The 66,446-nt window shown below is 37.7% G+C and overlaps 1 protein-coding gene across 1 annotated transcript; it reads right to left on the minus strand.

Moving 5' to 3' along the window:
* Nucleotides 1-7,105: 7,105 nt before the first annotated feature.
* On the minus strand, nt 7,106-48,862 carry LOC149246406 (cysteine-rich receptor-like protein kinase 10). Its single transcript, XM_089455683.1, has 6 exons — nt 48,708-48,862; nt 48,369-48,588; nt 48,037-48,274; nt 47,709-47,844; nt 47,303-47,512; nt 7,106-7,254 (listed from the first exon to the last, which is right to left on the minus strand). Exons 1-6 carry the CDS (start codon nt 48,786-48,788, stop codon nt 7,222-7,224), a joined length of 918 nt encoding a protein of 305 aa, XP_089311809.1. The 5' UTR covers nt 48,789-48,862; the 3' UTR covers nt 7,106-7,221.
* Nucleotides 48,863-66,446: the final 17,584 nt, after the last annotated feature.

The following is a 66,446-nucleotide window of genomic DNA, read 5'->3' on the forward strand; positions in this document are numbered from 1 at the left end:
CAATCTGTAGCCAAGATCTTATTTACCTTTTACCTTGAATCCTTCCTATTGTTCCTTATAAATTTCTTCCTTCAATTCTCCATCAAGAAAAGTTGTTCACATCTAATTTTTTGCATTCCGAGTCTAGAGCAGCAGCAAGACCAAGAATAACTCTTATGGAAGACATTTTAACAATAGGTGAAAAAATTCATGTAAATTCAATACCTTCTTTTTGTGCAAATCCTTCACCACTAGCCTTGTTTTGTATCTTTCCTTCTTCTCCTGACCCTCATGTTTAGTCATGTATACCCATTTGTTTTGCAGGTCATTTCTTCCTTTTGAAAGCTTCACTAGCTCCCAACTTTTATTTTTCAACAAAGAGTGCATTTCTTCCTCTATTTCTTTCTTCCACGTTTCGCTACTTTCCACTTCACAAGCTTCCTAAAAACAATTAGGCTCACCTTCATCAGTTAGCAAAATATAATCTGAGGATGGATACTTTTGTGACCACTTTTTAGGCCTAGTAGACCTACGAATCAATGGTCGTGGTGTGTTTTCCACTTGAATCTCTTGTAATAGCTATGGAAAGTTCTCTTGTTCTCGTTGTCCATCCTATTCTTGAGTTTCTACTCGAATTCTTCGAATGGTGGGATATTTTCTTTTTTTTCTATACACTTGTCAACAATTTTCTTGACCTGTGTTTCACTTGTAGCCATTTTATACATCTTAGATACATTAATTATTACATCTCAACTTCTAACAATTTTTTGATTAATTGGATCCAATATATGGTAACCAAACTCACCAGCTGCATATCCCAGAAAAATTCACTTCCTTGATTTATCATCTAATTTTCTTCTATGCTCTTTGGGAATATGCATAAATGCTTCACATCCAAAAAAAAATAGGTGAGAATAATTTACCTTTTTACCAGTCCAAACTTCTTTAGGAATATCACCATTTAGGAATGTAGAAGTTTAGTGATCAATGAGTTAACAAATTGTCCTTACTGATTCTACCCAAAAATGTTTTTCCAATCCGGAATTCGACAACATACTCCTCACCTTCTCCATAATAGTGTGGTTCATCCTTTCTGCAGTACCATTTTATTATGGAGTACTAGGCACAGTCTTCTCATGTTTAATGCCAAATTTATTATAATAATTCTTGAATGCATTGGAGCAATACTCCCCACCATTATCTATTCTCAAACACTTGAGTACTTTATTAGTCTCCCTTTCAACAACAACATGAAATTTCTGAAATATTTCAAACATCTCACCTTTAATTTTCATAGGGTAGACCCAAATCTTCCTAGATGCATCATATATCAATATAACAAAATATGAAGCTCCTCCTAAAGACTTAATATTCATTGACTCAAACACATCAGAGTGTATTAATTCTAATAAATTTATTTTCCTTTCATGACCACCTCTGATAAAAGAAACCCTTCTTTTCTTACCACAAATACAATGTTCACAAAGATCAAGTTCATATGATTTCAAACCTGGAAGTATATTTTTACCAACAAGAACTTTTAGCCCCTTTTCACTCATGTGGCCCAAGCACTTATATCATAACTCCATTGAATTTTCTTCTTTTGCAACAGCAAGTGTATCTGATATCTCTGTTGTTTCCTTCATTGTATACAAGGTTCTTGTCTTGGATCCTTTAGCCAGCACCAATGACCCTTTAGTAATTTTCCAACCACCTTTCCCAAAGGTTGTGGAGTAGTCTTCATCACCCAATCTTCCCATAGAGATAAAAATCATACACATATCTGGGACATGCCTAACTTGTTTTGGCAAGATACCTTGTCCATCCTTTGTCTTGATTTAGACATCTCCCACTCCAATAATATTACAAAAATTATTATTTCCTAAATGTACTTTACCATGATCAACTTCTTCATATGTAACAAAATTCTTTTTATATGGGGTCACATAGTGAAATGCTCCAGAGTCAAGTACCCAATCTATGATACTGCTACAAATATATAAACATGCTTCTTCTACTGAAAGAGTTAATAAAACATCACTTTTAGAAGATACAACGATAGTCTCACCTTCCTTTGTGTTGCTAGCTTTTTTATTTGTGTTGATTGATTTTTGTTCCTTCTACTCCTTCTGCTCCTTTTGTTCCTTCTTCCAAAACCAACAACCCTATCTCTTATGTCCTACTCTTCCACAGTGAAAATAAGTGAGTCTTCTCATTCTTGATTTCGATCTACTTCTTGATTTTGAATGCCCCTATCTACCACGTCCAATTTTCCTTCCACGATCAGCTAAGGCTAGAGCTTCTCCTCCCTAGTTTTTCGCAATTGATTTGCAACGCAACTCCTCGTTCATTAAACTACTACTGACGTTATCAAACTTCAGGGTCCCTGCAAGTGCTGAAGTGCTAATAGCTACTATCAAATTATCCTAGCTATCTGGCATAGAGCACAATAATAAGATGACTCTAATCAGTAAATACTGATCTTAAAATCAATATATCCTCCATCTGTGCCTTCCATAGGGAAAAATTAGCCCCATTTAATTTCTCCACATCCCCTAATGTTGATTTCTCCATGCTCATAATTCTTCCCAACAATAACCTGGCATACACCAAATAATTAAATAGAAAAACCTCACTTTGATACTAGTTGTTAATAAAAGGACAACAAAAATTTAATTTATTGAAAAATAAAAAATTTCATGCACTGAAACAAGAAATAACCAAGAAAATTTACTCAAACACAGAACATTAAATTTATGTGGAAAACCCCATTTTGGGGAAAAACCACGGGGAAAGGGTTTAGTAGATTTTTATTATCACAATGAAAATCTTTATACATTTCACTCACTTCATTCTTTCTCACCCATACATTTCCTTTTTTACTCACACCCCTATATATACAAATATTTCATTATAATACCGTGGGTTGTGAATACCATGGGCATTAACAACTTTGACTTGATTTGGTATCACGCCTAACATAATCCCCTATGGAATAAGGACATGCAATCATCAAAGTAATGCTAGAAGTTTATCTTCATAAAATGTCACGAGAATGCAACATTGACCTCATTACAACTAGAGCCATAAGCAAGTGGGGCCAATATTAGAAATTGCATAAGCAAGCTTAAGTTTTTAGGAATGTTGATGATCCAACTGGATATCAATGGTCATCTACTTGTTCCATTGAATCAACATGATTCTCCACCTTAGTATTTTTTGTTATGATTTCAAGTCCTAAACTTCTAGGGCCATTTGAGTCATAAATAATGGTTATCAGTGATTTGGGGCCTTAGGGTTAGCATGGCATGCCTAGGCCCTACAAAGAATTGTACTTATCAATGAAATTTTTCCAACAAGCTACTTGATGCCCCAAATGGAGGTTTCTTGCAAAAGTTTCACCCCTAGGAAGTTGAGATATCAACCAACCAACTTGCAACCCACAAAAAATTTGGTGCTTTTCCTCCTAGGGTAAGGCTTTTAGAACTTAAGGTATCTTTGTTTATGTTAAAAGACCATTATTTCTCCCTCTTGTAAAATCCTTTTACAAAGGAGTGTAACCACCATCTCTACCTCTTCAAAAATAAGCTACCACAATCCTATCCATCTTGTGTTCTATAGTATTATATTATTTTATTGAGTAATAGAAGTTTGGTTTACACTATATTAATATGATCTCTATTATATTTCTCTTCATGGCAGTTCCATTTACTTTCTTGCCTTTCATTTTGTTCCTTGTAAAACCCAAATCAATTGGTAAGCCTTGACATACTATTATATGATATGGGAGACTTGTGAAAACAATAAAGAAAATACCAAACAAATCTCATAGTAATGCAATAAAAAAAGCCATAAAATTGAGCCATAAGAAGGTGAGAACTACTTAAAAGGTTTCCTAGGGGTAAATAAACCACAAATATCAACATGCAAGCACCATGTAACAATGATACTAATCGAATTATATGACTACACATGTCTACAATATTGTACTCTCTAATAACTCATAAAAATTATAACTAAAGAGTGTTCCCATGAACCAATTTGACCACACAACTTAACAAGGTAGAGAGAATAGGAAAGGAAAAACTACTTCTCCAACTAGTTGATAATTTTTTTGCATGTCCATAATACTCAATGCAATAAGGTGTTTCTTTTAAATAATTGAAACAATGTTCAATTCACACAATGTTGAATTTCTAGGCAGAGATATTTTACATTGTTAAAACAATGCCTTATGATGTTCATTTGTAAATGGAGGTCTTAAAATTGTGAAAATTAGAATCAATATATGGTAGGTAATGAGGGTGGAGTGGAGGGGGATTTTTGGTGTAGGAGGTTTCATAGATAAGGGGGAGTATAAAAAATATTATTTGATAAAAATAGGGGATACCTAGTAAAAATAGGGATTTTTAAAATTAGAATGTTGTATCGGGAAGGGGGTTCAATAAAAATATATTGGGATGGAACTATCAATATCTAGTGAAAATAGAGTTATCCTTTAATATCCCAATAGCACATGTTATGTCATAGGTTCAATGAGTGGTGGCCCCATAGTTTTGAGAAACTTCTAAGGCTACTATAATATTTTCTAGTTTCCTTTTGTGAGATCTTAATAGTATGAGTCCACTATCAAACAACGTAAAATATGTGTTCCACCATTGATTTTTATTATTCGAAATTTAAGTCGCTACAAGGAAAAGATCTTTCCTATTGCTATCTCACTCAAGGAAGGGATTTAATGCATCTAGCCCAATTATGACATCTTCACCACATGATAAGTTATAGGGTTATAAAAATCAACACTAATTTTGACAAAATTAACATCAAAATATAAAAATAAATAAAAAGGAAATGTATTTAAGTGTATCAGAAGCAAATGATAGTACATAACTATTACTGCTAGGGCAAGACCTTTGGTGATAGTCACTGATCACTATCATCATTTGATGGATTGTTTTCTAATAGCACAATTAGGGGGCCTTTGCCAATTTTATTCACAAAAACAATAATTAGTAGTGGGCTTCCATCAATTATTGTTGCATTTAATCGGTGATGTTCATAAAATCCATGTTATTATTCTAGTTGTTGAAGCCACCTATGACAATAATTCTTTGAGTCATTACTAAATCTTCTCATGGTAATGGTTCATTCATGATGTTCGCCATATGTAATTTTCATGATGACCACTTTTAAGGCTCATCACCAATGTCAGTGTTTATTGTAATGACAAAGTGTCTTTCAACCTTCACTTTGCCTCTTCGTATAGAAAAAATTACAAAGTCTTTTGTTCCACAATGTTTTAGGTATTGTGCGCAATTTTCTTATTATATAGCTTATGAAAAATTTATTTTAATCTATATGCAATATTAAAACAAACATAGATCCATCATAACTCTAGTTTTATTAAGCACTAAAAGAGATAAAAAAAATAAGATGCAAATTAGTTGATGCTAAAAAGATCTCAAGATAAGATGGCTTTAGGTTGGTGTGTGTGTGGACATTCACTTAGCTATATCCCTAAGAGTTGGCTCCATTAGATGGATCATCCTTTGAGGACATGTTGTCAATTAAGATGTTATAAGTTCAAATCTGGTCATATCCCTTAAGGTTATTAGCCACCATTCAATTAGATCCTAAGCGGAAATGAAGGATCTCGTGAAATTTTCCTTAAAAAAAAATATGTTAAGTGTATTTTTACATAAACATTTCACATTTTCCTTACACTACTCTATAGAATGCACTCTCTCGATGTAATAATCTCTATATTTACAAAGAACTTATTAATCCCTCACCAACATATATTTGATATTCATGTTTTAACAATTTACAAATTTGATTGGAATTATTTACCTTCAATATTTTTATACATATATAAAATATTGATACATAAATGCTTTGTTTCCTCACTTCTGAAAGGAAAGTTTGCTAGAGCGTTTTTATATAACTTAGGGAATTATAAGAAATGCAAAGGTTAGAAAATCTTAATTAAAAAAACCCCGTAAAGATAGTCCATAAAGGATGAAATCTTGGAATCGGAGGCTTCATACAAAGTATTTTTCAGAAAATCGTGAACTAGAATTGAGGATACTCTCTCTATTATCCTCTAAGTCGAACTCCACTCTGAAAAGGCCTTTAGCACCAAGGATACTCTCTGTATTATCCACTAAGTCAAACCCTACTCTGAAAAATCCTTTGGCTTCTAGCTATATAGCTTTTTTGTCAAAATAGGAAGAGGAAATATATTGATGAAAGCGCGTAAACTTGGGCCAAAGACCATTGAATTTGCGAACCAACCTGTTATCTTTGAAAAATGTCACTTACCCTATCTTGTCCTTATTTATAGCAATAGATAGACCTACAGCTTCATTGACCATCTGAAGTTGAGGGGGGGCGAGTCCATCGGGTCGCCCTTGAGTGCTGGGAGCGAGTTTGCTCCAACGATAATGGAAGCATCTTTGGGTGATGTTGGAGCTGCAAACATCTTCTAGGATGAAAGAAGGAGACCGTCTCTACCATGATTGAGAGGGTGATCTGTAGGGTTGCAGGAGCCAGTATGGCAGAGGAGAGGGGTCCGAGGGCTATCAAGAGCCATTATGGCCAAGGAGAGGGGTCCGATGGTTATCAAGATTGAGCTCTGCATTAAGGCTGAATATGCTATTCTCTGCATGGGCTAGCTGCCAAGACAAACTCTCTCTGCCACCTTTAGAATGGTATGGCGCCATTTTTCCTTTGATTTACGCAGAACTTTACTAATTTTATCATAACAAATTTAGCTAAAATGAATCGATATACGACCATATATTACGAATTAACGATAAATTTTGCTCGTAAAATCTCTCCTCAGTAAATAAACCAAAGAGAATTCAAACATTATTGGAAAAAATCTATCCGGGTTCCAAATGCATTCAGTACATAAACCCGGGCAAATCAATTTTAAAATGTCACCATTGTACGAAAGGGTTAGCAACCATTGAAACATAAGGCATGGCTTGGAAAATGAGAAGTTGAGACGTTGCTCAATGAATGAAGCAGAGAATGAAAGTGCTCAGTCTTTAACAAGGTATCCATTCAATAAATACATTATCAACAAATAATGAATACGTGGCTTCACGAATCTCTAAAATAGCCTTCCTGGATCTCTAAAACAGCCCTCATAAAAGCGTTCACTCTCTTTTAAGTGACATAGCGTTCATTTTTCCATCGTAGAGTTGTTATTTTCCACCTCGTCGCTGTAACATAGAATCAAAAACAGGATCGCCTTGGAGAGGACACGAGCTGCAAATATTTTGAAGTAGAAAGAAATCAGACCGCCATGCAAAATATTTAACTGGATGCCATTCAATTAAAGCATGAACGCACAGAGTTACAACTTACCACTAGAAGTCTTTGTAGAATCCAAGACAACAATAAATGATGCTCGGAATTGAAAAATATTCTTCATTCAAGATAGCAAAAACAATGGGAGTAAAGGCATATTAAATGCTGAAGGTATGATTTCTGAAGTTGCCTACGCGTCATAACTTCATCTTTATTCTCCTATGCCATTTATAGTCAGCTGTGAACACTGAGATATAATATTGTTTAATAGAATATAATTATCGATCCACTCCTCGCCACCGCTATTTGGGCTTACGCTTAAGGTATGAGAACAGAGTTTACATTCAAGCCCAGAGCATCTCCCACCTGTGGTAAACATTCACAGCATTTCCCCGTTTTCGTTCTTTCTTTCCCTCTTTTCTGAGCACATGAGCTCTAATATTTGAAGTGTTTTTTGAGGGCACAAATCCAGCACAGTATTCTACAGAATTTGCATATAACCCTAAATTTATGAAAAAAAATTAACCAAATTGATGGTTTGTTATGAAAACCTCAATTATATAAACCTATTTGTGAATTATGTATCATTATTGGTAATACACAAAGGCTTAATGCCTTTTCCTCCGGCCATGTAGCGTATGTTTTTGTCTCTCTTGAAATTAAGTTCTTATTTTTATTAATAAACTTCAATTGGTATCGGAACAAAGAAAGTCCGGGATCCATGGTAGTTTCCATGGAAGATTATGAGCGTGTGAGATCTTTGATGGAAGAAATGTAGAGTTTACAAAGAAAAACATACCACGCCGACTATAACCGCGAGTTCGAGTGCATACCTTCTGGAGTAGATCAGAGGCATGAGATCCCCGGCTTGTAAGTGTTCCCGATGGACAGTTCAGATGTTTTTTAAACATAGGGAAGATGATTTAATTAATAGAAAATTCAGGGAGTAGGAATCACAGCATATCCCTGTGTCCGTTGCCTCCATTTGTGTGTATTTGTGTGTTGGTTGCTGGACAGAAAGTCTGCATGTCTTGCCTTTTTGAACACAACATCTAAAGTCCAAAACTCCAGGTGAAAATTTATGTTCGGGAAAGCTAATTATCGTTGGAGAATGTGGAAGAACACTGCGTGAAATAGTTTCTACGTATAAGTGGTTCGGTGCACTTGATCATAATGATAAGGGATCTATTTCAACAGTTCCATAGCAAGTGGGATCTCATGTTTCAAAGGGAAGATAATTGTCAGTTCTTGGGCATGTCTTGATAGTTCATGTGATAGTCGATTGCATATGGCAATGTAGGATAGAGGTTTCTTGCGCCATGGCTGAGTGTGACACTTGTGTTGTAAAGAGGAGAACCACTTTAGAATAGAAGGGTCACGCATCTTCCTAATTAGAAGAGAAAATACAAAACACTTATTGTGATTTACGCATTAAATGTTTATAAAACTCAGTAAAACCGGTTTTGAGGGGCTCACCAATATTTCCTTACTATTTTAGAGACTTCTGCTCTCTAACTTGTCCCCACTTTACAGAAGACTTTTACATCTATATTTATCTCAACATACAAATTTAACATCAATACATGACAGAGCAAATAATTAATATGCAACATGGACAATTTTACATAGTAAATGGTTTTCTGAACTTGCAAGTGTTGTGGAGTGTTGGCAACAGTGGTGAAGTAAATGTTTTCCCATATCTATTTATCAAAATTTATTAAATGCCTTAAATTCTCTGTTGTGTTCCGAAATGGTCAACGACATTCAGTGATTTCACCTGCAAACAAAATCGCAATTGTTCAATAGTTGACTAGGCAAGCATCATTTTTGTCAATTTGTTTAAGGCGGTGGTTGGGATTAATATTTCCAACACCCCCTTAATAACAACTGCCACCATTGACAATTCTCAAACAGTCTCTGAGATAAACAAAACTTTCACGTGCCAATGGCTTTGTGAAAATATCAGCAAATCTCTTTGATAAAATGATATTTAGCATCAATATGCTTAGTCCTCTTATGAAAAACAGAATTCTTTGATAATGAAATTGTTGATGTATTGTTGCAAAAAATAGTTGTAGTTCTCACTTGGTCGTGGCGAAGATCCCTCAACATCCTTCTCATCCAAATTTCCTGACACGTTGTTGTTGTTGCAACGACATATTTAGCTTCTGCATTGACAGTGATAATATTGGCTGCTTATTAGAGGCCCATGAAATGGCTGCGGAACCCAAATGAAAAACATATCCTGATGTGCTCTTTCTTTCATCGACACTTCCTGCCCAATCATTGTTAGTGCAACCAACCAGCCTGAAATCACTTGTTACGGTGTACAAAACGCCATACTATTTTGTCCCATTGACATACCTTAGAATCATTTTCGCTGCTTGCCAATGTGTCTCCTTGGGTGTCTCCATGAAACTCGACACCAAACTCACTGCATACATTATATCCAGCCTAGTGGCAGTCAAATGCATCAAGCTGCCTATCATACTTTTGTATAATGTCAGGTTGACATTACTACTACGATCTTCTTTGCTCAACTTCAACCCCATGACAATTGGAGTTGGTGTGAGCTTACTGTTTTGCATATTAAACCTCTCCAAAATGTCTGCTACATACTTTGCTTGAGAGATAAAAATGTCATTTTCTGTTTTCTTTACTTCTATGCCAAAAAAATACCTTAACAACCCCAAGTCAGACATTTCAAATTCATTCTTCATGACTTGTTTGAAATCAGCGATGAGTAAATCATCACTACCTGAAAAGATCAAATCATCTACATATAAGATGACAATAAGAATCTTACCATCACTCTCTCTGATGTAGAGAGTAGGTTCACTGTCACATTTGTCAAAACCATTGTCCAACAAATAGGCATCTATCCTATTGTACCATGCACGTGGTGCTTTCTTCAGCCCATAAAGAGCTTTCCTCAACCACTACACTTTGTCTTCTTTGCCTTCTACCTCATAACCAGGCGGTTTTGCAACATACACTTCCTCTTTCAGCACTCCATTCAAGAACATTGTTTTTATGTCTATTTGATACACTTTCCATTTATGTTGTGCGGCAATTGCCACAATTGTACGCATTGTCTCCATCCTCGTGACTGGCGCAAATGTCTCCAAATAATCTCTTCCATGATGCTGCTTGTATCCTTTGACAACAAGCCTTGCCTTGTGCCTTTCAATCTTTCCCTCAATTTTGCTTTTGGTCTTATAGACCCACTTCACCCCAATGACTTGTTTTCCTTGCGGCAAGTCCACTAACTCCCATGTGTCATTCCTTTTAATTGCTTCTATTTCTTCCTCTATTGCCACAACCCATTTTTCTTCTTTAACTACATCCTCAAAATGGATTGGGTCATCTACATGAAAAAACAAAGCAAACAAAGAATTCAAACCAATGTTACTATCAGCTTCATCTTGCTCATAGATCTCATTTAAATTTCTGAATCTTAGTCTTCTTGTGCTTGCTGAAGATGGGTTTGACATGTCACTTGGTGTTGCGCTTTGCGGCGTGCTTGGAGAAACAATTGCTTGACTGTGCGACATTGTCCTATTATTTGTTGACGATGTTGCTTGTTGTCTTCTTTGTTGCATTTGAATAGGTGTAGAGGGAGTCACTGTTGAGGAATTACTTCTTTCTATCAATTCCTCTTTGTCTTCATATGGTATACATACTTTCACATTGATTGTCTTCTCTAAACTTCCATCCCATGCTTCCTCCTCTATGAATTGCACATCTCTGTGTAGAGGGAGTCACCGTTGAGGAATTACTTCCTGTTATCAATTCCTCTATCTTCATGTGGTATACATACTTTCACATTGATTGTCTTCTCTAAACTTCCATCCCATGCTTCCTCCTCTATGAACTGCACATCTCTGTTGATTATGACTTTATTGGTTGATGGATTGTAGAGCTTGTATGCCTTGGATTCATCACTATATCCAACAAATATGCATTTATCTCCCTTGTTTTCCAACTTCTTCCTCAACTCATCCGGGACATGTGGATACGCCACACAACCAAAGACTCTCATGTGACTGACACTATGATTTATTCCACTCCATGCCTCTTCAGGAACTACGTTCTGGACGCTTTTGGTTAGACATCTATTCAATATATGTGTTGCACAAGCGATAACTTCAACCCAATAATCATTTGGAAAATGCTTTTCCTTCAACATACTCCTTGCCATCTCCATAATGGTCATATTCTTCCTTTCCGCCACACCATTTTGTTGTGGTGTATATCTTGTTGTAAATTGCTTGTGAATTCCATGTTCCCTACAAAAACATAGGAAATCATTTGAGATGTATTCGCCACCTTTGTCAGTCCTGAGGACTTTGATGTAGTGTCCGCTTTGCTTTTCCACAAGAGCTTTGTATTGACGAAAGCACTCAAACACTTCACTTTTCTGTTTTAGGAGATAAACGCATGTCTTCCCTTTGTAGTCATCTGTGAAGATCAATAAATAGTGGTTGTCACATAAATCTGAGTGGAAAATCTCCAAAGGTGCCTTTTCCCTCATTGACTTTCCTGTTGGAAATGTCTTTCTATGTTGCTTGCCCAAGATACATCCTTCACATAGGTTGTCCAGTTTTTCTATGAGTGGTAAACCCTTCACCATGTCTTTCCTATGCAGCAAATTCAAACCTCCAAAGTTGAGATGTCGAAATCTCAAATGCCATAACTAATTTTCATCTTTTACCTCTGCTAGAAAGTTTACTTGTGTGACAGCTGCATCTTTTCTTTCATTCTCTTGTGAGTTCATTGAGAGTTGTGTTTGAGCACCTTCTCTCTCCAAATCTGATCTTATTTTTAGGGGAAACATTTGATTGTTTTTCATCTGAACCTTTGTAATCAGTTTTCTGCTTGGAGGCCTATCTAAAATTGTGCACTCATCATTTTTGAAAAAGACATTGTAGCCCTTTTGCATGAGCTGTCTAATGCGTATGAGGTTATACTTTAAACCAGGGACAAAGTAAACATCTGAGATGTACTTCTTCTCCCCCTTCTTTGTTAGGATATTAACTCTTCCTTTTCCCATGACAAAGACTTTTCTATCAGTCCCTAATATCACTTCGGATTTCACACTTTCATCTAGATTGGAAAACATTTCTATGTTCCCTGACATGTGATTATTACACCCTGAATCTAGATACCATATATCACTTTGTTTTTATTGTGCTACAATACAAGCTAAAAACATGCTATCATGGTTCTGATTTTCTTTTCTGAAATTTACATTTGGTTTGCTAATAATGTCATATTGCTTCTTTCTACATTCATTTTCATAATGACCATACTTCTTACAGTAATGACATTGAACTTGAGATTTATCATACCTCTGACCTTGTGCTTGATTTTGGCTTGGGCATTGCTTGGAATTTGATTGTTGACCCTTCCAACTAAGCTTGAAGGGCTGCTTTTTCCACCTCTGGGTGGGCTTCTTCCTCTTCCTCTGCCTCTACCTTAACCAAATGAAACTTTTGTCTTGAAGGCATGCTCCAATGAGGAGCTTGTTGCTCTATTCAGTCTATGTTCATGATAAACCAGTGATCCATGAAGTTCATCCACTGAGAATTGTGAGAGATCCTTTGTCTCTTCTATGGACACAACAATGGCATCAAACCTTGCTAGTAGGCTTCTCAAAACTTTCTCAACTATTCTCCTTTCCCCAAGTGTCTCACCATGAGACCTGATTTGAGTCATCAACCCAATTACATGTATAAAAAATGAGTCCACATTCTCAGTCTCTTTCATACAAAGTGTTTCAAAGTCTCTTCTCAACATTTGCAGCTTTGCTTCACTTTTTCCATTCTTTGGTAGGTTGTCTGGAGGGTGTCTCAGGCTTGCTTGGACTTCGTTGCTACTGCAACCCTTGGGAAAATACTTTCATAAACTGCTTGAAAAATATAAAACAGGGCTTTTGAATCCTTATTCATGTTGTCCCTTCACAAATCTCTTTCTACTTGAGATAAGGCAGTGTATGTTCTTGCATCTGTTGGTTCTTGAAAACCATTCTCCACCAAATCCCAAATGTCTTGAGAAGAAAACAGGCCTTTCATTATAATAGCCTAATAATCATAATTTTTTGCATTAAACTGAGGTATCTGAGGATTAGTCAAGTTTGTACTTGATGTTTCCATTTCAGGGTGTAAAAAAAAAAATTCTACTTGCTGGTAAAAATGCTAAAAAACAACATGTCCTCAAAAAAATTTTAACATCTAGTAAAAACACTTGTTTTTCCACTAAAAAACATGTTAGAAAAAATTCACGGGGTAGAGGAGAGGAATCTCAACTCAAAATTCCATTGAGATGAAGTTAACTTCAGTTGTGGAAAGGAAATCACAACTACACAAGGGCTTAATAAAACACAGAAACAAAAAATGTTGTGGTAAATCAACTTGTGAAACATTAATACCATGAACAAGCCACACTTTATATTATATGTTAAAACATAAGGAAATTCATTCACACGATAAATGGAGGCTGCAACTCCAAGTGAAAATACAAAACACTTACTGTGATCTATCACTGGGTTGCGGAGTAAATGTCTGTAAAACTCAGTGAAATTGGTTTTCACGCGGCCCACCAATATTTCTTCCACAATTTTCTCCTCACTACCTCACAGCTCTCTAACTTGCCCCCAATTTACAAATGACTTTTACATCCATATTTATCTCAACATCCTCACTACCTCACAGAGTCTAGCTCTCTAACTTGCCCCCACTTTACAAATGACTTTTACATCCATATTTATCTCAAAATACAAATTTGACATTAATACATGAGACAACAAATAATTAATACACAACATAGGCAATTTTACATAGTAAATGGATTTCTGAACTTGCAGTTGTTGTGGAGTGTGCACAAGGAGTGTGGGCAACAGTCGTTGAGTAAATGTTTGCCCACATGTATTTACCAAAATTTATTAAATGCATTAATCTATCTGTTATGTTGCGGAATGGTCAGCAATGTACTTCTATTCTAACTTTAGAGTTTCACCTACAAACAAAATCACAACCATGCAATAGTTGACTAAGCAAGTATGGTGTTTAGTTTATTTAAAGCAGTGATTGAAATTAATAATTCCACCCAAGAAAATTCACGGGAATTCTATAAATACGGCCTTACTCATTATTTAAAAATTTAAAAATAAAAAACAAAACAAAATGTTTCAATCTAAGCGGAGAACACTTACTAATGGTGTTATTTTAATGACTGGTTTTCACTTGTGCGTGTATCCAATTTTTTAGCAAGGCAAATCTAGATTTTCCTTGGGTAATTATCAGTCTCTATTTCCCATTGTGCACCCTTCCTTTTTTTAGACTTATGGTGGAAAAGCCAAATCTCATTTTGAAGGTCCAATACCTTCAAAATTTCTCAAATCTGTGAGGTTTGAAATTACATTGTCAACAGGAGTATTCATTATTTTTGTTGTGTTCTATACATGGCATTATTGGTTATAATAATGAGGCATTCCAGTGTGAACAACAATTCATTGATGTTATGTGCTTAATTGCGAGTGATTGAATTTTGGATGTGTTTTGAATAAATTCATATTCAATAATTGATTTTGTTAGACCAGGGCATACATAACACACAGCGGATTTATACTTAGAGACTTACGGCAATAGCAGAGAATAATTCATAGAGACGGACAAATGGAGAAACAACAAGATTACTCAGTCAGAAATAGCGGAATAGATAAAACAATCACTGGAGAACATAAATCACTTTGCATTACATAACAGCCTTGGGCCTTGGCTTACTTTCCTTGGCCAGAGAAATTACAAATTTATAGAGGCAGAAGAAGGATCTAGAATATTGTATGTGATTCAGATGGAGATCTAGAATGATCTAGAAACTACTGGCGGTGTAGGAGGATCTAGAATCCTGCATGTGATTCTAGAAACTAACGGCGGTGTAGAAAGATCTAGAATCCTGGAGATCTAGAAAGATCAGATCTAGAATCCTCCGTGAATTTGGCTTCACACTTAACATTCTCCCACTTGAAGCCAAATAAGAGTTATCAAGTCACACCGAGTCCTACCATGCCTCTACATAACTCATGTTTATTTCGTGGTAGAATCTTAGTGAGCATATCAGCAGGGTTTCTATTTGTATGGATCTTTTCCAAGGATAACTGTTCTTCCTCCAACACATGCCGGATCCAATGGTACCTTAAGTCAATGTGCTTGGTTTTTTAATGAAATGCTGAGTTTTTCACCAAGTGAATAGCACTCTGACTATCACAATATAACACATACTTGTCCTACTTTATTCCTGTCTCTCCTAGGAATCGCTGCATCCACAACAACTCTTTACAAGCTTCTGTTAAAGCTATGTACTATGCTTCTATTGTAGAGAGGGCTACTATTCTTTGTAGCCTTGACACCCAAGATACTGCTGCACCTATAAATGTATAAAAATAACCTATAGTGGACTTTCTGGTATCCATATCTCCAGCCATATCCGCATTTGTAAATCCTTCAAGCACAGTCTCATCATGACCAAAACATAAACAATAATGACTAGTACCCTTGAGATACCTTAAAATCTACTTTACTGCTTGTCAATGTTGTTTGCCTAGATTGGTAAGGAACCTGCTCACCACTCCCACTGAATATGCAATGTCTGGTCATGTGCATACCATGGCATACATTAAGCTGCCAACTGCGGAAGCATAAGGAATTCCGCTCATCTCTTCTTTCTCTTTGTCATTACTAGGACATAATTTAGTACGCAGCTTGAAGTGGGTTGCAAGTGGTATACCAACTGGCTTGGCATCTTTCATATTAAACCTGTCAAGCACCTTCTTGATATATTTTTCCTGTGATAGCCACATCCTTTTGTTTTTCCTGTCATGCATAATCCGCATGCCCAATATCTGTTGTGCTGGTCCCAAATCCTTCATTGCAAATTTTCTACCAAAATCTTTCTTCAACCTATTGATCTTATACTTATCATGCCCAACAATCAACATGTCATCCACATATAACAATAATATAATATGATATACTTTCCTTGATCATACCTCTTGATATAGACACAATGGTCAGCTTCCAACCTTTGAAAACCATGTTCCAACATGAATGAATCAAATTTATTATACCATTGTCGAGGTGCCTATTTCAACCCATAGAGACTCTTCTTCAAACTACAAACAAGGCCTTCTTTTCCTTTTTCTATGAAGCCTTATAGCTGCTCCATACAAATTTCTTCCTCCAATTCACCATAAAGGAAAGCAGTTTTTACATCTAACTGTTCACATTCTAGGTCTAAAGCAGCAACTAGACCAAGAATGACTCTAATGAATGATATTTTAACAACAAGTGAGAAAATTTCAGCGAAGTCAATACCTTTTTTTTGGGCAAAACCTTTCACCACCAGTCTTGCTTTATACCTCTCCCTCTTTTCGTCACCTTCATGCTTAATCCTGTAAACCCATTTATTTTGTAAAGCCTTTCTACCTTTGGGAGGTTTACCAACTCCCAAGTTTTATTTTCCTACAAAGAGTTCATTTCTTCTTCCATTGCTTTGTTCCATTCTTTACTGTGCTCGACTTTACAGGCTTCTTGAAAACAATTAGGTTCACCTTCATCAGTCAACAAAATATAATTTGAAGGAGGATACCTTTGTGAAGGCTTATGAGGCCTAGAAGATCTGCAAACCAACTGTGGTGGTGCATTATTAGGTTGAATCTCCTGTATTCCTTCTTCTTGTTGTTCATTATTTTCCACTTGTTGTTTTTCATGCTCCTGAATTTGTTGTTCATTTTCTTTTATTGGTGGTATGTTTTCCTGTTGCTCATCAAACCTGTCAATAACCTTCTTGACCTCCAACTCACTACGGTCCTCTTGAACACTTCTGACTCATTAAATATAACATCCCTGCTTCTAATAATTTTATGTTTGACTGGATCCCATAGACGATAACCAAGATCTTCATCCGCATATCCCAAAAAAATGCATTTCATAGATTTATCATCTAGCTTAGTTCTATTTTCTTTGGGAATATGTACAAATGCATCACATCCAAAGATTTTCAAGTGAAAATAATTCAAATTCTTACCAGTCCAAACTTCTTCAGGGATACCGCAATCCAAGGTTGTACTTGGAGATCTATTTATGAGGTAGCAAGTGGTCCTGACTGCTTCAACCCAAAAATTCTTCTCCAAACCAGAATTGGACAACATACTTCGCACCTTTTCCATAATGGTGTGATTCATCCTTTCTGCGACACCATTTTGTTGAGGAGTACCAGGCACAGTCTTCTCATGCTTTATGCCAAACCTGTTACAATATTCCTTAAATGCATTTGAGCAATATTCTCCACCATTATCTGTTCTTAAACACTTTAGCAATTTGTTAATCTCTCTTTCAACAACAACATGAAATTTTTGAAATATTCCAAACACTTCACTTTTATTTTTCATAGGATATGCCCAAACCTTTCTGTATGCATCATCTATAAATGTTACAAAATATAATGCTCCACCTAATGATTTGATGTTAACAAGCCCAAACACATCTGGGTGTACCAATTCTAACACATTTTTCTATCTGTCATGGCCACCTCTAAGGAATGAAACCCTTCTTTGTCTACCATATATACAATGCTCACAAAGATCAAGATTGTAGGATTTCAAACCTAACAATAATTTTTTATCAACAAGGATTTTTAAGCCTTTCTCGCTCATGTGACCCAAACGCTTATGCCACAGATCTACTGAATTTCCTTCTTTTGTGATAGCAACCAAATCTGATTTTCCTATCAGTGTCTTCAATGTGTATAATGTTCCTATCTTGGGTCCTTTGGCCATGACCAATGCACCTTCTTCCTTTTAAAATACCCTTTTCAAAATTCCTACTCCTTTTTAAAATATACTTTTCAAAATTCCAACATATAATTATATATGTTTCATAATAAATGTAGAAACGTATATAATGTTTTAACCTTTTCACATTTCACACATACATATGTTGGTTTGAGAAAAAACTTTACGTGCAAGCTTGATGTAAAAAAAACTTACGAACACAACGTTTCAACTCCAATCTCCATGGATCTCCACTTTTCAAACTACAGAAACACATTTCAACATAAGTCCACGACCTTGTTTTTCTTGCAACAACTGTCTTTTAGTTCCAGCGTTTCTCAACGATTTCCTCAACAAATCCTTCAACAGCTCCAAGAGTAACAACCAATGTTTTAACGAACGTTGCCAAAGCAAGGCAATGGCACTAAGCGGCTTGCATCATGGATATTTGAACTTGGCTCCGATATCAGTTGTTAGACCACAACATACATAACACATAGTGGATTTATACTCAAAGACTTACGGCAATAGCAGAGAATAATTCACAGAGACAGACAAATGGAAAAACAACAAGATTACTCAGTCAGAAATAGCGGAATAGATAAAACAATCACTGGAGAACAGAAATCACTTTGCATTACATAACAGGCTTGGGCCTTGGCTTGCTTTCCTTGGCCAGAAAAATTACAAATTTATAGAGGGAGAAGAAGGATCTAGAATCCTATATGTGATTCATATGGAGATCTGGAATGATCTAGAAACCACTGGCGGTGTAGGAGGATCTAGAATCCCGCATGTGATTCTAGAAACTAATGGCGGTGTAGAAAGATCTAGAATCCTGGAGATCTAGAAAGATCTGATCTAGAATCCTCCATGAATTTGGCTTCACACTTAACAGATTTATGTGTGAAGTGATCGAGTTCTTGTTGACTCGTGTGGAAACCATCGTGGTGCAATAGAACCATAGATTTTATACGGTGGTTATAAGTTGTTTTATATGGCTAGAAGTGAGACAACAATTCCATCTTAGGGTGGTTTGGGTGTTTGTGTGAGATGGATGTGATCGTCATCAGTTACCGACTCCTTACCTCTCTTCACCTTTAAAACAATGTTAGAAGTCAAAGAAACAAAATGAAACACAGATTTTCAAGTTGAAGTAGTTCTTAATAATGGTTTTGGCAAAATAAGTGTTAAAATAAGTTCTAAGTGTTAAATCAAATATAATTAAGTAATGTCAAAATATTTTATATGTTTAAGCTTTTTTTGTCTTTCCAATAAATTAGTATCAAAGTTGATAAAAAATAACAAAATCAAAAAATCAATTACAGACCCAATAAAAAAAAAAAAAAAAACTTTTTTTTTTTTTTAAATTAAGTTACGAATTTATTAAACTGTTAAAAAGTGCCCAAATTTCAAACTTAATCCATACAAAAACAATTCAATTTACTTGAATCTTATGTGCGCAGTTTCTATACAGTGGGGAGTGCCAGGCCGTTCATACGGATTCAACGGTTATAAGCCCTATAAAAAAACGCAGTTGTCTATAATGCGACTTTTTAGAAGTCAAGTTTGATAACTAGTTTCTGCACAATCAAAGCGTCCCAGGGGTTTTCCAGGGTGCTGAATCCAAATATGCAGTTAAAAAACTATTTTAACTGCAACAAATCAAGATTTACCCTGAATTTCTTCCGCCGTATTCCGTCACTAGAATCTCCAAAAAATCGTATTATAGACCACTCCTAAAAAAACCCGTGAAGTGTTAACAAAGGGCCCGTATGCATTAATTCTGGTGGACCGAAATCAAATCACGTGGCTCACGTGGACGATTCCTTTTTGAAAAAGTTAAAATTATAATTTAAATTGTCGTGGTTTAATATCAAAGTTTTTCCATAATACGTACGTGTGTTTTATGAAAAGTGTTTGTTTTGAAGTTCTTTTAGAAAGGACTTTAAAAAAGTTTTTTTTAAGAGGAGATTTTTTATAAAGTTTTTTAATAAAAGAGATTTTTTATAAAGTTTTTTAATAAAATATATTAAAAAAAAATTAGTAAAATTTAATAGGGGATATTATTTTTTGAAGAAAGATGATTTGCAACTTTATTTCTCACTGTTTACATGGAAAGATTATGATGTGTGGGTCATTAAGATGGCAGCTCATGATGTTTGGGTTTCCAAAACCTAAGGTTGAAGCAGAAGAAAAAGCTCTCACTAATGCAAAGAGGGAATAATTGAAGAGAGATAAAAAGAAGAATGCGCAAACGTTGCATCTTATCCAGCAAGGAGTGCATTGAGCAGTGTTTCAGAAGATTATGATCATGTCATCAACAAATGAAGCATGAGATACTTCGGCGACAAGCTATAAAGGTATGGTCAAATTCAATATTGTTAAGTTGCAGAATACTGGGAGAGATTTTGAAAGTTTGCAGATGAAGGAAACATAGGACTTTGATTCTTTCATGAATCGGGTCATGACTATCGTAAATCAGTTAAAATTTTATGGTGAGGAAATTAAAGATTAAAAAATGGCCGAGAAGGTCCTCAAATCTTTGTCAACCAAATTTGATGTTGTGGTAACAACCATAGAAGAAGCCAATGATTTGGCATCATTAAAGTTGATGAGTTGATGGGATCACTTATATCACATGAGGCAAAGATAGAAAGAAATAAGGATGTCACTTTAGAGACCGCTTTCAAAAGTCAATTTTTTATTTCAGGAGATAGAGGTCGAGGCAGAAGTAGATTGAGAGGCAAAGGACGAAGCAGAAGATATGGTAGTTAGAGAGATGTCCGAGAAGAGCATGAACATGAAAGTGGAAGCATCAACAGAAGCTTCCTCAATAATCAAAGAGTTCACAAATCAAAGGTGAGATATTATTATTGCAATAAATTTGATCATTATGATCGTGATTGCACGAAGATGATAGTTGATCAAGAGAACCAAAGAGCTAATGTCACTAACGAGAGTACTAACTCCATGCTCCTAGTTTTCCATACCTTGCATGAACCTTATGATAATGTGTGGCTATTAGCTAGTGGTTCAATAACCACATGACAGGCAACAAGAATTTGGTTGAAAATTTGGATCAATCTGTGAAGATAGAGGTAAAGTTGGGGATTGACAAGATTGTGGATATAGATGGCAAAGGAGTGGTCAAAATTATAACCAAGCAAGGGGAGCCGAAGACAATCTCAGAGCTATATTATGTCTTTAATCTCAATCATACTTTCATAAGTGTTGCTCAATTGCCACAGAAAGGATACATAGTTATCTTTCAAGGATAAGAGTGTGTTATATATGACAAGTCCCCAAGAAAGCAGCTGATAGAAAAGGTGCAGATGATGAGGAACAAACTCTTTCCTCTAATTATGCATTACAGTGATCAAGTCAATTCTTTTACAGTTGCATGTTCTAATGATTATTAGTTATGGCACTTTTGGTTTAGACACTTGCACTTTTTTGGTTTAATATTGTTGCAGTAGAAACAGATGGTCAGAGGAGTACCTCCCATCAAAGAACCTGCTAGTACTTGCGAGTGTTGCATCTAGGGAAAGCAACATTGTGAATGTTTTCCAAAACGAGTTGCATACCGAGAAAAGCAACCTCTTGAGCTAATGCATACAGACTTCTGTGAACCTATGAGGACATAGTCAATTGGTGGAAGTAGTTACTTCCTCACTTTCATTGATAACTATAACAGAAAGATTTGGGTTTACTTCTTGAAGCAGAAGTCTGAAATTTTTGCAAGGTTTAAAGAATTCAAAGCCTTAGCAGAGAACCAAAGTGATCTAAAAATCAAGGTATTCAGGTCAGATCATGGTGGAGAATATGATTCAAAGACATTCCATGATTACTGCAAACAACATGGAATCATAAGATAGTTTACAACCAGGTACACACAGTAGTAGAATGGTGTAGCAAAGAGAAAGAACAAGACAATTATGAACATGGCAAGAAGCATGTTGAAAGGAAGAAACTTGTCTAATGAGTATTGGGCAGAAGCAGTTGCATTTGATATTTATGTGATCAACAAATTTCCTATAAAGAGTCTGAGGAATAGAGTACCAAAACAAGCATGGTCAGGTATGTCTTGTAGTGTATCTCATCTCATAATATTTGGATGTGTAGCTTATGCACATCTGCCTAAAGAGTGAAGAGGAAAATTGGATGATAAAAGTGAAAAATGCATATTTACTGGTTATAGTGAGTAATCAAAAGCTTACAAATTGTATAACCCTCTCACCAAGAAGACCATAATTAGCAGGGATTTTGTGTTCAAAGAAAAAGAGTCATGGAATGGGACTGTAGAAAAAACAGTTGATGCACAAGTGTCACTAATGGAAGAAGATGATTTAGAAAAAAGGAGTAGGAAGAATCACAAGTGAAGACACCAAATAGAGACACACCAACAAGGACTCCAAGATTTTAAAAGAAGCATGGATCTTCAAGCAGATCAACAAATCGAGATTCTACCAACAGTCAATCAGGTGATGAATCAAGTAATGGTAAGAGAAATATGAGAAGACTGGAAGATATTTATGATGATTTGGATGTTAGTTCAAATTTTACATTGTTGTCATTCCAACCTTCATTTGAAGAAGAATTCCAAGATGAAAATTGAGTTTAAGCCATGGATGAAGAAATTGAAGCTATTAAAAAGAATGATACATGGGATTTGGTTTATTTACCAAAGTACAAAAATATCATTGGTATAAAGTGGGTGTACAAGACAAAGTTGAATGAGAAAGGTGAAATTGATAGATTTAAAGTATGATTTTTAGCAAAAGGATTCTGACAGCAACTGGGAATAGATTTTGGAGAAACATTTGCTCTCGTAGCTAGATTGGATACTATAAGAGAAGTTCTAGCCACAGTAGCTCAGAAAAAGTGGAAAATATATCAGATGGATGTGAAATTAGTCTTCTTGAATGGAATTCTAGAAGAAGAAATTTATGTGCAACAACGTCCAAGTTATGAAGTTGAAGGTAACGAAGATAAAGTTTACAGGTTGAAGAAAGTGCTCTATGTACTGAAGCAAGCACCTAGAGATTGGTATAGCAGAATCGACATCTACATGATCAAGAATAGATTTTGCGGAAGCAACATTCAGCCTACCTTGTACACAAAGGTAAATGAACATGGACAATCTTTTATTCTTTTCTTATAAGTCGATGACATGATTTTTACAGGTGATTTTGAGTTCAATGGATTTAAAGCAACCATGATAAAAGAATTTGAGATGACAGATCTTGGTCTCATGAAATATTTTCTTGGCATAGAAGTTGAGAAATCTAAAAAGGGAATTTTTATTTGTCAAAATAAATATGCTAGAGATTCGCTAAAAAGATTCAGGATGGAGAATTGCAAACCTATCCCTACATGAGTTGCAACAGGTACAAAGTTAAGAAAGGCTGATGAAGGATCGGATGTCAATCCAACTTTATTCAAAAGGTTGGTTAGCAGCCTCATGTATCTCATGGATACAAGACCGGATATTATTCAAGGAGTGAGTATGATTTCTAGATTTATAGAGACTCCAAAAGGCACACATTGGAGTTCAGGAAAAGTAATTCTGAGATACATAGCAGCCTCTAGATATTGTGGCATAAAGTATGCAAACATAGAAAACAAGGATTTGATTAAATACATAGATAGTGATTTTGCAGGAAGTTTGGATGATAGGAAGAGCACTTTTGATTATGTGTTCCATCTTAGTTTAGGTATGATTTCATGGGCATCTAAAAAGCATCCCATTGTAACACTTTCGTCAGCAGGAAAATAATATGTAGCAACAACATCAACAACATGTCAAGCAGTATGGTTAAGAAGATTATTTGATGGACTCAAGCAGAAACAATAAGGATCAACAACAATATATTGTGACAACACCTAAGCAATTGCACTATCCAAGAATAGTGTGTTTAATTAAAAGAGCAAGCATATTGATACTAGGTATCACTTTATTAAAGAACTTGTTAGCAATGGAGAAGTTCACTTGAAGCCTTGCAAATCTAGTGATCAATTGATTGATATATTTACTAAGTCATTAGCAAAATATGTGTTTGATTTTCATAGAAGAAATTTGGGTGTTGTAAGCCTAGCTGAGACATAAACCAGCAGGCATGTTTGAGTTGTTATGAGTTAGTTTTAGTTTAGTGGTCGTAATTAAGGGGGAGTGTTAAAATAAGCTAATTACTCCCGCTTCAGGAGTTGGATAAAATTAGAGAGTCAGTTAACTGAGTGTTGAGTTAAGTCAACTTAAGTGATAGACGAATTGAGTTTGTGGTTGCATGTCAAGATATTTTAGTGAGTCGCTAGTCGAAAAGGTTTAAATACCCTTCACCGGGTTCATTTTAATAATCAAGTTTTGTGTGATCAATAGAAGAGCCGCAACTCATGTTTTTTATGTGTGAATTTGTGTTTAAGCTCCTCTGCCTTTCCAACATGATGCATGGTATATGGTCACCTCCATTGGTTTTTATATAAATCACAATTGTGGAGTGACCAACATTGTGAAGTTGAGGAAGCCACCTGCACAAAAAATATTAAGAAGATGCATTGAGAAAAGCATTGTGCTGCAAGGAGTTGAAACTGTGCATATTTGTTGTTGTGTTTATTTTTTTAGAAGATGAAAGTATGCCAAAGATAAGCGATTAGTGCATAGAAGAGTAGCCAAATTAGTAGTGTGAAGTCCATCTGCGTTGCACTCAGTGTGGACTATGAAAATTATGGCATCAAATCCTACGGAAAACTTCATCAAATTAGGCAGAAAGCACGCCCAATTTTCTCAAACATACCTAAATACACTGAAACGTTGACTTATGAAGCCGCATTGATGCATGACGATTCAAGTAATTTTAATGCGAAGAATGGTTTTTCTTTTGAAAAGTTTATAAAAACTTATTTTCTTCATAAACGATACATGGTAGCCAAAGATTTTGGTTAAAACAAATCGACATTAAAGGAAGACTTGCATAAAATAATGAAGCCAAAGTAAATAAATACAATTTACATCTATGAAAAGGAGTCCAACTAAAAAGGATTGATGCACTTCCTTCAAGGTATATGGGTAGTTGTTCATAAATATTATAAATTAAGTGATGCACAACTTTTAATGGCATAAGAAAATATATTTTATTACTTTTCATAAAAGTAATAAAATATCTTGTATTCTTTGGTGATATGGAAAATAAAAGCTTTGGAGGTTTCAATTCATGCGTAAGTCAAGTTGGGTAAGGAAAGGGTTTTAATTTTGGAGTGATAAGGGTTTGAAAAATCGTTTTGCTAGTTGAGTCAATGTCCATTCAATTTTGAAGACAGGTTGCTTCCAGGGTTTGTGAGATTTTCATTATTATTGTTTGAGAAGTTTCAATGAATATGTTGTAAAGGAGAAGATTGATACCTTATGTACTCCAATATTTAATAAAAAAACATATCTTTCTTGCTAGTGTTGAAGTGTCCTAGATCCGCCCGAAATATGAATAAGGCCCGATCTTAGGTACACTTTGTTGGCATGTGATGGTGAATTTCTGTTTGGAGGCTTATGGTATTTTGTGTCTAGTTTTGACACTATAATTGCAATTTTTCATCATACAAAAATACACTCAAGGAGGGCTTTCAAGATTTCTGACCCTGATCACCTAAAGGATGAGATTGATCACTTAACCAATGTCGTCAAAAATATTGGATACAGGGAGTGGAGTATCAAGAGAGCTATAAGAAGGGCTCAGGATAGGGCCCTACCTAAGCATCCCCGTAAAGACAAGAAAGAAAATAATGGGAAAGTTTACCTTCCATTCATCCAAGGGGTTACAGATAAGATTGCAAAAATTTTAAGGAAGAATAACATAGACACTCAGTTTACAACATGTGGAACGATAAGGCAAATGATGAGGTCGGTTAAGGATAACATTGATCGTCAACAACTCAAGGGCATGTACAAGATTGATTGCTCATGTGGCAAGAGTTATATTGGGGAAACAGGTGGGTCTCTGAAAATAAGACTTAAAGAGCACGCTGCTGACATAAAGAATGAAAGATCCCATACATCAGCCCTTGCTGAGCACTCGTCCAAGACCAAACATCATGTGTGTTTGGAAGACGCCAAGGTAATTGCTAGAGAGGACAACTATCATAAAAGAAAAATCAGAGAGGCCATTGAAATTATGAAATTCCCTCAGAACCTCAATCGGGACAATGGGAGTGAAATCAGTGGAAATTGGCTTCCTCTGGTCAAACAAATAAACCCCTGTGGACTCTTGGAAGCATAAAGAAAAAGGGGTCTTTCATTTCGAAGGTTTAATTAATTAATTAAAACAAAGTAATTAATTTAATTTAATTTAATTATATTAAATTAGAAACAAATTAATTAATTAATTAATTTAATTTAAATTAAATTAATGATTTAATTATATAATTAATTATATTAATTATATTAAATTAATTAAATATTAATTAATTGACTTAAACTAATTAATTAATTAATTAATTAATTATATTAAATTAAATTAATGATTCAATTATATAATTAATTATATTAATTAATTAATTAATGAATTTAATATAATTAATTATATTAAATTAAATTAATGGTTTAATTATATAATTAATTATATTAAATTAAATTATTGATTTAATTATATAATTAAATAAGATTGAATCAATTAAGGATTCATGATGAAAATAATTAATCCTGAACTAATAATGAATAATTAAATAATTAATTAAAAAGTTTTTATAAAACTTTTATAATAAAAAATAAAAATAAAATAAAATTATAAGGAAATTAATTAATAAATAAGAAATCATGTATCGGCCCTTACAAAATTAAGGTTCTTGGTTTATTTATATCCAGGTCGCAAGGCTCCCTTGTCTCAATAATCTTTCATTCATTTTCTATCTGATTTGTCCTGATGATGGACCCCCTTTGGGGTTTGAAACGTTGGCAGAATGAACTAGAAACTGTGGGTAATCTGGATCATGACTCTACAATACACTCAAGGAGTTTACTCATATGTAATCAAGTAGCTACAAGTTAGGATAAATAAACAAAACAAATTTTTTCAAGCACCCACAATTAAGAAGTTGCAAAGAACAAACTCAAGCAATCATCAACATTTCAAGGAAAGTCTAAATCAACAAAATTTGCATCAATTCAACATCAGTTTTTCAACAATGCACTTGCAACCATTCTTTTTAAGAGTCAAATCAAATTGAAATTAAATTGTATTATCATCATTTTCTTTGTAAGTTAATTTGATTTGTATCAGGTGCATCCTTGGTTGAACCCAACACCCAAACCTTGAATCATTAAAGTCATATTTGGTAGAATTCATTTGAACTTGTCATCTACTCATTAACAAATCATTAACTTGGGTGCATTTTCGGTGGTAGTCAACACCCTAAATTTTTTAAATGAAGTGAGTGAAGAAAAGCAAAGAACAAATCTAAGATCGAGTGTAAAATTCAAGAAAGAAAGTTTAAGCAAACAAGTTCAAGCGAGCAAGTTCGAAAAATCAAGCAAGCGTTAAAATCAAGCAAGCGTGAGTTCAAGCAAGCAAGTTCAACTTGAGAAAAGTATTCAATTGTTAGAGTATCTAAACAATTTGATATTATCCGTTGTTCAAGACACAATGAAAATCAGAAAAGCGACCCTTGATGATATTAAAAAGCATAGATACATCAGGCACATGAGACCGTTTAATTTCTCCAACTTGAATCAGAGCTATAACGTGATGAGCTGCAGCAGAAGAGTCATGTTTCTAAGCCATTCAACAACACAACTTCAAACAATGAAGATGATTCCAAGCCACTCAACCATACAACTTCAAGTGTAGAAGTTGTCCATGATCAAGTTCAACCTTCTTGATCAAAGCCAATCATCAAACTATGGGAAGAAGTCCAATGTAACAGAAATCGATGTGGTTTAAGATATGACAAAGAAGACAACAACTTACATATCTTGAATTATTCAAAACCAATCAAGTTCATCAGTGGTGGATTTCTTGAACAAGCAACATCCGAAATCAATGAGAAAGTTGAAGAAAAACCAAAATGCCAACATTGTCAAAGAACAGGTCATATGGAAGATCATTGTTTTGATCTCCATCCTTGTCACCATTGTGGCAAGAAAATCCACTCGTGAGAAAGATTTTGCAAACGAAACCAACCAGCCAAATTGAAGATCAATTATGCATGTATTGATCATTGGGAGTGGTCAAATGTTTGCTTATGTTTTATCGCATAATTCAATCTCAGATATTGCAGCCAACAGTCAAATGAAGATGGTACTCTCATGTGTTTGGAAGGGGGAGTACAACAATGAAACTCTCCTACATCTAAAGTGGGAAGATTTCAAAACAAATGCAGATGGTTATGATCTCTCCTTTCAGTTTGAAAAGGGGGGAATTGATGGTTTTCATACTCAAAGTTTTGACAACAACATAAATTTTCCAGTGGGCATCGAAATTTTCCAGTGGGAAAGTGATTAAGATGCTGATTGAGAGCATTTGTGGACATTCTTTTGTTCTCTTGGATGGTCATTGGACCAAGCAAAGGATAGATAGATCATCTGAACTACAGTTTGGCATTACATTGAATTGTCAAGCATTTTTAGAGTTGTATCAGACTTGTAGTTGATTCACTTCTCTTGGTGTGCTCTCTTCATATTGGAGTTTTTAGGCATCCAGTTTTGGTGGTTTTTTCAAGCAGTTCCTCATTGAGGATTAGCTCAGCAGTTTCAACATGAAGACTTGGAGATGGTACCAGGTTCTTACTTTGAACTTATGATTGGGGGGGAATGTTAGCCTCATACATATATTAACAATCATTAAGTCCAAAGTAAATGTTGATTAAGCATTTATTAAAGGGTGTGTGAAGGAACAATTCATAAAAAAATATGAAATTATTCATAATGAAAGTAGACTTACTTTACAAGTCTGCGTATGACAAAAAATGAGGATAATGAGAGAAGTTAGAGATGAAATCACACAAAATTAGCTTAGATATTTGTGGAGACATTTATGGAGATATTGTGGAGAAACTTGTAGAGAAAGTTCAGCCAATTAGCCAAATTGGTTGTTTGTTAGCCAATTCTATAATACCATGCCTCATCTTCTGAATTATGTATCATTATTTGTAATACAAAATACAATTTAGGCTTAATGCCTTTTCCGCATTGTAGCTTATGCTTTTGTCTCTCTTGAAATTAAGTTTTTATTTTCATTAATATACTTCAATTTTTTATAGTTATTCACTTTATTTAGGCATCTTATTTAGATTGAGAACTGTGACATAATTAGGAATATTTTTAATTTTGATGAATAAAGGAGAGGTTAATAGTAACTGACAGATTCCTATGCGTAATCAAGCATTATCACCATTTTGACTATGTAAGAGTATTCTATTACTCACAATCTTATGTAAAAGTACATAGAATACTTCCATTATATAGCAATGGAGGAGGCCCAGTGTTGGATAAGGATAACTACGACAACTAGACAGATGCAAGTCTCCTTGTGTGCTGACAACTCACCATACTTAGTTCATAGGGAAATGAGGCATTGGAAAAGACAACTCTAATACTCCCCCCCCTTAAGCAGAACATAGGGAGTAACTACAGAAAAAAGAAAACAAATAATGGGTCTCGACAACAAGGTATGACTAAGTACCCATGCACAAACTCTCAAAAGTGGAGAAAGAGAGTAAAATCCATAGGAACCCCCACGCCTACCTGCCCGCCAAAAAAAAAAAAAAAGAAGAGAGAAAGAAGTCACTGCTCAAATTATCATGGAGCTAAAATTGTAGATCCCATAACAATTCATTGAATGGCATGAACATAGGTCTGCTCCAATCAAGAAGTAATAAATGTTGAAGTACCAATATTTTGAGGATGAGAGCCATGAAACCTTAACGATGTTGGTCAATTTTTGAAGTAGGATTGTTGTGGAGGCACAAGGGTGGTAGACAATGTCAACTTCTCCAAAAAAATGAAAGAATCGAGACAAGGGCTTCAAACAAAAGCAACATCATCAACCAACAAACAACTAATGAGGCCTATAAGTATGGCAAATGCCGTACAACAACACTCCTGAAGTTGTCTAAACATCGTCATCAACACACTAATCAAACAAAAAATATGATGATTTTCAACAAATCAATGACAACAATATTTGTCACCATCTAATTGCCGTCCCCCCCCCAGCCTTGCCCAACCCCCTAAAACATAACTACGAAAGGAGCAAGAATCAACAGTCTTCGTTTTCAGCAAATTCCCCCCATGAAGCACAACTAAAGGAATAGTGAAAATCAACAATGAACAACTGATGCAACATAATGATATGAATTCTTCAATAATTTGTTCAAATTATGCCATGACCAGCCATTGATTCATCCACAATCTATCTTGATAGTTGGTGCTAGTCCAAGATTCATTCTTTCATGTTTCTTTTGTAATGATCTAAAAGAAAGACTACTAATTGACCAATAATGTTGATGCTTGGGTAATTTCTTCTGATGAGGGTGTGCAGATAACTCAATTTTTTTATTCAGAATCAAAGTTGGGTGCCACAACACTTTTATCTGGAATGACATCAGCATCCATGTCATCAATATGTTTATCAAGCACTTCACAGTTTGATGTAGGTGATGAGGCAACAATAGGATCTAAGACCTTCTCTTGATGTCTGCACTACATGGTTAATAGGAAAAACAATCTCCTGTCCATTCTTCCCAAGTCCACCGGTATATCCCATTTTTATCAACAATTAGGATCCAATACCAGTGGTATGCTTTTTAAAGTTGGGTGCAACAACAACATGTGATGATTCATGGTCATATGCAGCCATCTGACAATCAACATCAAGTGTGGACAAAGGAGGGCTTGGCACTTTAACATCAACAGTCTCCATCTCAAATATCTGAAGATGACGAACTTCCAATTCAAGTTCCTTCTTAGACTCTTGCATTTTTTGTATAACCTCATCCTTCTCAATTAGCTATTGAGACAAGGCATCATAATCTTGTTTCAAAAAATGATATTGCTCCATCCTTGTTTCTTTTAAACAATTAATCTCCATAATGTGTTGATTATTTTTCTCTTCTAGTTGTTTCTTCAAATTTGTGTCAAAAAAAGATTCAACTTCCTCCTGCAAGTCATCAAGGATGACACTCTTCTCTTGAAATTCATTTGCAAGCATCTCGAAATATTTTCCCATGGATAATTCCAAATGTTCAATGTTCTAGATTTTCTCAGCTACTGAAGTTTGCAACCTATTCTTAAGAGTTGCATTATCTACTTGCGAAACAACTATGACTGACTGCATTTGAAGAAAATATTTACAAATTTTATTTGCTTCCTTCTTCTCATGAAGCTCCTGCAACCTTTTACCCTTCTTGAAAAATACCAAGTTGAAAATGTACTAGCCACAAAACAAGGTTGATGACGACAACAGAAGTCATTTTACACTTCCACAAATGACATAAATCTCGCTAGATTTTCATGACTAGCCAATCAAGAAAGCATTTCATAACCCAAGGTTAAGAACAAGAGAATGAAAAAACCTCTTTTTACCCAGTGAAAAAATGTTGAGTAATAACTGTTCAATTCTTTTCCTCCTTTTTAAAGCATAATAACTTTTACCGAGACTTTTTTTTTAACTCAATAAAATTTGCCCCAAAATTTTTTAAGAAACTTAAAAACCTTCAAAAGCAACTCTTCCCCTTTTTTAATACGGTTTTCTCTATAAAAAAATTTATGTGGGCAAATAAAATGAAGGAAAGAACCTTGCCAATTTTCCAATTTATTTCTATGCGCTTTTCTCCCTTATTAAAAAATTAATGAGGGAAAATCATTTATGGAAAAACCTTGTCATAATTTGGTTTTGTGGCACTTTGAGAACTTACAATATATTTTTGAATGAGACGTTGAACACACAACCTCCATTGTCTTCCCATGTTGTTTCAATTGACTTCAACCTATTCACATATGCTGTGATAACTAGGCAATGCAACCTCATCGACTTGAAATGAGAACTCGAATAAATACTGTGTGCTACACTTCTCTTCCACTAAGGTTGTCACGACCATATACCTGTGGTAGTCTTTTAACCACGTATAGTGGGTGCAACACCACTACACTTTTTCTTTTCACTAGTACTAGAGTGTATGGACTACACCTAATTCCAACACTTAGACAATTCTCCAATTCTTCAAGTGTTAAAAATGCATCGGAATAACATTTACTTCAATTACATTTCATCATCATTATTATGCAGCAAAAATCATATACCATACAAGTATAATGCATATATACTTGGGAGGGGAAACTCCCATAAAGTTTTCCCAATATAATATACAACTGTAATGCACAATATCTTACAACTACAAGTTTACAACAGTCATGTGCTACCAACTTCCTTGGCCTGCACAATCCACCGAGCATTGTGTCAAAATCTTGCAGCTATCTGATTGCCTATTGCCACACAAGATATGAGGAAACCCCAAATTTCCTTGCCTTAGAACAATTTCTGTAGTTTAACCATCACACTAGCACTTTCATCATTTGGTTGCTTGGTCGCACACCTTGTTGCACCTTATCATGCCCAAACCTCCTATCACATCGTTCACTACACACAAGTATGTTTCGCCCTCGAGTTTTCACGCCTTCGGGTTAGGCTACTCACCCAACTCCGCGCATGTGCCCTCGGGTCAGGTCGAGTCAGGCAGCCTAATCACGCCTTGCAACTCCGCCCATAGTTTTGTAACATATCCGCCAACCTGTACTTCCGCACATCCACCTGCGGTTCACCCAAAACAATCTCAACCTCCTTATGCCTCCCTTCCCTCATTCTTCTTCTTGTTGAACTTTGTGATGGTTGCCTCCCCAAATACCATCCACTCACCTCATACTTATACGTGTGCCAACTCATCCAACTCGGCCAAGGGTCACGACCCTTCACCCATGTGTGGGTCAGCTTCAATGCAAATACTCAAGTCAGCCCAACCACTCTAACACGTCGGCCTCCTCATCGTCGCACACCTAGCCATTCTATAAACTCGGCCTTTGTCGCACTTCGGCCAAATCGTCACACATTTGGGTCGCAGGTCGCACAGGTCGCCCATGTCGCCCTCCACCATTGTGTGACCTCCACACGTCTTACCAAGTGCTCACCGGTCTCGCCCGCCACTATGGGTGCATGTGTTCCCGTCACCTTTAACCGATGTGCTCTCATCACACATCCGCTCGAATCGTGTAGTACGGGCGCTTGTAGCACTTGGGCGTGCCCGACTTAACTTGATCATGTTTAATGAATGTCCAACAGCCATTGCACAATGTGTCGAGTCGGTCCGCACGAGCACTCACCGCACGTGATCACGCCTGCCTCAACTCATGGACCTTGTTAGGGTCCTATAGTAATATGATTCATAATTTTGAATTGGAAATGGTTAATCTTTTAATATTGTACATACTTTTGCTTTCTGCAAAATGTTTTCCATATTAAAAGTTAAAAAAATGTAAAGAGGGTATGTCCCTAAAGAATAATCAAAGGACAAAAAGAAAGAGAAAAAGATCAAAAAAGTGAAAAATATGAACCCCAAAAAGAAATAAAAAAGATCATGAAAGTGTGCAAATTCAGATGCCACTACTTTTTACTCTACTATGTCAAATAAGGTTGTGTGCAGCGTGTCACAAATGCCACAATCCATGATGGTCGAATAGCTTAATCTTGACTTATTCATGCTTTAAATTTTATGTTGATAGATAGATAATAAAGATCTAGCCAAATTGTTTAATCTTGGCAGATCAGTAGTTAGGTAGAGAATAAAAATGAGCTCATCAACTTAATCTGAGCCATTGGAAGTTATAAGGTTAGAATTAGATAGTTTGCATGTCAAAAGAAAAGGAAATAAAGGGTCAGCAAGCTCAAATGCACCCAATAAAGTGAAGAAAAAATGCTAGGATAAATCAAGGGTAGGTAGAAGAAAAGTTGCAAATGTACAAGGTTGCTGAGTCAAAAGCACATTTATCATGCTTAATCCTATGTTTCATGTGCAGGAGCATTTATGAGAAAGAAAAGATGTTCACAAGCTGGTTTAACTAATTTCCCCTCATTTCACTATGCCCCCACATGCTTATTTGCTAATTTCCCCATTATCCCTTTATCATGTATAAATCCCCTTTTCCCCTCATTTTGACCCTTACCCCTTGGTTTCACACATTTCCCTAGTAATTACCCTTCAAAAATCATCCCCCTACGCACAACCCCATTTTCCCTAGTGTGAAACCCATTCCCCATTGCAAATATTAACTCCCCCCTTATTAATTGCCCTATTTCCCTTCAAAAACCCATAAAACCCCCTTATCCTAAGTTTTTATCCCCCGCATTATTTGATTAACTCCTCGCTTCATATTTCCTGACAACCGCTTTTGACCCACCAACCCTCGGTGCAGTTAAAAAAAGAAACCCGCCACATAACCCCTCGTCCCACTTTATTAAACACGCTGATTATATTTAATCCCTACCTTATTTACTATTTAATTACAAATATTTGTAATTAAAACTTGGGCCCCGCAATTCCCTTTCCCAATTCCCTCCATGCATCTTAACCATGCGACAATTGTCTGATCTCCTACCCCCAGATCCGACAATGCACATCCATATCACATGGGTTCATTGTCCGACTGATAGTAGCCCGAGAGCACGCAAGATTCGCGGTTTTGCTTGGGCGTTGTTTTGCTACATTGCAGCCCTAGGCTAGATTGCGTGCTCGCGAAAAATATCTCCTGCCCTCCAAAAGTGGTATGATGGCCTAGAAAACCACCTCCCCGCCAAAAGCCGAAAACTGCCCACTGTTCATTTATATTTTCTACGCCAAAATGTGACCATAACCTGTTAAAAGGACGAAAAAGCCCCAATTCACTCTTTTCGCTCGTTTTCATTGTAACTGCTACTCAAGCCATTCTGTGACACCCTGAACCTCTGCGAACAAATTAACCACCATCTACCACCTAAAGAAGCTCCGGACACCTAAATCAAGCAACCAATTGACAGTTCAAGCTACTGTACCCTCTACATTCACCATTAAACCCAATTTACAAGCCAGGTCGCAAAATTCCAGGTATTCTTGAGAAAAATCGGAACGACCCTCTCAATTTGAAAAAGTATATTCCAATTGAAAGCTTAATTAATTCAAATTAATTAATAAACTTGCCTAAATTGAAGAGAAATTTACTTGTATACCCTAAACCCTTCTCTTACAGACTGTAACTGTCATCTCACTATTCCATGGCTTCCAGACCTCACTTCTACAACCACTACAAGCCTAATTCATATCCATAAACTTAGCCATGGCTTCCGAGACCTCTCCGGATGTGAGCCATGATAAAAATAATCAAACTTGAATTAATCAGAAGGAGTTGCAGCTCACAGGTGTGTACATCACCTGGAGACTGCACTCAAAACAAGGAGGAGACTCTCTCTCTCTCGTTCACTCTACTTACAATGAATGAATATTACATATTAAATACATGACTGAAAAATAGGTAGCTGAAACCAACCTCCTAAATACTAGGAACAACTCCTAAACTAAGAAGGTAACATTACAACCACATAACCATTTCTCCATTATTTCTAACTCCCCCCCTTAATGGAGAAAGGGTTATTTTGCACACCTAACATCCCTCTAAATAACTCAAACTTTACTCGCCCTAGAGGCTTAGTAAAAATGTCAGCTAAATTATAACAAGTATTACAATAATCCACACAAATTTCCTTAGACTGTATCTTTTCTCGTACAAAGTGAAACTGAGTATCAATGTGTTTAGTATTCTTATGGAAAATTGGATTGTATGCAAGTTTTATTGTGCTTTGATTGTCAGTTTTGATGCTGGTTGCTGCTTTTTGTCCTTCGCCTGCATCACTAAGCAATCTCCTCAACCAAATGGCTTCGCATGTAGCTGCACACAACACCTGGTACTCTGCTTCACATGACGATAATGCTACAGTGCTTTGCTTTTTGCTACTCCATGAAATAACCCCAGATCCGATACTGAATGCATAGCCTGTGATGGATCTACAATCATCCAGGTTGGCTGCCCAATCAGAATCTGAATAACCTGCTAAAGTAACATCAGAAATGTCAGTGTATAAAATACCATAATTACAAGTACCACTAAGGTACCTCAACACACATTTTGCTGCATTCCAATGACTGTCAAGTGGTCTGGACATAAACTGGCTCAGCACACTAACAGAGTATGCCAAATCAGGTCTAGTTGTCGTAAGATATATCAGACTTCCCACTAGCTGTCTATACAAAGTGGCATCCACCTGTTTTGTGCCATCATCACTGCTTAACTTGAGGTTCTGTTGCAATGGTGTTGCTGCTGTTTTACACTATTCCATTCTGAATCGTTCCAACAGGTTTCTGGCATACTTTCCTTGAGTTAGAAAAGTTTGACCAGAATCTTTCCACACTTCTAGTCCTAGGCAATAATGAAGATCACCAAGGTCTTTCATTTCAAATTCCTATGACATTTGCTGCTTGATTTCTTTGATTAAACTATTTGCATTCCCTGTTATTATCATGTCATCCACATACAAAGAAATCAAAATGATTTGCCTCTATTTATTTATCTTGGTGTACAGATTCGGATCATTGAGGCTCTTATGGAAACTATGCTGAACAAAAAATGAATCAATTTTGTCATACCATGACCTGGGTGCTTGTTTCAATCCATAAAGTGCCTTATGCAGTTTACACACTAAATTCACCTGCCCCTTTTTCACAAACCCAGGAGGCTGTACTAAATATATTTCTTCTTTTAATTCCCCATTCAGAAATGCAGATTTAACATCTAACTGGTGTAGCTTCCATTTATGTTTTGTTGCTAAATAGATTAGCATTCTAATTGTATTAAGTTTAGCTACAGGGGCAAAGGTGTCATCGAAATCGATTCCTTCTTGTTGTGAATAACCCTTTGCTACCAGTCTAGCTTTGAATTTTTCTACAGTACCATCTGCATTTATCTTAGGTTTATACAGCCACTTACAACCTATAGGGGTTTTTCCTTCTGGCAGCTCAACTAAGTCCCAAGTATGGTTTCTATATATGCATTCCATTTCTTCATTCATTGCAGCCCTCCATTCATCTAATCTACTTGCTTCTTCATAATTTGAGGGTTCTACAATATTTAAAATTTTGGACATTAAAGCATAGTCTCTGAATTTTGCAGGTAGTCTAGTCTTTCCACCTGATCTTCTAGGTAAATGACTCACCTCAACTCTTTCTGTTTCAGCACTGTCCGGGCCTGCATCCTCACTTATTATACTATCTGCTGCTACTTCTTCCTGTTTCTGCTCCTGCTCCTGCTCTTGTTCTTCTTCATCTTCACTGTTCAGTTCTATCAGGAATGGAATGTGGCTGTCATTGTTAGAGTCTTCGTTTCCATCTTCTGTCTATTCATGAAAAATGACATCTCTGCTTGCAAAAACTTTATGAGTCACAGGATTATATAATTTTTAAGCTTTATACTCTGTGCCATATCCTACAAATATGCATTTCAAGGCTTTGGGATCTAGATTTTTCCTATCTGCTTTCGGTATATGAGTAAAAGCTTTAGATCCAAATATTCTCAGATGACCGACTGCTGGTTTGAGTCCAAACAGTGCTTCAAAGGGGGTTTTGAAGCCTAGACATTTGGTGGGACTCCTATTCTTTAAATAAATAGCAGTATTAATGGCTTCTGCCCAAAGACCATTAGAAATGCCCTTACCTTGAAGCATACTTCTTGCGCACTCCACAAGGGTCCTGTTCTTGCATTCTGCTACTCCATTCTGCTGAGTGTGTGGCACTATAAATTGTTGTATAATCCCATGCTGCTTGCAGAAGTTCATGAACTCATTTAACCTGTATTCCCCCCCTTGATCTGAGCGGAGAATATTTATCTTCTTTCCTGTTTGGTTCTCTATCATAGATTTGAATTCTTTAAAATATCGGAAAGCTTGACTCTTTTTGCTTAAAAAATACACCCAAGAGAACCTAGTGCAATCATCTATAAACAGTAGAAAGTAGTATGCACCTCCTAAAGACCTAGTCTGCATAGGTCCACAAATATCTGTATGCACTAGTTCTAGGATCTCTTTCTTTTCTGTTGACATGCAAAGGGAATTCATCTCTATGCATCTTCCCTAATGCACATCCATCACATTCCGGTTTGATATTATGTAAAGCAGGAAGTCCATCAACCATACCTTTATTTTTAAGTAAGATGAGATCTTGTAGATTGATATGTCCAAATCTCTGGTGCCAGAGATACTCAGTTGTTGATGTTGCTGCAACCATCGCCTGTCGTGGCATGCTCCTTGCATCCAGTCTATACAAATTCCCCATGCGTACTCCTGTTGCAACTGTCTCCAATTTGCTATCCTGAATGACACATCCATTCTTGAAGAATTGCACCTGCATGTCGTGGTCCGTTATCATAGAGACAAAGATCAAATTCTTTTTAATTCCTGGAACATATAAAACATTTTTGAGATGTTTGATGTCGCCACTAGGTAGCTTCACAGGAATATCCCCACAACCTTTGATCTCATACCCACTGTCATCAGCCAAATAAATTTTGGATCCACATGTAGATTCTTCAAGAAACTCAAAATATTCTCTCTTACCAGTCATGTGCGATGATGCGCCAGAATCGACATACCACGTATTATCCTCATCTCCTTTCGATGCTGAGAGTGCACAGTCAACTGTAAATAGCCGAAGATCATAGCTGTGGTCTTCCTCTTCTTCAGCAAAATAGCCCTGATGTTTCTTCTGTTTACTCTCCTTTCATCTGCTTGCCTCTTATAACACTCTCTGATCTGGTGACCAGGCTTTCCACAGTAAAAACATCTCTTAACATAGTTATCATTCATACCTCTAGATGGTCTCCTTTGAAAGGAGTTGGCCCCTTTCTGCTGCTACTGCTGCTGCGGTTGCTGGTGCTGGTGTTGGTGTTGGTGTTGCTTTCCTCTGTGCTGTCGCCTCTTTGCCATCAGAGCAAGGTCATTGCTCTGGGTCTTCAGATTTTGTCTTCGCTCCTCCTCCTGGAGCAGAATCGCTGTCAGCTCATCAAAAGAGGGGGCTTTCTCCCTAGCTGCCAACCCTGAGATGAATGTCTGATATTCATCGGTCATCCTGTTCAGTGTGAGGGTAACCAGATCTGAGTCTGATACCTTTTCCCCAATGGATCCCAATTTGTCTTTCAGATCCTTGATTCTGGCTGTGAATCCATCAACAGATTCATTCTCGTCCATCTTTAGTGCATACAATTTTCCTTTGAGTGCGAGAACACGATTTGTGTTCTGTGTCTCATACAGACCCTTGATCGTATTCCAAATCTCCGCGGCCGACTTGCAGTCTCGAATATGAGGGATAACGTTGTCTTTGACAGACATCTTCAGTATTACTTTTGCCTTTGTTTCTCTCTTATCCCAATCCTGTTCTTGGGTTGCATTTCCGGATCTCTGTTCATTTCCCAAGACGATCGACCATGCGTTCGCACTCTCCAGCAAGGTTTGCATTTTGAACTTCCAGTTGGAAAAATTCGTTCCATCGAGCTTGCCAGACTCGTGGAGGTATGATTCCAGACTGTTGTTCATTTTTGCACCACTGAACACTCTAATCGGCCACCACCGGGCAAGTCCGATCTGCTACCACGAACAGATCAGGAACTTCTCTGTGCCACCACCGGGCAAGTCCGATCTGCTGTCTCCAAACAGATCAAGGACTTCACTATGCCACCACCGGGCAAAACCGATCTGTCACCACCGAACAGATCAACAAACGAGCTCCAACACGCCACCACCGGGCAAAGTCGATCTGCTTCCACCGAACAGACCGAGGAGCTGCACTACGCCACCACCGGGCAGGTCCGATCTGCTACCTTCGAGCGGATCACGGCACCTCAAATCGCCACCACCGGGCAGATCCGATCTGCTACCTTCGAGCTGATCAAGGATCTTCAGTTCGCCACCACCGGGCAAACGTGCCTCCACCGGGCAACTCCGATCTGCAACAAAGATTGCAGATTTACAGAGAGAAAGGGCTGGCGCTCAAAACAGCGCAAAACCCGCGCTAATTGCGGAAAATGAAAATTTGTGGAGTGCAGGAATTTTGGCGCGCTTAACAGCCACAGATCCGCGCCAATTTGGTCGTTCTTTTCTTTGGCACGATTTACAGCCTCAAACCCGCACTAATGGCGCGACTGTTCCTCATAAAAACCACGCTAATCGCTGCACCTTCTGTAAAAAAAAAAATCCGCTCTGAATTTCCGCTCCAACCCTTCCATCGGCTTAGTGATGATCAGTCATCTGATGCCTTTTCGCTTCAGGTGTTACTGCAGCTCCACCTGATCACACAGATATCTTTACATGTACTCCTACCACTACAGATGTGCAACTAATGATACATCCCAGAAAAAAAACAAAATTAACGCTACCTCTACCCTAAGCTCTGATACCAAGAAAAAAATAATCAAACTTGAATTAATCAGAAGGAGTTGCAGCTCACAGGTGTGTACATCACCTGGAGACTGCACTCAAAACAAGGAGGAGACTCTCTCTCTCTCATTCACTCTACTTACAATGAATGAATATTACATATTAAATACATGACTGAAAATTAGGTAGCTGAAAACAACCTCCTAAATTCTAGGAACAACTCCTAAACTAAGAAGGTAACGTTACAACCACATAACCATTTCTCCATTATTTCTAACTAGACCTCTGTCAACCCCTTACCTGGACATTGACAACCTAGCATTAGCTGACAAATATTTTCAATAAAGGATACTACTTCCCCAGCTTACCTTCTAAAGCTCCACTACTGGAGTAAGGACAAATTCTTAAACTAGAACGGTGAAATCCACCTTTGTGAATCTAATTTACCCAGGAATTTGTTCCTATAAGTACACCCATTCCCTGACATTATGCACTTCTGTCATGCCTTTTACATTCCTAGCCAAAGGGCTATTATCACCCCTAACCAACAACTGTTATTTACCATCACTGCAGAGACTATTAACCAAATGTTGCAGGTCCAACCAAGCCCTGATGAGACCCTATTGTCTATTGGTGACTTGCTGGACCTATACATTAAGTTAGAGCTGACCAAAATAGCACAAATATTCCAGACTTTCATCATAGAGGACTGCCATACTCCCACAGATAGTCCTCCTTATGCTGCCACTATTTTTTCAGAGAGAGGCAAACCTATTATTACGATGCTCTCTTGCATCCTAAGATATACCTTAGATGAGCATGTGGATGAGGTTGTCTTGGCCTTTCTATCCATCTTTACCCTAGGCGAGCCTTCTACTGTCATTTACAACTATGCTCAATTCATTGTAGACAGGATGCATGAACAGTTCACCAGACTACCAACTGAGAGAGTCTTCAAGTACTCCTCTGTGTTATTTCATATGTTTTTATATTATCAATCAAACAAATTCCCTGTCAACATCCAGAAGTTGGATACCAAAGGGAATCCAAAGTCAGTTATTCATTAGACACCCTTGATCCAGAAATTATCCATTGCATTCACCTATAAGGACTTCATAGATTCATTTGTCCATCTAGTCATCAACATGCTGACTAGTATCCCTCAGCCCAGAATCACCCAAGAACTCAAAAGGGTATTACAGTTGGCCAAGAACAGTAAGGTGGGAGATTGATATTTGTACCAGAACCACACAAAGATTAGAATTTATGGATGCCAACTTGCCTCTTACAAACTTCCCAAATACCTCCTTATGAGGATATTTGCCTTGGAATGTTTTAGGCAGATCATCAATTCTAATGAATTCAACTTCCTAGCAGCTAGGAAGAAAACCCAATTTAAAATTAAAAATCAATTGGGTCCCTTCATTTGTAATAACAGAGAGGCTGGACCAAAGGCTGACAAGATCTTGCAGGAAATGAAATTCAGAAACAACTTTATGTGATAGTATGACCCTCATGGGGTCATAAATAAGTTAAGAATCAAGGTCAAATTAGAACCTTTCATCCACCATCCTAGACCAGATATTGAGAGGTTTTCCAACCAATCAGAATGGTTGGAAAACACATCAATTGACATGGATAACATAGAAGTGGATGTAGAAAATACAGTGATTGATGTAGAGAAACAAATTGATGAAAGTTCTTTTCCGCAAATTCCAGAACTAGGGGAACCCATGAATATTCCTCCTATTTTACAGACCCTAGCAAATGAGGAGAGAAATCCAAAGAGAAACAGTGGGGAGGGTTCCGGTTCTGCTATGGAAACCACAGATGAGAATTTTGAGCTCAGGAAAAGGCCCAAGCTGAATCCTATAATTGAACAGGAAGAAACCATTGAATCAGTGGAAATAACTGACACTGATACAATGGTGGAAAGAAGCAAAATCACAGCTGCTTCAGGAGAAACACAACAAGCATCTACACCTAACACTCAACTGATTGAGAGACAACTTAGTGTTGAGGTTTTTTCTTTCACCAAGCCAACAGATAAGGAAAAAGATATCAAGGACAGGTACAAGGAGATCAAGTTCATAAATGAGAAATTGAAGGCAGAAACATATGCCCAATATTTCAAGCACACACCAGTTAATCAGAGCAGGTTGATGTTAGCTTTTGACATCAAAGTAGGGAAAATGGAAGTGTCTGTCATGCAGCCAACTATTCAATAGCCAAAAACATTAGCTGATTATAGGAAAATTGATTTTGAGGTGTTGGCCAGGGATGTTCATCCCATTGACCAGATAGAATTCCACAAGCAGGCTAAAGAGATGATCTACTCCACCTTGACAGGAAAGGCCATGGCTGCATATAAGCTACAAAGCTCCTTAGATAACATTACAGCCCAATATAAATTGGAGAAGGAATCCTCACAGGCCAAGGACAATAGGATCAAGTCATTGGAGGACTTGGTAATTGAGCTGGACATGATCCCAATGACATCAAAGCTACTGAGAAGTTGATCAAGAAGAAGAATGAGGACATTGCAGCTCTTAAAAAATAATTAAAAATTCCTTATTCAGAGCACCCACAAACAAAGGAGATCCTAGAGAGCCAAACACATCAAGAAGAGATGATGGACCTAGTGCTACAATTGAATGATCAACTGAAGGAAATGGAAAAAGAGTTAGATAGATTGATACAGGTAAAACAAGCTAGTCTGGAGACTGCCCTTGCCATTGTTATCCCAACAGTTACTATTGCAGTACCTTCCACTTTGGCAGCATCATTAGCTCCTACTGCTCCAATGCTTACATCACTGCTAGCTTCTACAGCGTCTACATCAGCAATAGGGTCAACAGGTGATGAGGCAAGTAAGTTGGCCAGAGAAATGGAAGACATGTCCATTCAGACCACTGAAATAAACAAGCTCACGGAAAAGGTAACCAATCTAGATACTGACTACAAACTTGCCCAGATTATGCATAAAGAGGAAATACAGAAATCGGCCAGAATGAGTGAAAGAATAAAAAGCTTGTACAATGAATTAACTTTGAAAGAACCCCTTGGACAGGCTAAGGAACAATCATGGGCCAATATCATTGACTCTGTCAATGATATTTGGCCATCCATTCAAGTAATTTTTGAATAGATTGAATTAGTGAAGCAGGCTATAGAAGCCATATGCAGAGTAAAAGCAGAACTGGGAGACATGTCAGAGGAAGTTGCAAGGATCATTCACTTCCTCAACTCCAAAAATAAGTATGAATTGCAAGAATTAGAGATACCTGACAAAATAGGTACAATAATGGAAGTAAAAAGGGTCCTCACCTAGAGGAATTTAATGTTAAACCTTGAAGATAAGTGCCAAACCATGCAGCTGGCTATAAACAGATTCACGGTTAAGTTTAAAGTTTTGAGGCAAAAAGGTTTGCACAATCCCTTGGTAATAAATGGCAAGTTAATGACAGAGGAGGACTACAACAAGAAAATCTGAGAAGTGGCCAGAGATCAAGTGAACACTTCATCTATGAAGGGAATCCCAACTGGCAAGGTCCTATATCAAACTTTTGAGAATTCGTTTTACCTCCAGCATGAGGTAAAACACCTTTTTGTGAATAAGCCTACTTTTACGAAGTACACGAAGGCAGATAAGATTTATAGGAAGATGATAAATATCCAATTACCAGATGCTGAAACATGGGAAAAATTAAATGACTTACTGTAGAAATACACAGTCAAAATGTATAATAAGATTGAAAAACATAGTAAAAGGATAATGACAGGCTAGCCAGATGAAAGTGTATCAGTTGAAAGGTCAGAGTGAATAGAACATCCAGCGTGAAGACCAAACAGCAAAGCAAAGATTAAAAGGAAAAATATCAGAGCTTAAAGACAACACAACCTAATAAACAGGGACATCAAACAATAGTTCAATAACTGTCTCTATCTTCTTGCATAAAGATATTTCTTTCTCCTAGATTAATTCCCAAGATAGTTTGGGATATTTTGTAAATTATTTTTGTATAAATACTTCATAATTCGAAGTATTGAGTGTGGATTGCTATACATTTGTAGAGTTATTTTGATCATAAACCTAAGGGTTATTGTACCAATTTTTCAAGTTAGCAGACTCGACCAAGTATTAAAGAGATTGCATTACAGGATTCATGTGTTGAGCGATTATAGTGAAATATTTTCTTTGTCAAATTTGTTATTTTCTTATCTTTTTCACAAACTTGAATGTTATCTAAAGTTGAATGAATTAACTAGGAATTTATCTCAGAATTTGTTTAAGTACTCTCTATTTTGAACAATTAAGCATTTACATGTTTTCTTCTGATATCCGGATATGAGAATCCTTAATTTCTCTCCCATCCCGATTGACCTCTTTCACTTTCTTCATAATCCAGCCTAAGGAATGCTTAGTTTCTCTTTAGATCCGATTGAAAACCACTTCAACATCCAGCCTTGAGATCTGAAGTAACTCGAATATCTTGCCCTGTAAACACTGTTTTTAGAACTTGATCTAGTCCTATTTGTTTGACATTTGACCCCATACCACAATGGTAAAAGACACTCCTCTTTTCATCTAAGTAAGTGATCCCACCACCAAATCTAAATCAAAACCCAAGTACAATCATAACTAGCCTAAAATCAAATAACTAAACAAAGTTAAATCATAAAGAGAGAGCCCTCTTTGAGAATTAGGAAGGCTATATCCTAATCTCCAAAGTAGGCTTGTGGTTACCTATAATCATTTATTTCTAATCAACTCTTGAGAAATATTGGAGTGATAACAGACTTGACATCCTCCCCCACTTTAAATAAGATGGTTGTATCATATCATCACAAAATGTCGCTATCTCTATTGTCTCCAAAATGTCCATGTTGTCCACCTCTGCTCCATCATCACACAAACCATCAAGGCTCATGACTCCGTGAATGGGAAAGTCTTCTCAATCCATGATCATCAACGACCTTTGTCGCAATCTCTACATGTTGGCCTGCCGTGGAAGGTTGGTCCCTCTAACTCAAGCTACATCCTATCACTACAACATACATCGCGTCGACCCATCATGTATCGCCATCATGTGAGTTGCTGCCATGATACTCCAACTCAACCCAAACACATCTCAGTACATTGTTGACCCTCATGACTCGAACTAGTCGGGTGATCAATCCAACTGTCACGCTCAAACCATGAGAATGCACCTCCTTATGCTATCATCGGTTGTTTCCCTCAACATCCTGTTACAACTTCAACTTGATCAAGAATCCATCCCATCTCCATCAAAGTGTAAAATGAGTCATGCACAGGTCCATGAAGTAGTCTCCATCTCATCCACAACTTGTTGTCCATGATGCGGGTGTCGATGTATTGTATATCAATCAGTCATATCTATCTAAGCATCATCATCCCTCAAAAGGGGCAAGTCTAGACCTTTTTCATCCTCTTCTTCTTCATCACAATCTGCAGCTACATCCTGCTCCATTACCTAACCAAGTCGAAGAATCTCTTCTTCAACATTCCCTTCCAAGACTTCAAGTTCATTTTGAATTCGTGGGTTCTCTTCTTTCATATGCCTCAACCTGTATAAGGTCAGTAAGAGCCTCCCATTGCATTCTTCGCAACTTGCCATGTCTTGTCGTTCAGCTTGGCCCAAGCACAATGCTTTACCACTTGCTTCACTTTTCTTCAAATCTCAATCAGCTCGACACGCCCTAAATCAAGCTCTGATACCATCTGTCATGGCCCTATCCTATGGTAGGCTGAAGCAACAAACTTCCTTGAGAACGGATCTGATCCATTTTGCAAGCAAGGATGAGAGAGAAAGCCCAAAACACTAAACCTCATAGTTATTAATGTCACTTTGCAATATGGGCAGCTCACTGTAAAACTTGTTCCCAAAAACTTTAACCTTGATGCCAAGGCTGAAAATGCATTAATTCTTTGCATGTCAGTACCCAGAGGGCATCATGAGATTCAAAGTCGATGAGGATGGGGGGAAAGACAGGGAAAGAAAGAGGTTCAAGGCACATGGTGTTTTGGTTGAAGATTTGGACAAAAGGCGCCTCTGGCTGTAGAGAATCAAGCATGGTCAAAATAGATCAAATTGTAACAAAAATGATGTCATTCAAAGACTACAAGACATCGTGAAAGTTTTCACAATAAATCAGATCCAAATCAACACTCAATCAAATTTGTAGCTCCACAAAACAGAAACTCCAAATCATTAAAAAATAAAAGACTCCAAAAATGAATTCACCAAATAGAAAACTCCAAAATCGAATTCAGCAAGGCAGGAATCTCTTGCTTTGATACCACGTAAGAGTATTTTATTACTCATAATCTTTTGTAAAAGTACATAAAAGGCCTCCATTTTATAGCAATAGAGGAGAACTAGTGTCGATTAAAGATAACTAAGACAACTGGAGAGATGCAAGTCCCTATTTGAACTTACAACTCACCATTCTTAACTCATAAAAAAATAAGATGTTGAAAAAGATAACTCTAATGAAAAAATACACCTCCACACTTGTAAACATAATAACACTTTAAATAAAACTCCAAAGTATCCGAGGAAATTGATGAGTTATCACTACCTCTACTTCTTTATAAATTTAAGACATCAAATTTCCTATTTGGAACCAAAAGAGTCAGGAATGATAGACTAGATGGAAAAGTTGATACCGGTGGCTTTGTGGGAACTTGTAAACTCTCAGAACTTGAAAGCATCGTAATAACTCGTGACATTGTTGGACGAAGCTTTAAATCGTCTTGTATACACAAAAGGGCAACCTGAAAGCATCTCAACGCTTTGCGCTTCTCGTTATCCCATGTTTCAGTTATCGTTCGATCAATCGTTTGCACAACTTTCCCTTTTTTGTATGAATGCCATACCTGCATTTTCATAAAATATATACATGAAATAAAGATCGATAATTTTGGTTTTAATTTAGTTTCTTGATAAAATAAGTATACAAGTCAACAGATGAGTAATTCGTATCAAAATTGATCAGTGAAACCCGTCATCTCATACTTCGGCTAAAGATATCCTCTGAAAAAATACAACTTGAACAGTATGACAGCATCTCACCCGTCCTAAACTTTCCAGAGCGTTAGATGATATCTTTTCTCCAGTGAGAAGTTCCAGGAGAACAATACCAAAGCTGTAAACATCGGTTCTTACAGTAAACTTCCTCGTCATAAAATACTCTGGTGCCATATAGCCGCTGCATATTCAAATTCCAATGGAAGAGATGCTGTGAAGGAACTTTTAGAAGATAAAAATTGAACAGAAAATGTAAATTCCAATTTTCCTTTGAATTATTTATGCTTTTTTGCATATACTTATGTAAAACATAAAAGAAAATTTCAACAACAATGAAACAGAAATTTACAATGCAAACATGTTAAAATCTTACGTAGTTCCTACAGGGCTTGTAGCAGTGACGTGAGTCCTATCTTCAGGGAAAAGATTTGCAGTGCCGAAATCTGCTATCTTAGGGTTCAGTTTCTCGTCCAACAAAATATTACTTGCTTTAATATCTCGATGAACAATCCGCACTCGAGAATCCTCGTGAAGATAGAGAAGCCCTCGAGCTATTCCCTGGATGATGTTGTAACGCTTGTGCCAATCAAGGAGTTTGCGATTTTCTGGATCTGTATCCATGCATTCAAGAGGCCAATTCAACACCAAACTATCTAGATTGATACATTACTATCTACATTGATATATTAAGTTGAAGTGACTCACCGAATAGGAATTTATCAAGGCTCTTATTTGGCAAGTACTCGTAAACAAGAAACCCTTGTGACTCCTGTTCGCATGAGCCGAGTAGGATCACTAAATTCCGATGCTGAAATTCTGCAAGCAGCTTTTCATTCTTAAATTGTTTTTTCATAAATTCTCGACTTCGTTCGTCTGTGAACGACATCTTCTTCACAGCTATTTGTTTTCCGTCGTCGGTAGTCCCCTAAGAGATTCAGACAAATGCTCTGTATGAAAGATTTTCTAAAGTAAATCTGAATTGTCCTTCTGGACTACTATATTCTTATATAAACCAATATAAGATTTATGATTACCATATGTTACCTTGTATACACCGCCAAATCCCCCCTCCCCAACCTTGTTATCCTCATGAAAATTGTTTGTAGCAGCTACCAAAGCTTCCATCTTAAACACTTTTTGGCGCCCAGTGGATAGCAGATCTTCCTCCACTCGCCCACTATTTATATACACTTTTTGGCGCTCATTATTATTTATATACGCTTTTTGCGGCTCAGGGACTAGCAGATCTTCCTCCACTTGCCCACTATTTATATACACCTTCTGCGGCACAGTCAAGAGTAGATCTTCCTCCACTTGTCCATTATCTATATACAAAGAAAATACACCCTTCCATCAAAAAAAATATGGTGGCAAAAATGATCAGATAAAACTTTATCTATCGGACACGTTGTTCGGTTTACCACATTAAAGATAATATTTGTTCCGTTTGCCTCAAAACACTAAAATACATTTATTGGTTGGTAAATTAATAAATTTATTTATTTATCATCCATTTTGTTTAAAGTTGGATAGAGATTTATTGGATTTCCATGTATGAGTTGAGTAGCCCGTATACTGAAATTGAAATAAATGAATGAAGCATTTTCAGATGTTGAAGTGATTTATGTATTTAAAAATATAATTTTATTAATTAAAAAATATAAATTTATAAAAAATTAAATTAATTAATTAAAAAATATAAAAAATAATTAACCACATCAATTTAAATTATTCACATTTTTGTTTTTAATTATGATGCAGGAGTGTTTTTCTTTAAGTCAACTTTTTTTATTAGATTTCAGGGTTTTATTTATCACACAAGTTGGTTCTTTAAAGGAGTGGATTTGTTTAATTTAATATGTTTTTTTATATTTCTAGAATTATTGTACATAAATGATTAAAATAATGATTGATGTAATCTCTTCTCTTTATATTAAGAGTATATAAAGATCTTCAATACATAATCTCTTCTCTGAATGAGAGATCTGGAGAGTATTTTGGAGAGTTGGAGAGATTTAGGAGTTAGTTGGATTTTTAGAAGATTTTGATGACCTAGGGAGGCTAGATTTAGAGATTGTTAAAAGAATTGTAATGTAAACTAACTTTGGTTCACGATCCTCTTTTTGCATATAATTTGTAGACAAATTATTCATCATAAAGAGAAATAGGAAGAGATCTCAGAAAAAGCTAGAGAGGCATAGAGGCTAAGAGTGGCTTTAAGGCATAGAGGGCCAAATGATGTAAATTCAAGCCAAGGGTCCTTTAATTATGTGTATATAGTATGGAATTACTCTATTTTGAGTACAATTGAAGTATGAGTCTTTGCTTATTATTGGATGTCACGTAATTGTTTATAAATCTTGAATATGTACGAATGCACAATCATCTAATATTGCAGGTGTGGATAAAGCTCACTAGGTATCTGCAGGTATATATATACATATTATTGGCATATTGTAGTAGCACAGTAGGAGCATAGTGATAATAAGCTTAGGAGAGATAGTGTTGATTGTTGATCAACATATGATTAATGATCCATTAGTGGAGGCTATGGGAATCTTCTGAAAGTATCCAGCATCGGCAAAGAGAGAGAGAGAGAGACCATGTTGGAAGAACGAGATTGAACCGAAGGAGCCAAAGATCATAAATTAAGCTAAAGGCAAAATTTGAGGCATAGAGGTGAAACACACTTAGTTTTTTAAGTTTGGATGGAAACCCATTAGATAATAGTCAAGGAATGACAATTGATGGAACCGGGAGATGGAACAAGAGCATCGCACCGGAAGGTCGGAAGCCCATAAGGGCTTATGAATTATAATCATTAAAACTTGTTGGGCACTAGGGATCGTTATCTAATGAAGTGGAAGTTGATGGGGATTTTCGAGTTCCCATGTTCCATTAGAGCCCAAAGGAGTTCATAATTAAGTGTCAGGCATTGAGTAGTGCTGATAGGAAAAATCATAAAAGTGTTGATAGGCAGAGAATTCAACCAAGTGGTGACAAGCGAAAGGTTCCACAAAATTACAGTTCAAGCCAGCAGGACCCACACTCGGAAGCTACAGGTCAGGAAGATTTGGAGAGCTGAAACCGAGTATAAGCGTGAAAAGGCCCAACACTTAGCCAATTTATCTTTCCGAGTGAAGTTCATTAGTTGTGGGAGCAGGGGCCATCTATTGACAAAACCTCATAACAAAAATCTATCCCAGAGAACCTGGAACGATGGAATCCCATAAGTTCTTTTATTCAAGTGCCGGGGACTAGGGGACCGTCAAGTGACCAAAATAAATACTTTCCGTTACTTGGATCTATTAAGCGACGGAAATTGTGGGGTCATTAAGGAGATTCAACGTGTTAGCAAGGTTATGATAGAGTAGAGATAGTGTGAAGTGGACCATACCTAAAATCTCGTAACATCTACAAGCCCATAAGTTTTCGTAATCAAGAGTTGGGGCTCTGGGCAGCGGGATATATGTATAAAGGTTGCACCTTATCATTGTAGCGGGCCACATTTATAAGAAGCCAAGGTTTATATTAAAGAAATCTTGACTCCAGGGGCTATTCAAAATAAGAGGAAAGGTTGGAATGACAAAATTAATAAAAGCTTCAAGAGGGTAAAAGAAGCACTAAAAGGGAAAGATTGTAAATAAATTCTTTACACCCGGGGGTTATATATGACGAGAATTGGACTCGATGGTTTTGGTACAATTCTTTTGGCTCCTCCCATTGTATTAGTAAAGGGATTTATATCCCAATAAAGTTGATTTCATAGAGCTGAAGGAAGCACTTTTTCGCCAGAGTAGGATTGGGCATTGTGGGTAAGTAGACTCAATTTTTGGGCTTGCATCAAATGGTATCAGAGATTGAATACTCTAAAAATACTAAAGTACAGAAAATAGAAAGTGTAGTTGCAGCATAATCAAATTTGGAGGAATCTGAAGAAAGTAAATTGGTTTGTTCTACAATTTATATTTGTGCTTGAAGATTGAGGACCACGGGGTAAATCTTGAAAGAGGAGCGCTTAAATTTTGGAAGAAGAGGGAGAAAAATGTTACGAGTCAAGGATATTGAAGAACTACAGTAGTGGAGGCAAATCTCGCACATACAGAGCTTTCAAAAAGGGAAACAGAGTAAGTTTATATCACAATTTGTTTTGTTTATATTTTACATTAAGTTCAAGTTTGAGAGATGTTTTGAAGCTTTCTTTTAAGAAAGGAAGGATAGGTAGTAGTTAGAGCAAGCTTGCATTATGATGCAACAGTGTGGAGACATATTAGGGAGATGAAAGCAATGATATACTTTTGGAAGAGAATTGGTTCAAAGGAGTGGACCAACAAGAAGATTATTGAGGACCTTGGTACATATCTTATAATGTTTTATTTTGTGTTAAATCTTGTCATAAAGAACTGTGGTTGCAGGTTGGAATAGACATTAGGAAGAAAGCCAGTGATGTTGTAAAAATAAGGGGAAACTATGGTTGCAGGTTGGAATAGACATTAGGAAGAAATCCAGTAATGTTGTAAAAAGAAGAGGAAACAATAGACTCTCAGAAGAAAGAGGAATCATGACAAAACCCAGCAAGGATATGAAGTAAGGGCAGTAAAGGAGAAGAGAGAAGTAAGTAGGGGAAATTGAAACAAGTTGTTGTAGTGTCTACAACCACCCTCCAAAATTTTGGCATGCATCCAATTTCAGAGCCTCCTTTGAGAGTTTGACTTGATGACTACACACACACGGGTTCACTCCGTGAGCTCGTGTGAGTTTTCACATCCAGATTGCTTGATCATGCCACCCAAGATTTTTCATGTTGATGTCACTCTCATGTTTGCGACCGAGTTTTGTTCATACTCAAGGTCTTTGCTACATGTGTACATGTTGTGTTCACTATGAAAACATCTGTCACACTAACACACAAAGTCACATACACTATCACGCAAGCGTCGTCATGGTCGACCAACGATCAATCCCAAGTGTTTCACTTGTTGCTCACACTGTCGATCAATCATGTTGAGCATGTGTGTCTGGATGGTTTGAGTTGTCTCGTTGTCTAGTCATGTAAGTGTGTGTTTGCAAGATCACATGTGCATATTTCACTCGTTCACACACTTAGTCACTTTGTTGAAGTTATGATGACCGGATTCCCCTCTGATAACCGGACCATCATCCCGCCATCAACTCAATAGACTTTCACCCAGAACAGTGCAGAAGCACCAAGCAATCCATTTCAAGGTTCGCTGCCCACAAATAGATCAATCAACTTTCATGCTGGTCAACTAGAGATTTGACCCAGCAGCCACTCCGGCACTGACTCCCTTAAAAATTGCACAGAGGAAGTAAACCTTGCTTGCTCTGCTCACTAAGAAAACTGCGCACACAGGCCGACCAGACACCAAGTGCTCTCCTTGTCTCCCTCAAAAATCACGCAGTTTTTCCAGTTAGCCGTCCAGCCAGTCGACTCGATGCTCACCCAGAAAAATGCACAGTTTTCATGAGTAATTCCTCTACTGTCCAACAGTCCGCTCAGCTCAAAAACTACACAGGGGTGATCAGCAGGCCAGTCTCCCAGCATCAATGCAGTTTTTCCCACTAGCAGCTCTCGGCAACCAACTGCCAGTTCCCCTTAGGAAGTGTGCAGTTTTTGCTGCCAAGCTCCAACAGCTAACTGCCAGTTCCCTCCAGGAATTGCGCAATTTTTACTACCAAGATCTAATAGCTGACTACCATTTCCCTCCAGGAACTATGTAGTTTTTGCTGCCCAGCTCCCGACAGCAGACTGCCAGTTCCCCTTGGAATTGCCCAGTTTTTGCTGCTAGTGACCCAGCAGCCTGCTGCCAGTTCCCTCAAGGAACTGCGCAGTTTTTACTGCCAGACTCCTGCTGCCCGCTCCTTTTAGAAATTACATAGATTTTGCCTACCCAACCTTCCCACAGCTAAAAAACTACGCAGTTTTGTCCTCCAGCTGAGCCAGACCCTACGGACAGTCACTGTCAATCTGGATTGCCCATCTCCATCACCTAGTGACTTTTGTGCAGTTTTCATTAGTAGTGTCCAGAGCCTCTATCCCAACTCGCAACCTTGCCTCCTCTCTCGGTCACCTACATCCAAAATTATCATGCATCATGGTAGAATATTAGCCTTATGTATTTGATGTCGTCTCGTCATGAGTGTCTGCAGATACAGGTACACAAACAAACATGGCATGACGATGGATGGGATGAACAAAGGGAGCACATGCAGAAGGAGATGTTCGCCAACGGACGAACAAATGACGCATACAAAGAGACGTGCTAGCAAACGGATCATCATGCAAAGATGTGTTTGTGGACGGATGGATGAGCAAACATGCAAGATGTGTTCACGGAGGGACGGACGGACGAGCATGCACCTTTCACGAACAAACAAACCTGTCAAGCTTACCAACATACAAGCAAGGAGAAATGTTTGAATGCAACATCAAGAGAACCAACAACCGTCAAAAACTCCGCGCACTTTGCCTTGCGGAGGCGAATTTGTGACACACCATGAGGACATCCATCACCCAACAACACTGTAGCTGAACATGCACACTAGCAACAACACAAATGTACTAGCATTATCATGTCGGGTCTTTTCATGAGTCATGTCGTCCACATCTCTACTGTGGACCATATTGTCAATCATTGTAATGTAACATGGAAGTCCAAGAGACCCACTTGTTGTATGAAGAGTCATGTAAAGTCGAAAATTCATGGAATTAAACAGTCATGAGGGTAGTCAAACAGCCACAAGGGCCAGTTTCACCCTTGACTATAAATACCCCCTCATTTGTACATGCAAAGGACTTTTCACCTCAGCTTCTCTCACATAGCCTTGAGAGTCTGTAATCATTTCTTTGAGGAGTAAGTAGTGGCTCCAATGCCCTGCCCACGGGGTTAGCAATGTATGGTGTAACGATGTGTCTTGGAACTTTTGCTTAATTCAGACGCCTGCTAACAAGGCAACACGTTTTCATGCATGTATTATAACTATTTTAAGACTAATCTTGAACACTTGTAATGAATGTTTCTTTAACCTGTGTTTAATACTTGAACTCATTCACTTGTTGTAATACATATATGTTAATGAAAATGTGTTGTATATGTTGTTAACATTATCTCTCCCATGTTGGTTACCTCCCCGGACATAAATCAGACCTTTCACATAAAACTTGCTATAACAACCATTGCACTCGTGTGGACTCATCCATTGAGTGTTGTACGTGTTATCTTCCCTTGTGTGTTATGACTATCGCATCCGTGTGGACTGTTCTTCTGGAAGCTTTGCACATCTTGTTGTGTTGTGTGTTCCTAACAGAGTTGGGGCTTCCTCCCAACTGACTTGGGACTCACTCCCACCCTCTCCCTCTACAGTGAAAGAACCATTGTCACAAGTGACACTAGCAATCACCAGGCACATGAACCTCACTTCTCGAAGACAAAGCATACCTCTCCTATGCTGACAAGCAAGAGTTGAGGAAAATCTTTAAGATAACAGAATCGGGCCATAATATTGGATGGGACTCCCACACCAAATGGTGTGAGTTCTAGTTGGGATTTCATACTGAGGTGATCCCATGAATGTTGGCGGGTCTAGCACCATCAACATTTTTGGCGCTAGAAGGAGGATAGCCAGTTGTATATGGATAAATGTCCTCTCACACTCACTCATCAACCATCTGGTAAAGGTAGTAACTGACACTCCCTTCTCACCTCCCAGGACTGAACATGAAATTCCATGTTATCAACTTCACTCCGTCCGTCCCAACACTCACCAGTTCATGAAAGCAAGCGAACTGATCCCAAGCATAGAGCATCTTCCATATGCATCAAGGAAGCCAAAAGCCACTCCCATAGGGGTTGTTGTATCATTAGTGGAAGAAGCAGTTCTTAACACCCTTTAAGGTCTGGCAGAAGCTATTAAATATGGAGAGTAACCTTCGGTCTTTCGACAAGGGGAACGAGACACCCTTGTGATCTTGGGATCAGACTCTGGTACATGAGGCAGAGGGGAAGGCAGTGGAGGATGTGGAGGTGGAGGCGAACCAGCAAACTCAGAGTCGAAACCATCATATTCTGAAAGAGAGGAGGACGATGAAGAAGAAGAAGAGACAACTGACAAAAATCTGGAATGGATGACTTAGGGACCATTGGCTCTCCAAGCTGTTTTGCACAAGATGTCGAATCAAACGAAGATAATGAACATTAAGTTCAACCCTAACAACATGGTCAAGGTAGAAGACCATTTGGACAACTTCTACCTGCATTTGCAAACCCTTGAGGTACGACATGACAGCGTAGCATGTATATTGTTTCCATGTACCTTGGATGGTCGCGCAGCTACATGGTATCACAACCTTCCACCAAACTCCATACAAAACTGGGGTGCATTCAAACGCATGTTCCTTGAAAAGTTTGTTGATGACAAGACCTCAGCTCTGTTACTGAAAGAACTGGGAAGCCTGAATATGGAGTGGAAAGAAAAGGTAAAAAACTTCAATCAAAGGTTCACAAGAATATTGAACAAATTTGCAGGGGACACCAAATGTCATGACTCCATCACTATTGATTACTACATGTATGCATTGTTGACCAGCATTGCGCAGTTCATCAAGCGAGCTGCAAAACCAATACTCTTGGAAAACTGTGAAGAGGCTATTGTTGTTGAGAAATACCTATGCCTGATTGGAGTCATCAAGGATGATGAACCAACAAAGGACTCCAAAGACACAAACATGAAGTCCCAAGTGATGGCGAGCAAGGGCAGAGACAAGGAAGTAAATGATATTCAAACCCTCACTCGCCTCATCAAGAACTTGACAACATAAGTGTCCAAGCTTAAACAACATAAAACAGACACATCTACAAGAATCCATCTGCCCAAACAAAGACAGGGAAGCATCTCCTCAGGCAACAACCAGTACACTCCAAAAACTATGTAGAACTCTGTGTTCCATGTTGAATAGTGCACAAATCCCAAGTTTTGTTCATTCCACGAAGAACATCACCTCGAGAAATTTTGTTCAGACTGGAAGCGAGTCGCAAACTTGGTATGCAATCATACATTTTATGTAGAAAACGGTATGCAGGAACAATCAGAAGACACTGGTAATGACCAAGGTAGTGCACCTGATGAAGCATCAAGTTCTGGGCATGTGGTGAACGCATATCAATGCTCGCAAGAAATATCGAACACGAACACCGAGAAGCAGTCCCCCAAAGAAAAATGACCGTTACAATATTAGGAGTAAAGGGGATCCCCCTACACTTGGGGAAGTACAAGAAAATATGAGACTATTGATGAGGAAGGATGATCCACTAGCCGCCCCAAAGCAGAAAACACAAAACAAGTTTACGAAGATAGTGGCATACAAGAGTATGGTCATGAGGACCAAACTGCAGAACACTCTGCCGGACAACATGAACAACATTTCTACCTCGGACACCTTAGTGAGCCTACCACCTTTGGACTAAAACATTGTAGATGACAAGAAGAAAACTCAAGAGAACATCATTTTTTTCAAGTTAGCTAAGATTCAGAGTCAGTGAGACATCTTGCTACGCACATTGGGACAGACGATAACGGACAGCACAACCTCTACTAGCAAGGGAGAAAGCACACCTCCCGGATCACTTTCCACTGTGCTCAACACACTCGAGATGGAAGAAGTGAACTCAGGTTTCCCTCCATTCCTACTTTCATTTTAATTTTTCAACGGTAATGTTCACAACTTCTTGGTTGATTCCGGCACAGCGGCCAATGTCATGCTGCTCTCCATTGCTAAAAATACCAATACATAATGGAGCGAGACATCTGTGCAAATCATCTAACTTGATCGTACATCGATACCAACCATTGGTGAACTTCGAGACATGATCATCTGACTGTCTCATGACAATCGAGTCCAGCAATGCATCAACATAGTTGTTTTGGACATACTGGAAGCATACAGTCTACTACTCAGCAGAGACTGGTCTAGCAAGTTGAACGGATATTTTGCTACACACTGGTCACACATGTGTCTTTCGTACAAGGGAGAATGCAACCAAGTACGGGTGTTATCCAAGAGGTATATGAAGTACAATGTCACTCCACTTAACGGTGAGAAAGAACCGTTGGCCTTCACAGAACTCATGTTTGGCAACTGCCTCCTGGAAAGAGTGTTGGGAGTTATCCTACACGACCAGCTCCAACCCCACTAGACACATAGTTGGGACTCCTTCTTTTCCCAAATGATGGTAATGAAACATGTACAGTGCATTGTACCAATAGTAGAAATAGCAATAGCAACAGTAGTAGCAGTAGTATTAGCACGTCAAACGATATGTGTACAGACAAGTTGTGGACCATGTACTTTGACGGATCAAAGACACAGGACAACTCAAGAGTCGGTTGTGCCTTGATTGACCCATACAACAGAAAGCATCTACTTTCAAGTCACTTGGAGTCCCAATTCACGAAAAACATTGTTGAGTATGAAACACTCATGTTGGGCTTGCAAAAAGCCACAGCCTCAATGTGGTCGTGCTCAAAGTGGTAGGTGATTCAGAGATAGTGGTACGGTAGGTATGCAACACCATTCACTGTTTGTCACCACATCTCAAAAGTTACCAGAAATAGGTATGACGGCTAATCTCTAACTTCCAAGGATTTAACATCATTGATGTACCACGTACGCGTAATGTAGCTGCCAATGCTCTGGCTAACGCAGCTTCAAGAATGTCACCAATTATGAATAGATTTACCATTGAAATTTTGTACAAACCATCTATACCAGATAACATAACTAATTTATTCGTGTTTAATGATGATTAACAGATACTGCATTTCATGGCCAACGCTGACGTCTTCAAAGATGTAGCGATAGATGATGACAAGTGTGAGCGCTCTCTACAAGCAAAAGTTGGTAACAAGAAAGGCCACCTTATCAGAAAAGGTGTGGCAAAATTGGAAAAGCTTTATGACTTGCAAGAATGTTTTCATGGGTCGAGGAACAGCAAGACCCAGAGTTCCACCATGATGCATGAATTGATCAACCTAGGAACAGAACAAGCTCCGGATTTCATCAATATCAGTACATGTTGTACACAGTAAGAGCGGCAAGCCTTTGTCCACTTGTTCAAATAGTATCGAGATGTGTTCACGTGGACGTATGATGATCTGAAAACCTATGACACACGGATCATCCAACACATCATTCTGATCAAAGAAGGGGTCAAGACATATCAACAAAAGCTAAGAAAAGTACACCCATCACTTCAACCCCTCATACAAAAAGAGCTTACGAAGTTGTTGGATGCAGGGATCATATACAAATTCCATGTGGGTTTCAAACCTTGTTCCTCTACACAAGAAGTTCAGGGAAATATGGTTGCGTGTTGATTTCTGGAACGTGAATCGCGCCTTGGACAAAGACAACTACCCTGTGTCATCTATGGACCACATTCTACAAACATTCTCTGGGGCACAAATGTTTTCCCTTCTCGATATTTTTTCAAGATATAATCAAGTTCTGGTAGCAGAAGCTAACAGACTTAAGAGTACCTTCCATACCAAGTGGAGTACGTTCGATTACAGAAGAACGCCATCTGGGCTCGTAAACGCAGGCACAACATTTCAATGCGCCATTGACATCACTTTTCATGGACTCATCGGACCAAGCGTAGTGGTATACCTCGACAACATGATTGTGTTCTCAAGAAGACTTGAGGACCACATACGCCATCTGAAGAAAATATTTGAGCGATGCCGGAGATACGAGATTTCCTTGAATCTCAAAAAGAGCATATTTGCAGTATATGAGGGAATTGTTTCCAAAAGAGGGATCAAGGTGGATCTGGACCGGGTTCAGACTATTACACAGATCCCTCACCCAGCTAACAAGAAATATATGCAGTCCTTGTTGATAGTAAATCCCATGTAGGACATGATCAAGAAAGATGCAGTCTATAGCTGGGTTAAGAAGGAAAAGTATGCATCCACCCGGATTAAGCAAGCTATTGCAGAAGTGCTTGCAATCTACAACCCATGTTAGAAAATTATATATATTACAGATCAATGGAACACAAAATATTGCAGAAATATGAAAATTGAAAACTCATAAAACAAGAGAGACACAGATATACTTGGTTCACCCAGTTTGGGCTATGTCCACGAGAAACAGTTAGTCCTTCTTTTATTATATTATCCAGCAAACTAAAGAGATACAACCTACAGCAGATCCGCTATAACTCCCTCTTCGCTCTTAATCTCCTCTCTCTTCCTCACTCAGAATACAGATATACATAGATGCAATACAATTCCCTCATATATAGTGAGGGGTTGCCTTCTAGGGCAAAAACCCTAAATTAAACATAACTTCTACCTTCAGATCATCTGCCTAATGAACAGCCTAGATTGACTAGAAATTACTAGATTTTTGCAAGGCAATTTTACATCTATTTTTAGCTTCAGGGGCGCTACCACCAAACCCCCGCCGGGGGACCGTTTGCCCCCGAACCCCCCAACCAGGGGGGATCGGCCCCCCCGAACCCCCGCGGGGGGGACAAGTCCCCCCCGCACCCCCCGGCGTGGAAGGGTGTACAGTGTTCCTGGGTTATATATCCGACTGAGACCTTTGAATACAAAAGATAATCAGGTTCCACACCCAACAATCTCCCACTTGGAGACTGATTATAGCAACTCCACCACTACTTCATTTGCTAGATAATGACTCCACTTTGGACCTGGTTGTTTCTCATCTTCTTCATCATACTTGAAGACCAATTGAAACTAAGCAGATTCTCAGTTTCTCCCTGGTTACAACTTTTGTTAGCATATCTGTAGGATTCTGGCTAGTGTGTATCTTTTCCAGCTTTAACTATCCATCTTCCAATGCTGACCGTATCTAATGGTACTTAAGCTATATATGTTTAGTCTTGGAATGAAATGAAGAGTTCTTTTCAAGACTTATGGCACTCTGGCTGTCACTGTATAACCTGCCCAACTCTTGCTTCTTACCCAATTCATCCAGAAACCTTTGTAACCAAATCATTTCTTTACTAGCCTCTGTAGCAGCAACATACTCTGCTTCTGTTGTTGAAAGTGCAACAACACTTTGGATTTTTTAAACCCAACTGACAACTGTTCCACCTATAGTAAATACATATCATGTAGTGCTCCTCCTATTATCTCTGTCACCTGCCATATCTCCATCAACATATCCCTGTAGAGCAATGTTTGAACCACCAAAGCATAATGCTTGATTTGTGGTACCTCTCAAATACCTAAGAATCCACTTCACCGCCATCCAATGTTCTTTTCCTGGATTGTTCATGTACCTGCTTACAACTCCCACTGCATGTGCAATATCAGGCCTTGTGTAGACCATTGCATACATTAAGCTTCCAACTGCTGATGCATATGGAACTTTAGACATATGAGCCATTTCTTCCTGAGTCTTGGGACACGCCTCCTTACTTAATTTGAAATGGCTAGCCAAAGGTATACTAACTGGTTTTGCATTTTGCATATTAAACCTTTTCAACACCTTTTCTATGTACTCACTTTGAGACAATGTTAATTTGCGATTCTTCCTGTCTCTAGTTATTCTCATACCAAGGATTTGTTTTGCAGCACCCAAATCCTTCATTGCAAATGAGTTTGCCAATTTTCTTTTGATCACCTCAATTTCCTGCATGTTAGAACCTACAACAAGCATGTCATCTACATACAATAACAATATAATATAGCTACCATCATTTTTCCTTTTGAGATAAACACAATGATCAGAGTGACACCTAGTATAACCTTGTTCAGACATAAACCTGCCAAATTTTAGATACCACTGCCTTGGAGCCTGCTTTAAGCCATACAAGCTCTTCCTCAACCCACACACTAGTTTCTTCTTCTCTTTTACCTCATATCCTTGTGACTGCTGCATATAAATCTCTTCCTCCAAATCCCCATGGAGAAAGGTTGTCTTTACATCTAACTACTCAAGATGCAAATCTTCAGCTGCTACTAGACTTAGAATAGTTCTGATTGAAGTCATTTTCACAACAAGAGAAAATATCTCATCAAAGTCTATACCCTTTTTCTGTGCAAACCCTTTCACCACAAGTCTAGCTTTATACCTTTTTCGACCTCCATCTTCTTCCTTCAACTTGTAAACCCATTTATTCTGCAATGTTGTTTTACCTGCAGGCAACCTGACTAAGTCCCAAGTCTGGTTATGTGCTAAGGAGTCCATCTCTTCTTTCATGGCTTGCTCCCACTTCTCCCTAGTTTCTACCTGCACTGCTTCTTCATAACATGGTTCACCAAAATCAGTCAACAATACATAATATAATGAAGGAGAGTATCATTCAGGGGGTATACTTGTCCTAGTAGATCTTCTAACACCACTTTTAGGTGTTTGAAGTGCTTGTTTCTGTTGTGGTTGTTGTTCTGGCTATTAATCATTATGATTTTCAGGCACCATCACTTTTCCTGTGATATCGTTAAGCACTGTGTGTTCTTTATTTCCTTTTTCCTATTTCTTTTCTTGCAGCTGATCCTTATACAAAACCTTTTCATTGAATATTACATCTCTGCTCCTAATAATTTTGTGTTTTTCATAATCATATAAGCGATAACCAAAATCATTAACACCATATCCAATAAAGGTACATTTCTTTGATTTTGCCTCATGCATTGTTCTATTTTCTTTGTTAATGTGGACAAAGGCTTCACAACCAAAAGTCTTTAAAAAGGAGTAGTTTACCTTTTTGCCTGTCCATGCCTCCTCTGGAATACCACCATCCAAGGAACTTGAAGGCCCTATATTTATTAGATAAACAGCAGTATCTACAGCATCTACCCAAAATTGTAAAGGAAATCCTGCATGCAATCTCGTGCACCTTGCATGATCCATGATTGTCCTGTTCATCCTTTCGGACACACCATTTTCTTGTGGTGTTCCTGGAACTGTCTTCTCTCTACGAATTCCATTCTCTGAACAGTACTTATCAAACTCTTTGCTGCAATATTCACCTCCATTGTTTGATCTGAGACACTTCAACCTTTTTCCTGTCTTATTTTCAACCAAAGCTTTCCATTCCTTAAAAGTATCAAATACATCAGATTTATTTTGAATACAATAAATCCAGGTTTTTCTGGTTGCATCATCAATAAAAGTAACATAATAATGAGAGCCACCAAGAGATGATCCCTAAGCAGGTCCCCACACATCCATATGCACAAGCTCTAATTTTTCGCTCTTCTTTTCTTTCCCAACTCTAAGGGATTTGACTCTCTTCTGTTTTCCATAAACACAATTCTCATAGAATTTTAAATTAACATGCTTCAAACTGGCAACAAATTTCTTGAGTGAAGAATCTGCGTCCCCTTCTCACTCATATGCCCGAGCCTATGATGCCACAATGCCGTATCTTCTCCTGTAGAGGTTAAAGCATTAACATAATTAGAAATACCATTGCATAAGTACAATGTACCAACCTTTTCTCCTTTCGCTATTACCAGGGATCCTTTAGTGACCTTCCAGGTTTTATCTGTGAAATTAGTTACGAAACCTTCACCTCCCAACTGCCCTATTGAAATCAAATTTTTCTTCAAATCTGGAACATGCCTTACCTCCTTCAATAGTGATCCGGATTTAAACAGGAACGCAACAAATTACAGAAATAACCATATACACAAAGATGCAGCGGAAATAATACTTCATTTCATTAAATGGAAAATACTGAAATATGCTTACAACCAGAAATGGAAATAAACCAGCTAAGGCGATGGTAGCTTATCTCTGAGAAGAGATGTGATGGCTACATGCCTCTGAACTGTGTTACAATGAGGCTCGAAGGCCTATTTATTGTTGAGAAACAATGGAAAACCCTTCACATTCCAAAACCTAACCCTAGGAGATGAAACGCCAAACTGTGGGCCCCGTTTGGGGGTAAGTTGGTACATCAACTTGGGGTCGTAACTTTGGCATATGATCTCCGTTTGACGCGTACAATAGCTCATTAGAAAGATCTATCCGAGCACTATCATTGTTGGAACAGGCAACATCGGTCCATTCCATGGACCCATGTTGCCCTCGGATTCCCCAAAAAACATCGTTTAGGGCCTCAAAACGGCTCCGGAAGTTCAGGACCCGAAAAACTGCTAAAAATAGTAAGTTGTGCTACAATTAAGGAAACTGAAAATGCTGAGAAAGACAATGGTGGGGTCCAGGTGGCCACCAATATCCACCTGGATCAAATAGCCATTGATTTCGATTCTATTGTTTTCTGAAAACTATACCCATTCCAATGATTTTACAGGGTTTATAATCACCCAATCGAACCTGTCCAAAATCTCCTTGAACATAATCATGAAAATGTTTCTTATCAGGTGTGGCATGGAATGAGGCCCCTGAATCTACCACCCAGGCATCAATAATATTTTCTAGTGAAAGAATCAAAGCATCTTGCAAAACATCACCTATTACATTCTCTTCATGATTAGTTTCTTGTTGTGCGTCTCCTTCTTTTCCCTTCGAGACTTGCAGTCTTTCTTTAGGTGTCCTTTTTTCCCGCCTTTCTAGCACACTATCCCCGATCTGGACTTGGATCTGCCTTTTCTTGACTTACTGGATATCCTGGGCTCTTTCCTCTTTCCATTTTTCTTCCCCTAGTCTCTGCAGTCAAAAGATTACTTGATGTGTCACCAGAGCTTTTTCGTCGCATTTCCTCGCTATGGATTGCATCGACAACGTCATCAAACTTTAAAATACTAGATCCAGAGATAGAGTTACTAATGGCCATAACTAAACCATTCCAACTTTCTAGAAATGAGCACAGAAATAACAGAGCCCTAACTTCATCATCAAAAGTTACCCCTACAAAACTTAACTGACTTGTAACTGTATTAAAATCGTTTAAATGGTCTACAACAGATCCACCTTCTGACATCTTCATATTAAATAAATTCTTCATAAGAAATACCTTATTTGAGGCCAAGGGTTTTTCATATAGTTTGGCCAATGTCAACATTAAACCCTCTGTTGTCGTTTCCTTTGAAATATTAAACGCTACTGATGCCGCTAGGCACAACCATATTATTCCAAGTGCCTTTCTGTCGAGAATATTCCATTTTATGTCTGTCATACTCGTCGGCTTCTTTGTCTTTCCACTCAATGGCAGGTACAGATTTCTCTGATACAGATAATCTTCCATCTGTATCTTCCACAGCAGGTAGTTTTAGCCGTTGAATTTTTCAACCCTAAACCTACCATCTTCCACCATTGCTCCGACTCGAATTAGGAACCCTTCTCTCCTGTGAGTTTATCAGCCAAATAGACCTTCGGCTCTAATACCAGTAGTTATAAAATTATATATATTACAAAGCAATGGAACAAATAAAATATTGCAGAAATATAAACACAGAAAACTCATAAAACAAGAGAGACACAGATATACGTGGTTCACCCAATTCAGGCTACGTCCATGGAGAAACATCCAGTCCTTCTTTTATTATATTATCCAGCAAACTGAAGAGATACAACCTACAACAAATCCATTGTAACTCCCTCTTCGCTCTCAATCTCCTCTCTCTTCCTCACTCAGAATATAGATATACATAGACATAATACAATTCCCTCATATATAGTGAGGGGTTTCCTTCTAGGGAAAAGAACCCTAAATTAAAAATAACTTCTACCGTCAGATCATCCACCTAATGAATGGCCCAGATTGACTAGAAATTACCAGACTTTTACAAGGCAATTTTACATCTATTTTTAGCTTCGGGGGCGCTTCCCCCGAACCCTCGCAGGGGGGACAAGTCCCCCCCGCGTGGAGGGGTGTACATTCTTCCTAGGGTATACATCCGGCTGAGACCTTTGAATACAAAAGATAATCAGGTTCCACACCCAACAACCTAGACTTCAAGAAGGATTTCCTACTATACACCTTTGCCTCCAATAATTCACTTGTTGTAGTACTCACTCAGAAGGACAAGATGAACAATGAATGCCCAATCTCCTTCATGAGCGCAAGCATGTAGGGACCAAAACTCAATTACCCTATCATTAACAAGAAAGCATATGTGGTTTCCAAGGTGGTGAAACACTTCAGGCCCTACTTGCTAAAGAACCACTGCAGAGTCTTCGTCCCTCACCCAACAGTCCACACATTGCTTGTACAAAAAGAACTGGGGGAACGACGTGAAAACTGGATGATAGGCTTGCAAGAGTATGATCTTGAAATCAAGCCAATTCACACGATCAAAATACATGGGCTCTGCCGACTTGTAGCTGAAGTAGTCCATGCACAAAAGAGTGAAGAAGAGCTTGTTAGATGGGAGAAGTAAATTGAGATGTATGATATAAGGTGAGTAACACCCACTGAAGACAAAACCTCTTAGTACACAGATGTGCGCCAATACCTTGAGCACAACACCGTACTCTCTCACTTTTCCATAATACAGAAGAGGGAATTGTGCCTCAAATCCTTAGCATATCAGTCAGTGCACAGAGTGCCTTACAGGAAGCACAAAAACAATTTTTTTCTCAGGTGCCTGGAGGCACATGAATCAGAGAAGGTACTACAAGATCTGCATGATGGACCCATCGAGGGTCACTTTGCAGGAAACACCACTGCACACAAAGTTATGCAAGTCAGTTTCTACTGGCCCACATTATTCAAGGATGCACATGCTCATGCTCGCAAGTGCCCGGTCTGTCAATGATGCGCCAACAGGGCACGAAGATCACCAGTCCCACTGCACCCTGTTGCAGTTTCTGACCCATTC

The sequence above is a fragment of the Pinus tabuliformis genome, chromosome 7 (assembly GCF_031772625.1).
Source record: "Pinus tabuliformis cultivar Carrire ecotype Pingquan chromosome 7, CPIR1, whole genome shotgun sequence".
Classification (NCBI taxonomy): domain Eukaryota; kingdom Viridiplantae; phylum Streptophyta; class Pinopsida; order Pinales; family Pinaceae; genus Pinus; species Pinus tabuliformis.

What these genes read in the sequence shown, in the direction of transcription:
- LOC149246406 (XM_089455683.1), bottom strand. Translation starts at nt 48,788, where the DNA reads ATGGAAGCTTTGGTAGCTGCTACAAACAATTTTCATGAGGATAACAAG. An exon ending in CTCTGGAAAGTTTAGGACGG is followed by an intron (nt 47,513 to 47,708) that starts GTGAGATGCTGT and finishes ATGAAAATGCAG; the next exon opens with GTATGGCATTCATACAAAAA. An exon ending in AAGTTCCCACAAAGCCACCG is followed by an intron (nt 7,255 to 47,302) that starts GTATCAACTTTT and finishes AAATATTTGCAG; the next exon opens with CTCGTGTCCTCTCCAAGGCG.